This window comes from Lottia gigantea (assembly GCF_000327385.1).
Source record: "Lottia gigantea unplaced genomic scaffold LOTGIsca_126, whole genome shotgun sequence".
Taxonomy (NCBI): domain Eukaryota; kingdom Metazoa; phylum Mollusca; class Gastropoda; family Lottiidae; genus Lottia; species Lottia gigantea.
Window position 1 is genome coordinate 391,363 of NW_008707351.1, and position 61,491 is coordinate 452,853.

Below are 61,491 nucleotides of genomic sequence, written 5' to 3' on the forward strand. Positions count from 1 at the left end.
GCTATATTTACACGATGCTCATCTTTATTCATGAAAGTGCATTGATAGCTGATATTGAGCTGTCTCTGCTATATTTAGACCATGTTCAACGACGTGAAAGTGTATTGATAGCTGATATTGAGCTCTCTCTACTATATTTAGGCCATGTTCAACGACGTGAAAGTGTATTGATAGCTGATATTGTGCTCTCTTTCTACTAGATTTAGGCCATGTTCAACGACGTGAAAGTGTATTGATAGCTGATATAGGGCTTTCTCTGCTATATTTAGACCATGTTCAACGACGTGAAAGTGTATTGATAGCTGGTATTGAGCCCTCTCTGCTATATTTACACGATGCTCATCTTTATTCATGAAAGTGCATTGATAGCTGATATTGAGCTGTCTCTGCTATATTTAGACCATGTTCAACGACGTGAAAGTGTATTGATAGCTGATATTGAGCTCTCTCTACTATATTTAGGCCATGTTCAACGACGTGAAAGTGTATTGATAGCTGATATTGAGCTCTCTCTGCTATATTTAGACAATACTCAGCTTTAGACATAAAAATGTATTAATAGCTGATATTGAGCTTTCTCTACTATACTTTGAAGATATTCAGCTTTTAATGTAAAAGTGTAGTGATATCAGATATTGAGCTCTCTCTGCTATATTTAGACAATGTTCAGCAACATGAAAGTTTATTGATAGCTGATATCGAGCTATTTCTGCTATATTTAGACAATGTTCTGCAACGTGAAAGTGTATTGATAGCCGATATTGAACTGTCTCTGCTATATTTAGACGACATTCAGCTGTAAACATAAAAGTGTATTGATAACTGATACTGAGCTCTCTCTACTATGTTTAGACGATGTTAGGCTTTAAACATGAAAGTATATTGATAGCCGATATTGAGCTCTCTCTCTATTATATTTAGACGATGCTCAGCTTAAAACATGAAAGTGTATTGATAGCTGATAGTGAGCTCTCTCTGCTATATCTAGATGACAATATCACTTTAAAAATCTTGTTATCAGATCAACATTTTTTTTTAGAATTTTTTTTCTTTTTTTCTTGAAGTAAACATGAAATGCATGTTTCAATATTGCACTACACACTTATGTCATATTACAATATGTATCACAACTATGACAGATGTAGTGTCAAAGATACATGGTTGTGATAAAACTACAGATATTATTCATTAAGATAATTGCTGGAGATCTGAAGGAGATTGAATGTAGAAATTGAAGTATTGAATATTGACAAGGTCAATGGTATATCAATATCAATACTCTAGAGATTTAACTAACTCAATAGATATCAACCACACTGACATATAAACATACAAATTACAATACATTACTATTTATTCTCTTTCTTACTATATTTACAATTACTACTAAGTCAGTGCCAACATTCTGCATTCTGTAGATGCTTAGTTCCTTCACATTCAACCACATTTAGCAAATTTATCTGCATGTTCCAAACTATTCAATTGGTTTTTGAAGTTTGCTATGATGTTAAAGGGGGCACAAACTTAATTACAATATTTATATCAAAGCAGATATGAAATTTAACGTAAAGATGATAATTTTTTGAAAATCTGACTTTCGGGGGAAAACATAGAAGCAAATGAATTCATAAAACAAAGATTACTCTTTTTATTAGCATTATTGTGAAACCAAAATTCACTGCGCAAAATGAAATTAATATAATATAAGTTATTGTGACAAAACTTGATAGTGTTGTTTCTGAAAAGATTCTGGTTTCAGTTTGTATTTTACAATATCACTTACTTTTCTTTTTTTGCTTCACCTTCATTTAGTATTTCTACTATATGTGGTACTTTATCTACCTTCAGATCTTCTTCAACATCTCTGAAAGAACATTAATTGTTAAAGGTTTAAGAAAATGTACAAATCATCTTCTACTATAAGAGTATACAAAACTACGTATGATTCTTGCATGCAAATAACACCCACAAATGTAGTTGACAGCCATTTATAATCTCTACCTCGACTTAATAAGTGGAATTTTGCAAAGGCTGCAATATTTCAGCACAGAAATGGCTTTAAATTTGATTTTCAGGTTTGCTAAAGTATTCGTCTATTTTAAGGAATTTGAAATTCAAAATGGTTGTCAACTACGCTTGTGTGTGTATTATTTGCATGTGAGAACCAAGCGTGGGTTCGCATTCTATAAGAGTAGACTATATTTAAGACTATATTGTATTGATATGCCTAATAAATTTCAAAATAACGAAATATCCTCACACTTTAAATGAATTTTGCCAAATATAATTATAGAAATTGGAATATCTGCTTCAGAACTGATAGTCTTAAAATATAAGTTGAAATTTGCTTTATACAGTTCGGCTGAAAATTTCAAAGTGATATGTTCATAATTTTATCAACATAAAGAGATTATCAGTACTGTTTAGAAACTTTAATGATTGTATGGGTTGGATATAGGTTTTGAAGTGTTGTGGCAATTTCAGAGTCACGAGAGACTGCAAACCGACAAATTTCTTTTCATATAGGACTTTCGAAAATTGTTCTAATGTTTAAATTACAAAAACATACATGTCTGCTCTTTAGACCTGTTAAGGGTCTATGAGCATATTAACATCAGTTGGAAATTCTGGGCTGTCAGCCCATTACTGTCAATAGTAAGCATACTCATACTGGTGCCTTGAGAGTAGTATAAGTGTTTTTCACTAACGACATGAGTCAAAAAAGACAAGGGTTGAGAATCAGCCAAGTTAAACAGCTCGTTGCTATTGCTGTACCAGATATGAAACTAAATTTCCAAAAATTGCATCATTTTCAATTGCATTGATTTTTTATCTAATAAATTTATTAAAAATCACAGCTGATGAATAATTGACTCTTACAACAAATCGAATATCAATTACAGGATTTTGTAGTAATTGTAGTAAAATTCCTTCACATTTGGATTCCCTGAAGAATTTCCATTGATAAAATGTATCGACCAAAATGATCAATACACGACTGAGCAATAAACACAATACCCGCCTCTCAATCAATGACAGGACGGGGGACTTCCGACCCCCAAAAAGGCACTATTAAGGCAAAAGGGTTCGTAAATGGACAGTGTTAGACAGAGATTTACAATATTTCCACCTTAGCCCATTCATGAGAGATGCAGACAATTACCTCAAATCAAATATGATGAAAGAATCGGCACAAGTTATGGATATTTTGGTTGAACATGCTCTAATCGACGCCATGCTGGATTTCACGTGTCCCTTCTATCAACGATCAATGTATACAAACAAATTTTATTAAACAAATCGATGAAAATTGATTGTTGAACAATTGATTTCAAATATTTAATTTGTTTGGTGTGTTTCTTGTTCGAATTATATAGAAAGACTGTCTTAAGAAACCTCGTGTCTTTTGTTTACCATCAAGAAAATGTTGAAGCGGCCCACTTTTTGTGTCGATGGCTGTGATTGGTTAATTGATTCAGTATTGATCAGTCTGATGACGTCAATAAAACTACCTCATGAATATTTAATGAGGTAAAAGAGAAACAAAGGGAACGCCTTCTTTTATCTATATTTTCGGACAAAATAATTTATAAAATTTCATCTTAGATTTTTAAGAAAAATGTTAAAGATAAAACTCAAATTTACTGATGGCGTGAACATAAAAAAAAATAAAAATAAAAGTAAGCCTAAGAGTCGCAATGCCTTAAGTAATTCTAGTTTACCTGTATGCCTATTGTTGTCAATATTTTTCAAATGGCAATTTTTGGAGATCGGAGTTGCAGTGCAATTCGAAAATTGCAGGGCTAATTTGATCAAATATGGCCGTAAACAGACAACATAGAAGTTTTTAGGAACTTCTTCACTCTTGACATTTTCTTCCACTTTTGTATCAGAGGTACCATTGATAAAATGAACAATTCTTTATAAAAAATATAAACTTCTTTTTTTAAAGGTAAAACTTAACAAATTTTGTTAGATCTAAGTTAGGCAGATTGGAAAATAGTTGAAGCTACTGTAATTGACATGTAATAATTGTCGTCGCAATTTGTAAAATCTATCATATTGTTGTCGAAGTTGTCGTCACGGTTGATTTGGGCACGCGTCGGTGTATAACAAGTAGCGGGAGGGCAATTAGACGTAATTTTGATAAGGGCCACTGTTTTTTACGGGTTAATGAAAAGGTAATTAATCCAAAATACCAGGTAGCCATATGCCAGAAATTTACAGTAATGATAATGATATCGGTTGACGCCTAATTCAAAATTTGAAAAACTGTGAAACTTTTGACAAAGAGCCAAAATGAGAACGCCGGACGGGAACATTTATTTTGTACAAAAAAATGTACATTAATGAATTATTCAATTGAATTTTCAAAACCAGCTTATGTCAAAAACAAATATAACTTTTTGATATTAAATTTAACAAAATGTTTTTATACATAATCGTAGCGCGATGTATGTAAACGTGCCATATAAGCCGTTTAATTCATCATATACAATTTAATATCGGACAAATCGCTGAATATTTCTTTAAATATACGGCATTTTCGGATAACGACTATGAGTTATAACAGAATGTTAGATATCATCATAAAATATAAAATATAAGATATTTCTCGCATATCATATATAATTTCGGATAATATACTTCATTATATCCACTGTACCAAAGTGTCATACATTGTTGAAATTTTTCTAAATCTCTTTAAAGGGATTCGCGATTTATAATTTTTAGGTATGAAATTTTCTTTTAAATTAGAAATAATTTTGATCTACTTTGCGTATATGGTTTTTTGTATATTTTCAGCTGTATGAATAAAACAGGTGGCCATTCGGCTAACAAAGTATTTTCATACCCAGTTGCTTTCATCTGCCGATATTCCGTATAATAGAGAATATATAGGAAAATGTTTTGAATTTTTGAATTCCAAATATCTTTAAGACTGCGTGTATTTTTAAGTAATTTTTGAAAAAGTCAAATAGCGCGTAGGCTATATGTTCCGTATGTCCCGTATACTTGTGGAACGACGTCTATTACTGGCTTCAAAGAATTCCCAAACTTAATGTAACCTTACCTAAAGTCAAAATAGGTTTTTATGAACTGAGTTTTAAAATATAAAGTTTCGAAGATCGCATACTATTATCGCATTCCGTAAAAGACTCTTCTTACCTTATAAGAAGCGCAAAAAGTTATGTCACGGAATTCCAAGTTTCAAGTCCATACACGTTAAGCAGTATCCTTGAATTTTTGAAATTTTAAAAGAAATTCTTTTTCGGTTTGTTCAGCATGTTCCGCTATCACTGGAGAGACTAAATAAATGATTTTGCCATATCAATTCGCCTTATAACTCTGTCGTCTGTCTTGATATTGAACGTTTAATTGATGAATTGGAATTCGTTTGAGACCAGCATTCTACTATAAAACTTTTCCAACTTTAATGTATGCATGTTTAGGAAAACAAAAGAAATGGTATTAGGGTTTGGCAATGTAATATTAAAGTTTTGCTCTACTTTGATTCAAGTGGACCGCTTCAATATAAGAAGGTGAAAAAATATAGTCGGCGACAAGTGTATCGTAAGGTGACCAAAATACAACTAAATAGAAATTGTTTCCTATGTAAAGTTGGCCACAATGAAAGGTAAACGACGTCTTGGAGGAAATTATTTGCGCACGCGTATTGTGGTTTTCTAGATGCGCAGTGGTTGATGCGCAGGTCGTTGGGTTACAGCTGTCTAAACATGGAGGACGACTAAAGGGGGAGACTTCGATTACTAAGCGTACGTAATTGCCCCCAAAACAGAACGAGCCAACCAGAAGATCCCTACCAAAGGTTACAATAAGTGACAGTTTATCATTCTTTATTGTTCGATCGTTTTTGATTGTAGGAATGACGATGGAAAACATGGGAGACATTCCCAGCGATCAACAAATCAGTGAGTCGACAGTACCGCCCGTCAGCTCGGCGGACGAGGAATATACAAATCCACAGGAAGAACTTGAACCTACAGTGTCCAGAGCAGAAGCAGTTCCCGTTACTGTGAGCAGCATGATCGACAGTGGTGATTTCCGCTCTCACATGGGTGATGCTACCTATCACACATTGAATGGAAGGATGAGTCCGAACTACAGTCCAAACAATAGCTATGCGACGCTAACGCCATTGCAGCCGCTGCCACCTATTTCTACAGTTTCAGATAAATTTAGTCATGTTCCTTCATCAAATGTTAGCGGAAGTTTTACTTTAATGCCACAAAATAATGGACTTGGAAATGTGATGGATATGAGTGCTTACCGTTATGATAAAATGAGTATGGGAATGAACATGGGACCGACATTAGGAGCTACGCCAATGACAATGATGTCACCCAATACACTTCAATCATATCAACAACACGGATTCACATCATACGGTTATGGACAAAATGGATTAGGATCGCCAGTAAAATCAGAACATTGTCACAAGATGATATCACCAAATTCGTTTGACTCGTATGTTGGATCTCCTATGCGTATTGAATCTAATTCATCTAGGTTACATTCACCAAATATCATGATGTCACCAATGAATGGAATTCATCACTCGGCACCTACACCTTCACCTCATAGTGATAGCCCTCAAAGAGATCTCAGAGCAACTACGTCAGGACTGGAATCTCCTGACAAACAAGATTTAGAAGAAATAAATACAAAGGAATTGGCCCAAAGAATAAGCAGCGAATTAAAAAGATACAGCATACCACAAGCAGTTTTTGCGCAGAGAGTTTTGTGTCGGAGTCAGGGAACCTTGAGTGACCTACTTCGAAATCCAAAACCATGGAGCAAGTTGAAGTCGGGTCGAGAAACGTTCAGGAGAATGTGGAAATGGTTGCAGGAACCAGAATTTCAGAGAATGTCAGCCTTACGTTTAGCAGGTAAAGTTCTTTCAAAGTTGTCTCTTTATGAATGTTGTTAGTTGTACACTATTCTATGTACTAGTATGTGTCAATGTTTGTATATTCTGTGATACCTATGTCATGCTATCCATCTTATTCCAAATCTCCATCTAGTTTTGATCTAAGATTCTTGAGACATCCACGTGCTTTGTGTTTTGACTAAAATGGTTCAATGAATTGACTAGAGTTAAATGATCGATCAAGGGTTAAGATTATTGCCATTATCTTTGCCGATAACTAAATGCTAGAAGCAATATTGTCACACTTTCATCATTGTTAACAACCAAATTAATTTGTAGTAACAATTAGCTTTTATTGTTGTGATCAGAGGGGTATTGTGTATATTTGTAGTAACAATGTTGTAATTTACTGTTATATATCAGGAGTGTATTGTCTGTATACTTCATATGGCCCTGTTCATATACCACAGTTAGTTATACCATATTGCCCATGTTCATATACCAGGTAGTTATATATATGATACTGCCTCTTCCATAGTAGGTCTTTGTGATATTGCCCTGTTCCATGAAAGTGTTGATATTTATTGTGTTCATATACCATAGTAGTTCATATTGCCCTGAGCTTAGTGTAGAACATATATAATTTAGATATGCCCTGTTCATATACCATACTTGTTATTTAAAATATCACCACAGGATTTTTTTGTGATATTGCACTCTTTATATACCATCATAGTAATAAACTAAGATGATAATGGTCTTTTCTGCAAGAATCTTCTTTGATATTGCCCTTCTTATATGGGACAAGTCATATACAATGGTAGTTTTTTGATATTACCTGGCTTGAATAACACTGAAGATGCATTATTTTGATGTATATAAGGTTTAGAATGTTTTAAAATGATTAAAGTAAAATCACAGTTTTAAAAAATCTGAAAGAAAGAAATTACTGTCACCTGACAGAAAAATGACAAAATGGATGAATTATTTATCTGTCTTTCTAAACTATTATTTATCAGTGGAAGATAATTCTAAGTCTTGTCAATTAATGATGAAAAATGGACTAGGATGAATAAAGGCTTGTTTCATGTCAAAATAAGGTAGCACTAAATGTTTAATGAGTACTATTAAATTGGTGTCCTCAGTGCAGATGGTGGCCTGTGCCTTAACAGTTGGTTAATCAGTCAAGCATGAAGGTTCTATATCAGAAGGATGTGATATTTGATAAGCTTATAGTAAAGGTTCAAAAATAGTGTGGATTAGGATTTGTCAGGGATATTGTCAGCCATATTATTTATTAAGCTTATATGGACAATTAGGGGCATTCATTTAATTATTTAACTATTTTTGTATTTTTAAATATTTCGATACATCTTTTAAAATGGATTCCATTATACAAAATGTTTTGGCCCTAGAATTTTTAGCCCAATATACAGATAGTGTCTAAAATATGCAATTGATCTATGGATTACTTAAAGCATTGTGTTTCCAGATAGCCACAATATTTAAAGAATCCAGTAAAAGAGAATACCAGTTCCATAATAATAACATTTATTTTTGTCTGAATTCACCTAATGAAATCTTGTATGAAGGCCTTGCGTTCTGATAGTTATAAAACACTCCCTGTAATATTTTTATAGAAGACTAAATAACGTAAGCTTACTTATTTCCATTTGACTACTTTATTAGGAGAGAAGTTAATTACGTTCTTGACTACTGACTATAACAATAACAAAAAGCTTCATTAGCAGTGCCCTCATTATCATGCCTTTGCTTATAAATTCATGGGAAAGTGAAGTTGCTTTGTCGTCGTTGACGTGTTTTCTCTCTGAAAACTGTATTCCAGCTAGGCCTATTGTTTGATCGTGGTTATTCACTGGTCTCAACATGTGGCTACCGAGAACTGAAATCTCAATTTCCTCTATGTCTCTCCTATCGTAATCTCGTTGCCTGGCAACCTCTTTTGTTTCATATGAAGAGAACAGGATTCTCTGCACTGGTCACGGTGAAGGATTTTTTATTCGATTCACTTGGATGCTTTTGTAATAATTTTCTATTACAATAACTATATTAGGGCATTCGTGTTTATGTCCGGTTTATAAAAACTACCTGACGCATGAATTCATTTCCATTAGGCAATTATTATATATTGTAAAATTAGATAGCTAAAATGTATTATTTTTTATTATATGGAACAGGATATTTGTTTAATTAGTGAGTCTTATATGTCTAGTATTTTTTATTTACGTCCACATAGTTATATTAGAGAATTAAGTTATTAAATTTGAAATCAGTGAGAATTGTAAATAAATAGATATTAAAATGAAATGAAAAAATATTCGACTATAAGTGCATTAATTTCTGTCAAAAATTAATTCATTTGGAATCGCAAATAATTAGATACAAAAAATGACGAAAGACAATTGAACTAGTAAGGGACTAATTTCTGTCTAAATTTATTCTAAAAAACACTGGAATTCTAAAAAAAAATTTTTGAATAATTTCCATACTAGGAATGATTAGTCATACATCTCAACTAAGACAATCAAATAACTAGATACATGACATCATGGATGGGAAATAACACAGAATAAAACATAAGGATAGACTAAGTTGATGTACAAACAATAAAACGTCATGACATGATGATAAAGGAATTATGACAGTCTGTTCATTATTGATATATATTTACCTTGTCACTATTCTAAATTAGAAATATTTCTACTGTACTTTCACGAAAGGTTACTCACTAGATGAATTGAGATAAGAGTAAATATCATTGATCTATACTTTTCAAATCAAATAAAAAATACTCAACATAATGATGTGCTGCATGAATTGAACATAATGTTTTTGGATGCAAAAAAAAAATCATGGAATTCTATTTTACCAAGAAACTATAACATAAAGTAGGCCATTTTCTAGGGAGTCTAATAATATTTAATAATTTGATAACAACCTGCTATCAAGCCAGTAGCTATCTTACATATTGATGTGAATTAAATATTGTGTTTTTGAATGCAAAAAAATCATGAAAATCAAACTTGTCTTCAAAACTGTAAGAAAAATGTAGGCCATATTCTAGGGAGTCTGCTAAAATGTAATAATTGGTCAAGTTTGTAAGATAATTGATGTATGCTACATACAATTTGATGTTTTGTTCTAAGTTTTGTTTTTGGAAGCAAAAATTTCATAAAAATCGAATTTGACTAAACAGCAAGGGACAAGGTAATACTATGTCCATAGACTATATTCTAAAGAATCTCTCTAAATTCGATATTTTGGCCATCTTAGTCATTGACTCATATCTTTGGTGTCGACACTAAGTTTTAAATGACTATTAATATGTATATTGTGTCAATAAATTACATGAAATATGTTTTGTATTTCATAGTGTCAGTAGAAGTAATTTGCCTAAAAACAATGAAGTAGATTATAATTTAGGGGATTGTCCATGGGATAGAGACAGGGGAAAAGATTACATGTACAACCACATCTGTTCATGAATACAGGATTTTAACCAAACTGTGGATAACTGTCTCACCTCTGCAGCAATAATTAAGCCATTGTTTAGGGCTGTTAGCTCAGACCAGTGGTCACTGTAAGGACATCTGTTCAGTTTACCCTTGTTGTTTGGGAACAGGAAACAAAGAGGATTGATAGTAAATAGTTTATTAGCAGCCTAGCTTGTTGTTATAGGTTTCTGTCCTGTACACCTGCTTTGTGACCTACATTGAATATGAATTCTATTTAGATGTCATATATATTATTAATATATAAGCTTGTTATAGAAATATATGTATAATCTATACATCCTGGAAGTAGCCTCAATTTATTACTATAGATATATTTATTTGCAATGAAATAACTTAAATTTCTTAGTTTGAATGCAAATACATTATAATATCATTCTGTGACTGGGCTTAATGCCAATTTTTCTTTAAGAGAGTTCACATAATTCCATGCTTATTTCCTATATTATGCATAGGGTTGTACTAAAATGAATTGAATTTGTGAAAAGTCTGCATAACCATATATATATATAAACAGACCTGCCTCCCTAGTACAAGGAGGATAAAATAATAGGCGCTCTTTTAGCATTATGAAATTCTCCTGTGATGTATAAATATGATGAGCAAATTAATTAGATGATGTTAATTAGAAGATTATTAGACCCATATATAAATAGACTGATTATAATTGTAGCAGATGGGATTCATTCCTACAAAATGAATTATGGATATTCTAAAAACTTGGCAGAACATTGAATGGGGACATTCCTCTGTATATTAGATGGGCTATTAGATTTTGAAAAGATGTATGACTTCCAGGGACAATAGAAGAATAGACGTGAGAAAGTGGGACCCAAGCCTGACCGTTATTACAATTTTGCAAGCTTTTGAATTCCTCGGCATACTCTTTTATACACTGTTAGCTCATTATTTCAGTTTCTAAACAAATAACAAAGCACTTCAAGAAACAGGTTACTTGCATGAGATGCATAAAACTCCCCAAATTGTTGGCAAAGAAAACACACTTTCAATTCAATTCAATCATTCATCATTGTTTTATAGTGACCAGTTGTTAAACATGCTCCTCTGGTAGTGGTTTTGGTCCAGGTTTACTCAAGTTCTGACAGAACCTAAGGAATGTCATGTATTACTTGATCTTGCAAACGCTTTTGGCTAGTAAATTGTTATATGACTTGGTATAGTATGACAATATTTGATTCAAATGGTAGGTAAGCTTTCTTAGTAATCATATACCTAGGGCATTGATAAAGCCTTTGACCTTGTTTAAGGTAACTATCATAGAAACCAACCATTTTGGATAAAATTTCAACTGTTTTAGATAATCCTCTGAAGATATTTTCATTGCTTGAAGGAGAAACAGAGAAGGGAATTTTATCTTTTTTTCAAGACTCTTCTGTAAATCAAAAAATAAATGATAAATGTATTTGCTAGTGTTTTCCTTTGAGTCTGAGTAGAATGAAATGATAATGTTGGTAGCCTTGTTTCAAATCACCACCAATTGTGAGGAAAACATGAAAAGATAAGGAATCGTAAGACAAACAAATGATCACAGAAACCAGGAAATTAAGAGAAAAACAGATCTGAGAATGTTTTTTGTTATTATCCAGTCACACATAGAAATATTATTTCATGACTTGGTTATTGCCTTTGATTAAACCAGTTATTCACTCTGATAAACCACTCTAAACCGTTTCTGTATTTTGTCAAGTGACCCTTACTTTTCGAACCATCTGTGTTTCAATTTCAACCATCAACAAACTCTCAGACTTCGTGATAGATAAGATGAAATTAAATGGAGTTTTACGTCTAATTTTTCGGATTGTGAAATATGAAAAGGGTCAAAGATAAAAAGGGTACTGGAAAGTGGAAGGATACGTTTTGAATAAGGCCCATTAATGATTATTTGAATAAGAAGAATATAACAAACCATTTCCAAAACCGGTTTTATAAATATGAGCGGTTAAGGTAAAACAGTTGGTTATGTTTATCAGCTGTAAAGATAGCTCTCCATACAATTGCTTCATTTTATCACATTTTTTAACAAGTATTTTCCATTTAGCTGGAAAGGGAAAATAAAAGACTTTCTCCTCTCGCAGACTGAATGAGTGAATGTATAGGCTAAGTTGAAGTTGATTTGTTTAGTTTGCTGCAGGAACAAGTCATCTGTTATCAGTGGTCCTGAGTTTTTAGTTCTTTTGTTTGGTACTTCCATTTCTATAGTCTTTGATGACTTGTTTCTACAGACTTTTTTTTTGGTGCCAATGAATCACACCAGGAATATGCAATGACATTTAGTTAAAGTAGCTATCCCAGATAGGGTTGACAATGATCAATGTATAGCAAAACTATTCTGACCAAATATATCTGCAGTCCCACATCTTTGGAGTCTCAAACCTACTTTATTTCTTCTACTCTTCTACTTGAACTCAATTTTTTGTTTGTTTTCAATGTTATTTTATGTTTTCTTATTTTTTTCAGTTATTATTTCTTGTTTTTTGTTTTGTTTCATTTTAAGTTATTTCAATTTCAGTCTTTTAAAAAGAACCAAAATATATCACTGAATTCCTACATGCAGTTTGAATCAGGTATTGAGATTTGCTTTGCGTTGAATCATCAAACTAATTATCTAATTAACAATAACATTTTGATTGAAATTAATTAAACATTGATTAACATTCATTCATCCCTTATCTAGACACTTCATTCATCCCTTATCTAGTCAATCGTTCATCTCTAATTATCCACCTATTCATTATTTCCACAATTCACCCAATTCATTCCTTTCCTAGTGCCAATCCTTATACCATTACTAATAATCATAACAAGAAAGTTTGACCTCATTTCAGAAGCATGGAACAAAATATTCTATTCTCATTATCATCCAATAACCCCCATTTTAGAGCATGGACTCAACTATTTAATAAATTAGATCATCCCATTTAAAAAATCAAGGGTAGAAAAAGCTTGTGTTTTGTCATTTTCAGGGTAATTTTTATTTCATTTTTGTGATTTATGCAATCAGGAAGAAAATTTCTATTTGATTTGAACATTTTTATTTAATTTAAACATTTCAATCTAATTTAAACATTTCATTTTCTTTAAGAATGAATGCATCAATGTTGAATTCTTTTTGAATAGTAGACACATTATATTGAACTGTCATAAAGTAGTTTTTAGCCATCTATCTGTTAAGCTTATTCATTCATCTATATATTTGATCACCTTTGCATTCATATTTTATATCCTGATAGATTTAAAGGCCGTGAAGATGTGTTTTTTTGTGCATAAGTTCAGATTTTTCCATCCATTTTGACAATTTGGAAAAGAGCTCTTGCTTTAAATTTTCGAAAGCCATACATTTTTCAGAATATGTTAATATAACATTTCACTGTTTAAGTAGTGCTCAATACATCAATTGTATTAGTGATGTTGAAATATAGTTCAAATCAGTTGTCTGAAGATCATATAGCATGAAACTCTGAGTAACAACATGATTCCAGTTCTGTTTTATAGGATATAGATAGTAGATTTATACAAGATATTTCTTTGTGGGCTACATTGAAAATCCAGTGACATGTTTTATTTCAAATCATACATGACTGGCACTTACAGCAAACTTCAACATCACTGCAGACAATGTTTTAAATTACGCATGATATTGACATATAATAGAAAATATCTTTTGAAAAAATATTATGAAGCTTTTATAGCATGAAATCATGACATTGGTTGAAATGGTTCAAGCTATGTCTGTAGGAAGCTAAGCATTTATTGTGAAGCACATTGCTCTAATTGACATAATATCCTTTATTCATTATCAAATCTGGAAACCCTTTTGAGATTTTTTTAATGAGCTCTAAAATAAGTAATAAAAATGAGCATAAGTGATTCATTTAATTTCTATGATTGCAGCTTTCTGAGATTTTATACAGTGGGAACACAATTCTTTTATTGTGAATGTGAGCAGCCAAAGCCAAGCCAGCCTATTTTTATGCCCTTCCCCTGATCCCCTGTAGAAGCACCACTGATATGTGCCCTTCATGAAATAGCAACAATCTTTTTTCAGAATTGAAAGTTGAAATTTTATTTTCGAAACAATAGTGGAAGATATCTTTAACTCTGATTTTGATATTTCCACAAAAGAACATACTCCAAATTACAATGTATTTCGAAACAAAATTTAATTTCATGTAAATACTCAAAGAGAAATCTTCAAAATGAAAGATAAAAAAGTTGTAAAATGTATATAGCAGTAATGATAATAGTATGGTTTATTGAGTATAATTAATAAGTGTAATAGATAGATCTGTAACAACAACAATATATATCTATAGTTTATCAATATACAACAGACAGATATATCAACACTCTTCTACTACTTCATTCATTCATATCCTAATCACTGAATGGCAATACAATCTTGTATTGACGATTCGTCATTTGACCTCCACGATCAATATATGACCTTGAAATCTCTAGGGAAGTAGACATTAACACACATTACTGTACTCAAGAGTTAGGGAATTTCATTTCTCGACAAATTCAATCTGTAATTGATGTCATGTTCAGTTAAGACTGGATGATAGAGAGACAATATTTACGACATTGTTGCCGTTAAATAATAAATTATTTTTATGTCATACTTTATTGAAAATGTAGGCTTTGAATTAATGACTACATTCTTATTTTATTGCAAACGCTTTATAGTCATTTGAAAATAAAACTTTTGATAATATTTTTATCTGTAGATTTTAATATAATTAATTGAAATACATGGAAATAAATTATTATTTAGTAATTTCACAAAGCTATGTTTGTCTAATCGCTGCAGTAGGAATCTTGTGTGTAAAAGGGTGAATTGATGCATGCCACGATACACATATATTGCATAGTTTTATAATTATTACAATATCAAGCAATCCTACAAACATGTAACTTGACATCAATCAAATGAAAAATGAAAATTGAAAGTAGAAATTCTATTTATGAAACTATTCTGACTCCAGGGCCAGTGCTTTTAAGATTCTGCTTATCACTCTCATAGGTAGTTCTGACTTCATTTCCAGATCCATTTTGAATGACAAATTATTAAGCAATACGAACCAAACCTAATTTATATCAAATTGTCTTTTATTCTACTATCTTGATATTTGCCTATTAAGATTGCATGAAAGGAAGTTTTCAGTATAGCTCCCATTGGCAATATATTTTTCATTTCTTACTGCAGCACACTGTGTCTTAGTTTATTGTGACTTTTGAATGTCTTGACACTTTTTCCATGATAATCTAACTAATAATAGAAGTTACATAAAATATTTTACAAGAAACAAAGAAATTTTCTGTGATTGATGGATTTGTAAGAAATTGAAAGTCTTGAAACGAAATTTGAATTAAACAACTATAAGAAAGTTGAAAATAATTTTTGCTTTTATTGTAAATTGCAGATGTTTAGAATTTCAAATCATTTGGGCTTTGTAATTAGACAGCGCTTGTTAGCAAACTTTTCTTTGAAATCAGAGGGGATTTGGTTCAGTCAGTATTTGAATTGTTTTACCAAGACCTCATTGAATTAGATGTTACGCTTGATGATTTAAACATGTTGTTTTCACAGGCTTTCATATTAATGAAATATTCAACTCTAGTAACGGTCTGTTGACTCAAAATAAAAATTCTTATTTTAAATAAATTTAGATGCTGACAATATTATCTCTTGTTTTAAGATTTCCATGCCTTCTGGCGTAAATTATTTACGTGCCTGTTATAATTAGGAAGCTTAAACAAGGATGTTGAGTTAATATGGAAGATTGTATACTTATTCTGATTGGATATTTTTTTTAGTATTACAATGCTATATAGGCTAATGTTCCGTATTTTTCATGCTAAAATTACATTTTCGATGGTCAATTAGTGTCAGAAACAGAAACGGTTCGGAGAAGCTAAACAGTAATACTGTTTACAGCTCACTGTCGAAATTTGAACCTTTTTAGCAATGTGTATACATAAATATACATGTTTGAAAATTAAATTGACAACTCACCTTTTTTCAGGACTCTGCAATAATGTAGAACGGTTAAGGACCTAAGAACCTTTTAAACAAGATGAATAATTCTCGGATACACTTAACTTCAATCAGAGCATAAACCAAAATAAAATGAAGAGTCAAATTATTAGTTTGAGATAATTTGGAAGGAATTATGCAATGTTCGTATAATTCTGGTACATTTGAACACTATTCTCATATATTCAAGGCCCACCGTAAATGGTGAACCATGGCCTCTAAAACCCTCAAAGATTTACCTGCTGCTTTTTTCGTATATATTCCAAAGTTTAAAAGAAATTAAGATTGTAAATAACCAATTAGATTTCTCAAGACTCTTCGTTTTCATTTCCCCTCATTTAACAACTCTTCAGCTATTTTTAGCTCGTCAGTCTTTTACAATTTCTTTATACGTTGGCTGGATGTCAAAGTACTAGAGGCCATGATTGTTGTGTCGAATTCATGTCAGTTACATGTGACGAACTTGAAATACTTGACAGGTTTCTTATTAATTATGCATGATGGCTGACCTGCTTCTAACAACAGTCCGAGAGGCAACTTGTCATCGTCGCCAGCGATTTAGAAAAGAGTTCATTTCCTTGCTACTTGTTCTTTGCAATTGTTCCAGCTGATGCAAGAGAAATCAGTGTGGGCCTGTCGTGAAAAGAGCTACAAGGTATAGAATTTGTGAGATGATTTCGACAGTTACACAAGGGGTCTGTAATCCAACATGGCAGCCAGAAGGAACAAGGTATAATTTACCATGTCCTGCTTGCTTGTTTTGCCAATGTTTTAATAACAAGTTACATTTTCCTTCTGTCTACAAATTATTTGGCATTTCAAGACTTGTTATTGATTACCTTGTTATATTGTCTAACCAAGTTGAAACCTATAGTCTCTTTCACCCTATTATACACTACTCAATGGGGAATTCCAAGTTTTTTCTCGAAAAAAAAAAGGCATGAAGATAATTGGGTCATTGAATGATTAAAGCTTTGTAGGTCTAATTAATCTTCTGATATTGATCTTGAAATGAGAATCTAAGTCTTCTAATAGCACCATGGGAATGAGTCCGTATAGACTTCTCTATATTTATAGACATATTGACAATAATTATGGATGTTTTATTAGCTTTTAAATTTAAATCAGGTACTCACAATAATGGTTATAAAGCTTGATATCAATTCATGTTTTCATTCAATACATGGGTCAATAAGTACAGTTTGATTGTGCTATAGGCTTTTGGAGTTGGAAATGGAAAAAGAAATTATTACTGTCAGAAAAAAAAAACTGTTACCTTATTGCACACTGTTTGGCCTTGAAAATCTTTAATTGGCTTTATCTAGAGTAGAATGTAAAAATCTTATTTCATTTGGATGAGAAGAAATTTGGTATTGTTGTATAGCAAAACTCGTGACAATCAATTGATATGTTTTCTAAACAAAGGCATTCTTTAAATACTAGGTCTTTGTCTTATTATATGAGCTAGAGAATTCGTCAAAGTTAGGAATTTTTATTGAGAAATATGACATTTACATCAGAATTGATAATAATGTTTTTTTCGAAAAGTCGACAAGCTGTTATCTCATGTAAAAATGTAAACATTCAGCCAGGCTATGAGACCATTTATAGAATTTTTTTATGAATGAATAATTTATAAAAGAAGGTAATCTGGTACCAGACACATCATATTATCATCAACACCATTTTAAATATTCTTGACTCAAAACTCTGTCATTATATATTCTACAGGTGTTGATCAAAATCACCATAAAAATAAGTTAAAACTCTACATCAAATGATGAAATGCCACTTTACATCATCTTTCCTCAGTCTGTAGATGGAGAGTTTAATGCCCTACCAGTCTAACTCATTGAAGCACAGGCTGTGGAATCAGAAAAAAATCAGTGGAAAATCATCCGCTAAGTATCCTTGGACTAGGAGAAATTACGCCATTTATTCTCATTAAAACCTAATTAAAAAAAGGGAAAAAAAAAACATCTGGCTGTGATAAATTCATGACACATTTTTATTTAAATGAATAATTAAAGGCTGTAATGATGATATGTGATATTGGTCTATCTTTATGTACATCTCAGCTGTTAGATATAATACACATTGATATACTACAATTTATCAGTTCTCAATTATAACGACTGTGATTTTTGTTTGAAACATTTTTAATCAAAGTATCCTAGGCTGTACTCAAAATCACTATTGAAAAACTTTTGGAAATTAAAATGAATGAATTCCATTTGAGTGCAATGTTGAACAGTTGGAAATGGAAAATGAGTAAGCTAATGCCATTGTCCTGGAAAATTTTCCTCATTGCACACTATGTGACTGTCCATTAGTACCTATAAGTAGGACGTAAAACTCTATTCATTTCATTTCATTTCATTTACTGATAAATGCTGTGTACACAAAACATTTTGGAAATTAGATTTTACATATTTTTTTCCTATATATGTATTCTTTTGCATCAGTTTAGTCCTTGAAGACTACTCCTCAAAAAAGAAAAAAAACATTTTGGAGAGGAAAGCTACAAAGATTTCATTATCATATAAGTTATGTATTCATCTTGAACTGAATAAAATAATCATAATTAGAAAGTTTATTTCAAGGAGGCCATTATTAATTTAATTCTTTATTAAGTCTGAGTTACTAGATAGAAGAAATGTTTTAAAACCAGCCATGTTGTTACTATAGCAACCATAAAAATAACAAAACTATACTGAAAACACCATTGGACAAATAAAAACAGTTACTACTACACAGGAGGACAATGTTCGTGAAGTTCGTATACATTAACCAACTGTTATTTCCCTAACACACTTTAATCACAAAGCTTCTGATGAAAATCTCATCTTTAAGAAAATGTTTGCTCGAAAAGTAAATATTCATTGGTGGCTAGTGTAAAGAAAGGCTGGAAACTGGTGGCGTCAGATCTCATCTGAAACCACCTACCAAAAATGTTTACAACTTTCGGCTCACTATTACATTAATTCTATTCTTGAAATTTATCAAATACTTGCTTGAGTTTTATTCACTGATAAGGGAACCAGTCGGCAGAACTTTGGAAATATTCAAATTATTATCAGTTATAAACCTAGGAAACATATTGAAGTCAAAATGTCTGGATATAAACAAACTGGTCTACCAAATGATCTGGAATTACAGGTATCATTGCCATCAGAGAAAGAATTAAATTGGTGCATATAAGAGGCATTAGTGTCCCCAACCTGCTTGCTGTTGAATCACTTTAACATAAACTTCTCTTGAATTAGTAACTCATTTTGAAAAATTCCTAAAAACATCGTCTTGCTTAGTTATCTAATGAAAAATAGTTCTTACATGACAGGAAAGCTATAAAGATGTAGAGAAGAAGGTTTTTATATGGAGCTTTTTCAATTTATATGATAACCATTAAGCCAATTGTGTATCTTTTACTGATCCCTGAGCGGGGTTAAAATGTGCAAATACGTCTTCCCATTAATCAATTCTGACATATTCGGCCATTTTCACAACCTAGCGTATTTAAATTGAGATACTTTTCTCCTGTTTTAGAACAAACTATAGCAAGGTAGAATCAAAATGGTGCTTCCCAGAGGTACTAAAGAGATCAGAAGGTCAGGTCTAAATTATGGCAAGACTGGAAGCTTTGAATATTTTCTTTAGTCAAGGAAAATTGATGAGGTAAAGTCGAGAAAGCTTTATGAATTTAAGACATTCAAACAAAATCTCCCAAATGGATTTTTGGTGTAGTTGAACAAGAAACGTGGCTAGCTGAAGACCTAGGGACCACCAATACCCATCTTTCAATTGTGGTTTTTAAGAAGAGATATAATTCTCAGTGATATTCTATTGCTTCTTGTAACTTTATTAGATAACGTAAAACAGTTCTCAATACAGCTCTCTACAGAATTCTCGCGTCAAATAGAGGCTGTAAAATCCTTGTCTATACTAATGTTATTGCCCTATTTGTGACTTTACGCTCTTGTTAGCAATGTGAGCGAATAAACTTGTTGCTAAGAGCTAGAAAATAAGATTTATGAAACGAGTCGTGGCATTGTGTTCTACACATAGTTCACTTTACAAATTTTACTAAATCTATTTTATGAATATCACATTTTATATTCTCTGTCGAGTTTTATTTTCTGATTTCACATCGTCCAATTAACTTAACACGGTAACAAAACCCAAGATTGCTGAGTACTTTGAGATATATTTCAATTTAGAGATATTATTTTTTATGGTGCTGGTAATTCGGACTGAATTTCTCTACTTAATTAGATTGTTGTCAGTTATAGAAGATTTCACTGCAAATTCATTTAATTTGAGACACAGACTTGTTTGAGAACAAATTTTTATTTTGAAATTATCTCCATCTGAAATGAAAACAATTTCCCAAAAATTTTTAGTATTGAGTATATCGGATACAATTTTTATGTGGTAAAGGTTAACTTTCTGAAAAACTTGGAAGAACAAAATTACAAGAATTAAAAAGATGTCGAGATAAAATTCCAGAGATTATATTAATTAAGGCATTAAGAAAAGGTTTTGCAGTCTGTAGGTTTTTTTTTTGCGAAATACTTTTTAGGTCTATGTTTTCTGTAAATGATGCTTTTGTTGCAAATACCTGTACCTTTTGTCTACATGTAAAGATCTTAAAAAAATTTTTTTTAATTATTTTGCTTGATCAATTTCGCACTGTCTTCCAATTTTGATTTTGTATTTATGCAAGGGAATTTTTAAGCTCCACAACCAATGCTTCTGTATATATAGTCTTCCTTTACCTTCTGCAGCCAGTTTCATTAAAGAAAGAACCAGTTTTATTAGAAATATGAAAACTACCAGTGCTGTATTATTACTAATTCTCCCTACCTCTGATGAAATACAGTTATAAGGAAGAAAATACATGACCATAAATAGACATTAGTTCCAGTTGATCTGAAGGGAAAAAATGATGGAGCATAATGATTAGGTTGAAATTTATCAGGAATAATAATAAAGTGTAAGCTGATAATTATGATATATCAGTAATGTGCGTGTAAGGCTTGTGATATGGACCATCAGAAATATTTACTACCAATTGAATTATTGTGGGAAGTTGCCGTCTGCTGTTTGTTGACTTTGGTCGTCTTTTCAACCTCCTCCCAATCAAATCACATCACAATCATGTCCAATTTCAATGTCTTGTTCCTACTTAGTTTTTAAAGGTCATCTTTGGTCAATCAAACCTGAAGAATTGTAGATCCACTATCCATTTTAGGGCAAGTTTTATGTTTAGGTACCAAATAAAATTTGAAGAAATTGCGATGCTTTTTCAAGCTTCCATACTTTAACCTGCTCTTCTAAATTTCTTACTGTTAATCAAAGTTTCAGAACCTAGACTTCTATTCCGTCTACCAATTGAAATTATTTTGAAAGAGCTTTCAGTCTTGGCGTTAGTTAGTTGACCTACTCAACACTTGGTAGAAGAAAGAAAATGGCTGAATGTAACCATGACCTTATAGAATGATATTAAGTCTTATATTCCACAGATCTATTATATAAATAAATTGGAAAAGCTATAAAAGTTGAGTGTGATAGAAGCACACATTACTTGGTCTTTACAAATATAAAGATAAACATTGAAAAGGTAGCTGAAATGCTTGGAGTTATTTTCTGTTTTAAAATAGTTCGTTGAAAGATAAAATAAAATAAAAAACGTCATTGAATGCTGTTTCTTGTTTCTCGAGACAGTAAATGTATCATACATTAGATCTTTTGTTCTTGTCTTGGAAGCCATGTTTGTACAGTACAATATTATACTTCATGAAAGGGTTTCGCTTCGATAAAAAAACATAACGGTTGGTAAATGCTAGGCTTTATAGAATAGAACTGCCACGGCAATTAAACACTTGCCGTTTATCTTATAGTAGTTTTTCCTGTCACTCGAACTCAGTCGAGTTTTAACATTCAACACAGCTTTTAATAACAGTAGCATGCTAGGTTGTGTTTGGTTCGTTACCATAGCGAGAAAGAGGCTTTTCTGCATACACTAGAATTAATCTAGTTTTTGTTCTATTGTCAGAGAGAATCAAATTTAGAAGCTGGTTAAACTTCGCTTATCTTCTACTCACAATACATGCAATAAATGTTCCTTCAATTAATTGAATTTATGTAATTTTGACATTTAGAATTGAAAAAAGGGTTTGTTTACCTAAACCAGTGAGTGAACATGGCAGACATTGTGTTTAGTGCCTTCAGAATGGCCTAGAATGAAAGATGAGATTGCACCTATCTCTACCCTGATGATTAATTCTATGATTAGTTCACAGTAAATTGGGACATTCATCTTGATCATATTTCACCTTGTCCATAATTTCAGGACAGTATTTTTTTATAAACTGACTGTAGGGCAGTGGAATAGCTTAATCTGTATGTGGGTTGGATCGTCGTCTGCTTAGCTAATAGATGCTGTTGTTACTCTTTTGCAGCTCTCAGTTGTGCATCGAATTCCTGTTTAACATTGTTTGTCATAAATGTATGGTAAATTTCTTGGTCAATGGCTAGTATAGTGCTCATACCAAATTAAGTAAAATTTCATTCCATAGAAAATCTGGACCCTTTTTTAATGTTTAAAAAATTATGCTTTTAGTGTGGATAAATAAAATAAAATTATTATGGATAGATATTTCTAGAATAATATTTACTTGCAAGGTTTCAATGTGGTTCTCACACTGTCATCAGGAATATAATGAGTGATCAAATGTTTAAAAATAGAAAATAGAACATTATAATAAAAATGTAACAAGCTATTTAAAGAACAGAACAAAACATCTTTAAAACTAGCAGACAAAAACACAATTGAAAAAGATAATCTGGTTGTTTTTTTTTATATTCAATTCAATGTTAAATGACAAGGAGAGAAACACTTATCAAAATCAACAAATGAGAGGTTCATTGGCTAATCGAACTGGTTTGGCTTTCCAGTGTTTCTCTATTGGTTTATTGATGTAGTAATTCAATAAAAGTTAGTTACTTGTCACTTTGATATCCATATTGGTCGACAATTTACAACCATATTTTATCAACCTACTTTATGACTCAATCAATGCTTCTGTGTATCAATACATCTTTTCACTATGTCATTGTGTCATTTCTAAGAGTAATTAAACTTTTGCATGGATTTTAAATAACCAAACAAAATAATCCACAACCATATTTTATAAATCTGACTCGATCAATGCTTCTGTGTATCCATATATCTTTTTATAATGTTATTGTGTCAACTCAGAAAGCAGTTAAAATTCTCATTTGAATATAAGATAATCAGCCAAATATTTATGTTTTTAGCTTTCTTGCTTATTTTATTAGACTTTGATGGAAAAATATCAGTACATACTTCTATCGAAAATCAAGAGTATTGACTCAAGAAAGGCTTTGCAGTCTTATCTAATGATAAAATAAAATTCAGGATCTTATTAGAATATCTGTGCACTAAAAGATACTATTTGTAGAGTATTTGTGCACAAAATGATAAGTGATGCATTTGAGTGAGTAAGTTTGCTCAAAAAATAGCATTCATCATTTACTTTTTTGAAAACCTAATATGGGTATAATAAGTGCACTTAAAGCAGTTACTTAATTTTAATTTTCTTGCTATAAAAGTGCGACAGTATAATACACTTCTTTGTTTTAAACTCTAGTCAACTAGTCTAGAGAAATAAGACAAAGAAACACCTGAGAGACATTTGAAACAGTATAAAACACCTGTCAGTTGATTTATACCTGCAAAATGATTTCACATCAAAGCTTTCAGCTAGCTACTTGGCCATTATGTTATCTTATTAGGCTATAATTCATATATAAGGGTATTCAAATGCTTTCAAAACATTCATTTTCTATTTGATGCTTTATTTAGTGAATAGATATGATGTTTAGTATTAATTAAGTTTTATATCTGTACTGTATGGCTCTGGATATGAAATGTAAACTGTTTCGTGCTGAATAGCCAAGCTTATGAGATTGATTGTATTGTAATTAAAATTTCACTTCAATTAGACCAACCAGGTGGAACTCGAATGTGTTGCCAAATTTTCAGTTCAACCACAGACCGACAAATTTTACTTATTAGAAGCTTACTTTTAGATTTGAATTAAAACATTGTTACCTTATTTAAATTTGATTTGACTTAAACATAGCTACTTTTAAGATTTGACTGAAACATTGTTACTTTTTAGATTTGACTGAAACATTGTTACTTTTTAGATTTGACTGAAACATTGTTACTTTTTAGATTTCATTTAAACATTGTTACTTTTTAGATTTGACGTCAACATTGTTACTTTTTAGATTTGACTTAAACATTGTTACTTTTAAGATTTGACTGAAACATTGTTACTTTTTAGATTTGACTTAAACATTGTTACTTTTAAGAATTGACTGAAACATTGCTACTTTTAAGATTTGACTGAAACATTGTTACTTTTTAGATTTGACTGAAACATTGTTACTTTTTAGATTTGACTTAAACATTGTTACTTTTAAGATTTGACTGAAACATTGTTACTTTTTAGATTTGACTTAAACATTGTTACTTTTAAGATTTGAATTTGACTTAAACATTACTACTTTTAAGATTTGAATGAAACATTGCTACTTTTAAGATTTGACTAAAACATTGTTACTTTTAAGATTTGACTGAAACATTGTTACTTTTTAGATTTGACTTAGACATTGTTACTTTTAAGATTTGATTGCAACGTTGCTACTCTTTAGATTTGACTAAAACATTGTTACTTTTAAGATTTGACTGAAACATTGTTACTTTTTAGATTTGACTTAAACATTGTTACTTTTAAGATTTGATTGCAACGTTGCTACTCTTTAGATTTGACAGAAAAATTGTTACTTTTAAGATTTGACTTAAACATTGTTACTGTTTAGATTAGACTTAAACGTTGTAATTTTTTAAATCGGATTTATACATTGTTTGCATTTGCATTTCTGTGTTAAAAATGTAGCCCCTCCATTCTTCTTATTGACTTCAAATGTACAGTGGTAAATTCAGTATTTAGAGCAGAATGATGAGATTTTAGCAAATTTTCTGTAACTTTAGTTATTGAAGAATCTGCAGTGATCCACACCCTCTTACTTGTAAGAAATATCTGATGTCGAGTAGTCTTATTCAAGAGTTCTCAATGATATTTTTACTAGCTTGCAATTGACAACCAGTTTCTATTCCTGCATTGTATGACTCCTTTGACAATTGGAGTTGACGCAAATCTTGTAGAAATTCGTCAGCTGTCATCGTTCACAGACTACTGTTACTATTCAACACAATTTCTTCTTATGAATGCCGACTATTTTCATTGCCTGCGAGGTCAGAACTTGTGAAAGTCTGTCCAAACAACATTTGTAGAGTTTTTCCCCCTTTGCGCTGAATGAAATCACTTATCGATTGTGATTCTTCCCAAGCATCCTTCCAACTTGTGAAATGATGAAAAAAGAAATCTATAAATCTATCAGGGAGAAGAAAGGGTGCAAATATAGTAAGAAGAGAAAAGCTTGTTTGTTATTGTCTTAACCATGGGAGCCAAATCAGATGGCTGTAGCATAAGACCGCAGGCTGAACTGCTTAACGTACAGTTAGAATTCTACCCGTGGCTTAAATGCCCACGGAATTCGTTCATGTCACGCAGCGGACTATTGGTAAATCAACCAACAGCCAATACAGTTTGTTTAAAGAAATTTGATTCCTTCAAAGGATTTTCGCTTAATTGATTCTCTGTTTAATTATTTCCCAATTCTACAAGACAATATGCTTTCCAAGTTTGGCTAATATTTGGAAACACTGCATTAATAAATTGGTTCTTCGCATTTTCGCTTGGTAGCGGCAACATTTGAATCAATAGATCAAATAGAATGCTTGTCTTTATCCTGTCATTAGATTTATATCAACATTAACTGTATAGAAACTTGTTTTATTGGTCATTTGTAGTGTTTTATGATATCAAAATCAACTTTTGGTCCTTTCCATCCCTTCGTTGTCAGAGAATTACATTGGGAAATATGGTCTGGCATAAAAATATGCACCCATCGTAACATTAGCATGATGTATGTTAAAAAAAATATTGCGAAATATAGGTATTATTTTTGATTTGTACCAATTATGGAAAAAAAATTCTTTATGTGAATTATATATTATTGATTAGGATAACCAATTTTTATCTGTAACATCTTTTTATGACAACGTAATTCTTGATGTGATAGAATTATTAGATGGAAAAATAACTTAACCAACAATATTTGGTTTGAAAGCGAATTGAAATTCTACTAGCCTATGATTTTGTCACTGTGGCATCTCAGACATTTTATAGCACACTGCCAACCAATTGCTAATTGAGTCAAAATAAATTCCCTGTTCTATTTAAAGAGCAATTTAATCAAGTTGTAACTGTCAGAAAACAGAAGACATGTTATACCAATTTATAAATTTATTATTCCTTCAATTTCCATAAAACTACCTAATTAGACAACTTCTCCCACTATGGCTCTTTTGTTATTACCATGCTGGGCGGCCATGTTGGTTTATTGGAGCTGTATTCAAAAACTAGTTGCTTGGTAACTGTGAAGACCAAATTGACAGCTGTATTGCTAAAGTTAGTAGAAGGGGTTCATTAACTCAACTAAAGCATTCAGGGTTCTTTGTTTTCATTCAGTTACCTATGAAAATCAACCAGAAATTAATCCAAAAGACTAAAGGAAATTAAATCATTTATTTTGCTGTAGGCTTGTGACATGAACTAGCTGATTTTCACAACTAGTCTCTATTCTAGTATATAGAAAAGACTGATTCACGCCATGTTATGTTCAGATTGACCTCAATAACAGGTGACAGATATCATGCACTTGTTCATTTTGAGAAATTCTATGGAATAAGCATCACACATATATTGCCTGTAATTCAGTTTTTGCATAAATTTTGTGTTGAGTAACTAAAATATGCTACAAAAATGCTGTATGAATGATGTTTATATTCAAAAGTTATAAGAATTGTACATTTTTTAATACATTTGAAATGAAGGAAAAATCTGAAGAATTATACATTCATGTCTGATCATGCCTTTATTATGACTGGATTTCATATAGTACTAAAGTAAATATTCTTATATGGGAAATAACTCCATTTATTGTTGCTTTGAATTGGAAGCATTGCAATTATAGGAATTTTCAGCACCAATATGTATATGTTGTTGATTTAAGTGATAACGAAGAACAATGTCAGCTCAACATTGGAAATATCAAAAGAAAAAATTGTAGCTCTGATATACTCAAAGAGTGATATAAATATTATATTTGCATTATTTAATGTTCATATATTTATTATCCAACTGAATTTTCTAGTTTTTCTCTTATATTTCTATATTTATTCTATTTGCACTATTATTAACTGTTGTTTTTTCTTGATATTTTTGCATGAATTAACTGACCTTCTCTTGCATGTTTAAATTCAATTTATTTTAACTTGTTGTCAACTTTTATCTGTTATTTTCCTGTTTGTCTCTATATATAAATTGTTGAGAGTTCAATTTTAGTATAGGATTAAATCATATTCAGAGCATAAGATATGTTTATATGTGTTAAATTATATTGCCACTATACATGAGTTATTGCATTTATTCAAGGTTTTTTTCAATATTTAGCCAAATTTTTGGGACCTACAGAGGAGGGGGTGACAAAGGAATTTAAATTTAAATTTGCTATTATTTTTGCACAAAATAGTTTTTTAATTTTTTGCTGCTTTTCATATTAAGCAATAATTTAATTTTGCTGCAATTTTTGTCCATTTGTTGCTTTTTATCAATTATTTTTTGGGTTCATGATTGAAAAGGGGTATGTACCAAATTAGTGCATTTTCCCAGAAACCTGCCTTGTAATTTTGACAGAAGTGAAAACTGTACCAGTCCTTGACGTTGTCCCAAAAGTTTGGCATTTGAACCTTTTTTCAAATATATTTACCTTGTTATATTTAACCATATTTCAAACCCTTCCATTTGTCCCTTCACAGGTACAGCTTTCCAACCTTTTCATATGTCACCAAACGGCAACCAGTCCAGCCCTCAAGGTGAGTTGGGTCAAGTTAATGGAAATGGTGCTATTCCAGAGCACAGAATCACCCCTCTTATTGTTGACAATTAGAGTTAAGTGAATACACTTAAATGTAATATATCATTTTAACTTCTCATGTAATGAAATGAGATGGGGTGCGACAAACATCTTGGAGGATACATGGCTACATACCCTTTTATACCTCAGTTATTTTGGCTTGGGTGCACTAGTTCTTACTTTTAAATTTGATTATTTATTTATCATGCATAGAGTAGATGCTTTTTAAATTCAATGCAGAGCATCCATTGGTCATTTATTGCACATTTCCTTTTAATAGAGAGTGGCTTCAGAATACATCATCCATCTTTTCCATTTGCACCTCGACACCCATATTGCACACCAAATAGGAAGCATTTTAACCAGAAAATTCAAATTGAACATAGTTTTGATGGTAAAAGATGGATGAAAGCTTTTGGTCACAATTTGAAATTTCTTACAGAGATGAAAATATCACCTTTAATCTTTTTCAGCCTGCAAGCGAAAAGAACAAGAACCAGATAAATCTATTGAAGATCCAAGATCCCCTAAAAAACCACGCTTGGTGTTCACAGATATACAGCGCAGAACACTTCATGCAATATTTAAGGAAACTAAACGTCCTTCAAAAGAAATGCAGACCACAATTGCACAACAACTTGGACTTGAAGTGACGACAGTCGCTAATTTCTTTATGAATGCCAGAAGGCGTTCGTTAGATAAGTGGCAAGACGACAATGGAAATAATAATCGTGAAAGTGCGTCCTCGTGTACGAAAAGTTAACCATTTTAGTGTTAAAATATCCTTTCTACGGACCTCATAACAACAAACAATATTTTTTTCATCGTCATCAAAACAAACTTGTCATCTATGATGCAAACCCCCCCAAAAGACAATTGTGGTTTATAAAATAGTGTGGGTTCTTTATACGCCCTAATTATCATATTGTATATTCAATAAGTAATTGTTATTTGTGTGTTAAATCATGATTTTTTAACTTATTTTTAAACTAACTAATGACTGGATTTGGTCATATTGAATCAGGTTATTGATGTGAAATTCTTTATCAATGACAATATCTTGGAATCTCAGAATGTTTATCAATAATCTTTATTTCTTAGTATTTATTTCTATCTTGAATATTTATTTCCAATTATTTGGTCCATGACCATTTAGTATTTAGTTATGTTAAAGGTGGAAATTGTTGATTTTATTAGTGAAGGCGAAAAATGGCACGGTGTTCAGTTTTTAACTTTATATCAAATAGTTAGACATAACCTTTTTCATTTTTTTTTAAACCGCACTATGTCCTAGATCAATGTTCTTCAAAGGTGACTATTACAGAATTAGGAATTTAGAATTATCAAAATAATTTTGGAGTCATGTCTGACTAATTGAAATCTTGTTTTTTCAATTTAAGTTGTGTTCTTTAAGAAAAGTCCATCCCGATCTCTTGTTATTTATTTTGCTAGACATATCAAACAGGACAAATTTTGTTTGTGAAATGTTACTGTGTACAATTTACTTTTTACCATTTTGAAAAAGCAGCTAGTCAGTTTTTAGTATGATATTTAATAGTATATTATTGATGTTTTGTACATAAATCTCCAATGTATATTACTATTAGATAGCATGGTCTATTCCCCAATGGAATTCTGTAACTTGTTTGGAAATTTTTTCCCAGTTTTAAACATGCAAAATATTTTGGTAACAGAAAGACAAGTTAAATACATCGGGGATTTGAACCAGTTATGTAGAAATATCAGTAAGTACAGTACTTGGCTTTTGTACAAAGTCAAATTTTACATGTATAAAAATTCGTGCAATATTTTTCACATTTATAGGAGGTTCTTGTTTTGTCTCTTTTATGACTGTGTGTGAGACTGTTTAATGTTTTTGTTGTGATTTTTTGTTTTACTTTTGTCACATTTTTCCAGTATTTCTTTTTGTTTCAAGTGCTAATTCCAACCATTTTTAGTTTTTAAGAAAGTATTCCACTATTTATTATTGTATTATTAAGGATTATGAATCTTGTTCCATTTTGTTGAACATTCCCTTTATTCTGGTCATTTATTGTTGTTTATTTTATTTATTCCAACTTTTACATTATTTATTCTATTTAAGACAAAATCGGAATTCCAAGAAATCTACATTCCATGATATATTACATTCACTATTTATTAACAGTTTTTTATATCATGATCCAATTGAAATTCAATGTTAAGAAATGAAAGTATTTTTTAAGAATTTCAATTCTGACATAAATCATGGCATTCCAAGTGAAGAAATTTATTCCAATCCATGTTAATGTTTTGAAAATGAAAACAAATTTTTTTTGTATTTGTGTAACAATTATATTGGTCAGATTCATCCAACAATCAATTTGATTAGAAACAAATATTTATTTTTAAGTAAAACATGTAGCAACCCAAGGAACTTAAGACATCTGACATTAATTTGACTCAATCCAGTTTAGCTGTCAAACTTGGTATGATTTGATTTCAAATATTGCATGTATATTGACCATATTATCTTAATTTATTATATATATGGGTAATATATATTATTTATTGTTTTAAGTTATTTATTTATTTATTGAATGTCTGAATTACTATCTATTTTTATCATGAGCTACATATTACCAAAAAATTGAAAAATTTGCCTTTGAAATATGCTTGGATCTCAGAAATGAAACTTTTTACATAAATTGATCTTTAATCATTAACCCTGCTGATGTCATATGTAAAAGATCACTTGAGAGGCAGATGGTGTACACATCGTACAGTTTTGTGGCTGATAAAGCAAGCTTTAGTGTTCAAAGGGTTAATAAGTATAAGAAAACCATAGTCAGTATGCTGAAAACTTACCAAAATTCTCCAAAAGATTTCAATATGTAGCTATGATACAAAGTCTATATTATTTAATGGTGTTTTTTCTATGGAGTTATATTGTAAAAACAACTCCAGTCCATGCAATAATTTTTCAAATATTCATCGATACAGACACTGGAGTTGCCAGAAATTTTTTCTAAAATTGTACATAAATCATAAATATATATTGTAATTCTTTCTAATGTAATCATCATCATTTGGATTCATTGTACTGTATACTGAATAGCTAGCAAATAGACACTCTACTCACATATTTTACTTAGAAACATTTATATTTTGTGTACAGACAATTGGAACTTTGTCAAGGCAGTTTTTTCATCAAGTGAACAAAACCTATGTTGAAAATATTGTATGTGCAAAATCTCTAAAACCAACCTAAATAATGTGTTTTGTTTATAGTGTTTCCATGGTGATGTCATGGACATTGTGAAGAAAGTTTTGAAAATAGACATTAAGGTATTGCTGTTAAAGATTTTTTCTGAAAATAAGAGAACGGGGAAGTTGGGAGAAGAATATTGAATACAATAGAAAGCGGTTTATAATCTCTACCAATCATGAGAATTCTACCAGGTGCTAGTTCAAATGTATACAATTCCCTTCATTTTCTCTTCCTAAAGTAAATACCTTGAACAAATGGAACTACTTTTAGAAATGAAAATATACTACAGAGAAAAATTCTGAATTTAATGAAGTTTCTAAATTTTATGGAAAATAGAGCAAATTATCCAATTAGTTTTATACATACACCAAAAAATTATTTCATTTAAAAGAGGTTTCCCACTTCAAGGCCTATTTGACATTCTACTCAAAATGTGCAATACATAGACTAGTAAGAGTTCGATCAGTGTAATGTGAAATCCAGACAATTAAATGTACATTTACTTTGGAATCCTATTTTGTGGTGCAATTATTATTTTTTTTTAATCTTATGTGAGCAGAACCATGCCCCCTTATCCTTATTGTAGTTAGTTATAAATATATATGCCATATCTATTTTCAGATATATTTTGAGCTTTTTGCTTTGTTCAGATATCTAGTCAGTCAGTCAGATATCCCAAGTTTTTGTCAGTAATATTGTCAGTTATCAGGAATAATTTTTTAGTTGTCAGATATTTGATATTAAGTGTCTGATATCCAATTAGCCTTATATGTGTATTTTTGTCAGATATCCATATATTTGTCAGCTTTATTTATTAATTTTGGGCTGACATATTATGTAAAAGTGTCATACCAAACCATAACAGCACTTTTAGCCATAGAGTCTTATTCACGGAATATGGAGGAGAAATGGTGCTTAATTATTTCGAGTTGTTCATTTGATATTCACCAAAATACAATTTTTTCAATATATCCTCAAGTGAATAAGACCCTATATTAGTAAATTTGTGTACTAATCATATATTCTGATCACAAATGTTATTATTTTGGGTAGTTTGAGGTATATATTTCATTTCAACAGATCTTATTCAAATTACAAATTGAAGAAAGTCTGTCATTAAACTGGTATATACGCCTGCACAATGATATCATGTACATTATCTTAGGTTCAGTTTCTATATTCAGCAATGACTTTCTATATTTTTAAACCATTCATTCATTGCAGCTTCGCAGTCAAAAAAATTCATTCGTCATTAGAATTCACAAAATAAGAATCTCAATTTGAAAACACGGCTCAAGATCAGAAGCTATATTGAACAAAAAAATTAAAATTGTTAAAAGTAGAAAGTCATTGCTTATGGTAGAGTGTTGTTTTGTATCAGTGTGGCGCTCACAGTCAATGATTTTATCACTCATATGCAAACAATAGATTCAGTCTGTATAAATGAAAACAATAAAACTAGGCACCAGAAAACAGTGCTCTGTAATACAACAACCATTGTTTTATTATAAATTGTTAAACATGATCTTTATCAAGTTGATCGCATGCTTCACAGCCTTCATTATTGTTTCTTTATAATGGAACATTTTATGTCAGAGACTAGTGAAATAGAAGTGTAGGCGAATTGACATTATCAGAGAAGGAATTAGTGTCCCTTGTCACCATCTGAAAGCTTGCTTACCCTTCTGAGTGTGGGTGCATTAACATCGTCGTAGCAGGAACGGTTCACAGGAGTTGGATAAGATTGGGATGGATATTTTGACAGTTGTCGACAACACAATTTGAATGTTAAAATTTGCTTTCCCTTACCAGCCTTTGATATGAGCGTTTTCAACCTGGGTGTCATTTTCGGGGGTAATGGGCGCTTTGCACAATTAATGTGCCAGTAAATGTGAAAAAGCTTTGTGTTTTGTTCCGGAAATCAATGCTAACACTACAAAATTTACTTGAAATGCTAAGAGGTAGGCTGAAAAGGAATGGACTGGCTAAATGACATGATTAGAACTTACAAGGACAGTAGATACTGTCTGCATTCTTATTCGAAGGCACAGGCTGTTCTATGTTCAATGGTAGCAAAATATAAACGTCAAAGATCTCCATGCTAACTGACATGTAAGAAGTAGGCCATCCAAAAATTGGGTGCTAAGCAAACGTCCACGAGACTCACAGGGTCTAATAAAATATCTTCAACTAGTCTTTAAATCTTATCGAATCCCTATTTATCGTGGAATTGAATTGATCACCGTAAAAGTAGACACGTTGTTTTTCATTGGCTAGAACATTTTCCCGCGTATCTGACGTCATAGTGACGTTGATTTTGAAGAAATTCTGATGAGACGTGTGTTCTTATTGGTCAAAACATAATCATCCGATGTTTGCAATAGTATAACCACGTGTATGCCTGTACGCTGCCTAGCTGTCCCCGAAGTAAGATGGTTTTCAGTATGGGTTACACGTAGGCTCACTTTTTGGAAATTTAGCACGAGGCATTGAAGGTAGGGCCTTAATGTATGTTTCTTTTTCTTAGAAAGAAGCCATTGAAAATACTCTGCAATAGTGTTCCAAAAAGTAGCCTACAACCGCTTCAGTTTCAGAGACCTGCAGTTCCAAGAGGCTTGGTACAAATCATAAAATTTAGAAAGGAAACCGAAACATAGTCGCACGAAACGTCTGCTTAACAATTCCTGTATTGCTAGGTATGCGTAACTGTCTTCGATGAAATTTTAGCTTACTCTTCGAGTCCTTTTGGTGATCAGTCGCTATTGACACGCGATCCAGGTCTATTACTTTTAAAATTTTTACAAAATTCTTGATCTTCAGGCTTCAGCCTTCCCTTTTACCTACCAGTGATATCGTGTAGGCCTATTATTTTAATTTAAGACTCGTTGTTGCATGATTTATTCAAAAGATTGTGGATATCGTTGACGTCGATGATACTTTCTTACATTAGCAGAATATCGTGAAAAGTAACAATTTGAAACCCTGTATGGAAGTGTAGCCTACACTTTGTGGCAATGTAAACGATGTGTAAGATTGTGTTGTAAGAATAATGTATAAACCATGTTCATCTGACAAATGACTCGCCCAAAATAAATGAGTCTGAGAGGCTGAGAATTAATGGCGGGTTAATGTATTACATTAACAACCTTAAATGACAGATCAGCCAATTATAAGCCACTCGTCCATTTCTTATCGACTAAACACTTGGTATAAAGAAGAATTGCTTTAATCAACTAGAGACTACAAATTTTAAAAAAAGAATTAGTCTCAATCCCCTATACCTATAATCTGATAAGTGGATTCTGCAGATTGATGTGGCGAATAATCCAGACAGTTTAACCCATCGGTTCCCACAAGGCCTCTTCAAACGAAAAAAACAACTATCAAATGCTTGGAATCAGTTGTTATCTTTTAACTTTATAAAGTGCAGAAAACACGTTGTATTTGGTTAAGAAATACATGTATACAACAGTGTATATATTGTACAAGATTACAAACTTGTATTTTATAAACTAATACAACATTCTGGAACATAATAACGCTGAAGTAAATAACTTTGTAAGTTTCAAACTGCAAGTACAACTTTGATGAGGTGGATTAGTAATAAACATGCAAAAAAGTGCATATATGGACGGCTACATGTGGACTGATGTACTTTTCTATTACCGAGGTATAAAGTAGAGCTTTGGTTGGATTTGAGATTAAGACAGTCGCAGTAGGAAAGATGTAAGGGTGGAAAACGTTTGGTTTAAAAACAGTTATATTTGCACCGTTAAAAACGCCTATTAAACACAAAATGGGGGAATACAAAAAATACTAATCGATTCCAAGAGGAAGATTGATAAATATAACAGGTCGTTAAAACTTTCACCAATACTTTTTATGCAGAAAAAAAATATCCAAAATCGAAAGTAGAAGGCATCACAGTTTACCAACACAAACCAGAAGTTAACATTTTAAGAGAGAAGAAAAAGTTACATAAACGACGCGTACCTGTGTTCAAATATTGTCTGCTAAACGATCAACAAAATTATATCGGAGGAATGCGCCCTGTGTGGACACAAGTTTTTATCTATACAACATTGGAGACGATTATATGTTAAAACATGACGATTATCGACTTAAAGTCTTGTTATCATGAACCCCGCTTGTTTTCATTGCTACAAAAAACAAAGCATCTTGTTTCCACTTAATTTCAAGTAACACACGTCACATTTAAACACGAATCTCATGTCGTGCTAAAACCATGTTGCAGCACCTTGTTTATTGTGGGCTTTAAAAACGTGGTTTGGTATCTTTGGTCAAACTTCTACCTCTTGTAAATCAAGTTCGATCAACATCGTGTAAGTGAAAAAACGAATATAAATGATTTTGAAATTTTTGTCTCCCGTCCTGTTGAGAAACGTTTGGTCGGTATGGGTCCTACCCAGGTTAACTTACATGAGCTTACACATGTGTACATCGTGTTGAAGTAACTTGGTTTGAGTAGTTGTTGTAGTAAAGAGAACTTGTTTTTTAATTTTTATTTTCAGTATGACAATCTCTCCTTCGCTCTCATAAATAGTGAAGGGAACTACAGTGTACTCTGTGTAATCTGACATCAATTGGGCCCTGTAATCTGAGCAGATCTACTACAATATTTTAAGTCACAGAAGCACTGCAGTAAAATAACCTAACTGTCTTTCGCGCCATCTGAGGTCAAATCATCAGGGGACACAGTTACAAAATGGCTGACACCAAATTCATAATGAGAAACGTAACCAAAAACTATACCAGCTCCCTCTGAAAGGGTTGGGTTACATTCAAGTAACTTTTAACATCAGTTGTCACTGAAAGTTAATTTCTTATAATTATACTTCAATAGAATATTACACAGGGAGGGTCCCTTCTCGTTATCGTGAAGAACGTTTTGATACAAACGTGATAACCAAAAGTGATAGAAATGTACGCTTAGATCAAAGTGTCAGACTACAATAAGTCGTTTCGTGTCTTTATGATGATTGAAATCATAATCAGTTCAAGTTTGAAATGTGATATTCGAAATATCTTTACTCTGAGACACTGAGATACTGGATCTGTGCTCGTCCAAACATTTGATCTTCTGGCCCCGATAAGCGTTTTGAAAATTTGAATATGCTTTCAATCCCGTGAAATTCGACATTTTAGGGAAACGGCGGCGATAAAATTTTAATGCAACGGAATCGGATAAACCAAGATGAAATTTAACAAGTGTGCATCTGGAATTAAAGGATATCTATAACGGCACATATCTGAGTTGACACTTAGCTTTGGTTGGTTAGAATGTTAACATTGTGGACAGAGCGAAACGAGGTATTTTTCCGGCAGGTTACAAACAATTTAAGGAATCACAAATAGACGTTAAATATATTTTAAATTTCCGCTGACAGATATAGATCGATACATCAACTGAAGCAAGTGGGCTGAAAAAATAGTGTGAAAATCGTTTGAGTTTTTAATGTTTGAAGCACATCGTTAATGATGCACGGTTTTATTGGATAAAAATGAAAACATATTGTTAATGTGTTGGTGTGTTGATCCCCATTTCAAACTTTCGATTTTCACAACAGAGATTATAGATGTCCATACCTCTGTTTTAGACGACTTTAAAACCATTAAAATAAATCGTAGGAATAATTGTTAAATTTGGATAAAGAAACAGTAAGGAGACAGAAGTTCAAGGTTATGATTACAGTTACGTTAACGTCTAATGGCAACCATATTGCAGACTCTCGTTGCATACTGGAAAATGAATTTCAATCTTCGGAAATGGGAAAACTACTCTTCTCAGTCATTTGTTCTTTACATCCTTCCAGAATTTCTTACAGACCATATACCATTAATTCTTAGTCGAATCTCTAAACACTTTCATCAAAAGATCATAATTCAAGAGAATTTATTGAGCGGAGTGAAAGAAGTGCGTTTTATTCACAGAGCGTTAAGAGACAGTTCATATCGTTTTCAACTCTTAGTTTTACGAGCGTATCATGAGTTCCTTACGATTTGGAAGTTAATGAGATTTCTACTAACTATTTAGCTATATTTTATGTAATTTGGATGGCTAGATCAAATTTCCCTGGTTGCTAGCCATATACAGTCGTTTCGTGTCAGCCTACAATAAGCTTGATTTACTGGGTTGGTAAATAGAGGCTCTCTCCGGACCTTTCCGCAATTTATTGCTAGTTTACGATGGATACACGAAATTTGCTCGGAGAGCACACATTGGGAATTGACTTGTTACTGGTTAGTAAATAAATCTGACAGCTTGAAGAACTAGTAACATTTAAATCTGTTTATACTATCAGGCTATTCCCTTCTCATTCTTCATTTCTATTAGACTTCATTTTATCATGTTACATTTTTTGTCTTATTCTTTATTTTATAAATTAGATAGACATGGCAACCATAACAGTTATAGTGCAGAAAACATTACTCTGGATATTAGAAGCTCGGTTTAAAAAAGTCAGCCAAACGTTGTCCAAAGCAATACTTGTATGCAGAAAACTAGCTCTACGAATCATGCTTTTTATCAATTACCCAGATCATATAATCATGCTTCAATCCCAAAATCCAGTTCAACTGATCATACTTCTATCAATCACCCAGTTTAGCTGATTATACTTCTTTCAAAAGCCACGTTCAACTGATCATACTTATAACTAAAAACCCAGTTGAAGTGATCATACTTCTATCCGAATCAACTGAGGATAAGCTTATACCAGGTCCATTAACTTAAAAGTAAAAATACAGAATCAAGAGAATGTTTTACAAGTCTTTAAATGATCTGCCTTTTCTTCAACAATTTGTAAATACTAAAAAAGTTACAGCAAACAGGTATTGTGAGTGAAACAACGCTATTATCACTTGAAGGCGGTTTTTGAGATATCTTCACGAGGATTATCGACTGATATATACAGTAATGTGTAATTTCTATCTCGTAAAAGGTAGACAACTGGTGCAAATTGAACAAAAACTGCATGACAATGTCAATACTGATGTTGTTATTGCCTTATCATATCAAACGAAATAAGGCGTCTGTCATGTTGGTTGTGTATAAAAATAAGATTTGCTTGTACGCGGAAACGAACATCGGAAATAACTTGTGACTGCTGGGACCAGTATTTGTTTTTAGGCAGGTTCATTTGCATTTACTTTCTTGTCAGTTTATACAGAATTGTAAATACACAACAACCCTCTTTTACTTCCTGTTCCAACAAACCAACAACAAAAATCTCTTTTTCTTCATCTAACCGTTCATGTCGCCTGTATGATATATATAAAAAAAAGATAGAAACCCTAGGTAGACCACTGTCTGACTCATTCGATGACTGGTTTCTTTCAAAGCTGGCATATCTGGTACCTCATGGTACTTTTTGTGTTTTGACTATAATCTAATATTTCGTCACACAATACCTAATTTGAATTTTTGGAAAGGAAACTTACTGTGTGTGTTTATCATATCATTTATTATATTTATGACGCATCCATAGAGTTATAATATATCTATGGACGCACCGCATGTTTTACATTTTAAAGTTCAAAAGTTAAAAATACATTTGCATCATTTACAATAAGTTTGTGTGTGTAGGACGTAAAACTCCATTCTTTTAATTTCATTTCATTTCCTTTCAATAAGTTCGTGGTGGATTTACAGAACTGTGCTTACTTTATAAGTATTTTGTCGTTGCAGTTATAAAAGTTTACGCAAATTCATTCAAGTTTTTGTCTAGATCACCGAGAGCCACAAGATTTAATAAAAAGGTGCCTATGGAACTGTAGAACAAGACTTTTTCATTGTATAAAATTTCACTGAAAGAATTTTGATTGTACATATAGAAAACAGATCAACAAACTTCGCTGCAATTCAAATTCAGGAATGGTCTCAAGAACACGTTCTAGTTTGTTTTCTTAGAAAAACACCTATACTTGGGTCACAACGTTAGCCTATCTTATTTGATTGATTTCGTTTGGACAACACCAACAGGTCTTGTAATATACACCATAAAGACTACAATTCGTTCACCCTAAGAAAAAGTAAGTGTGTATATGGCATGTTCGGTCAATATTGAAGACTTTGAAGGCAATATGATCAACGTGTGCCACCCTTCTGCTCAAATCCTAAGGTAATTATTATGAAGCTTGTTTTGGTTAAGTATCAACTGAAGTGCAAAAGTGCATGACGAATTGGTGAAAGTGTCTTCAAGCCAAACTCGGTAACTGTTTACTAAGATGATCTTCCACAAGCTGTTAGAATTTGATGACGATATAAAATCAATTTCGTCCAAAATGAGGTCCGTTCTGCATATCGGGTGTGTATTTACTCAAGGACTTAAAATCAACGATTGTTGTAGAAGAGAGGGTTAAAACTTAATCTCTTCCAATTTGTTGCTAACATTCTATGAGTCATGAAGATAGACATTGGAATCCGAGAAAATTGTAATCAAACTGTGGAAATTGAATTGAATTGAGCGAAATGAATGAGATTTTTATCAATGGACTAACCAAAACATAAACCTGCTGTTTGGTGCAGAAATGTGAATGTGGTTATGCAATTAACAAATCAAATTACTTCTTACTTTCATCAAACAGAAAAGTATTGAAAATGATTCGAAATTTGTGTTGAAAAACGACAATGAAAATGAATTCAGGTCAACAGATTAACGATTTTAATGCCCAACTAAGAGGATTTGAAGTACCACTCTATACAGCAATCTGGTACAACCCTTAATCCGATCAAATATCATTGTTTGATTTCAACTTTACAATTTCTTCACTTTTAACTCTTATTTAATTTTATTAACTCTCAAAATTTAAGAAAAGTGATCAATTTCAGCTTACAGTCTATATATTTGATTTACTACAGTTATTCAAGACATTTGCATTTTTTTTTAAAAATTAACTCTTGATTTGTGGTTGATTATGCTATACAGTTTTTATGTTTTCGGGGAATTTCGATATTTGATTTGTTATGTTTGTTGATAAATAAAAATCCAATAATATGTATTGGAAGCATATTTAAACAATTAAAATTCATTTCAAAGTGCATCGTTTTATTCTATATGTAAGCAATCAAGTTTTTTGGACTCTTTTTGCAATCCATCGCTTGCATTTTTATAAGAAAACATTTCTGGTTGTTGCTTTAGAAAGCTTAGAAAAATTATACGATTTGTTTTCCTCATTTGTTTGCCTATTTCCTGATATTTTTGCCATTAACCTTAAAGACAACCAAACGATAAAAATCGAAGACGTAGGAAGACAAAAACGTGTTCAGGTGTAGAATATTATATAGTAATTGAATGTAAATAAATCATCAAAATAGATGAACTAGATACTCCAAATTATTTCTTTTATTCCGTAACAATTATCCCCTAACACTTCTGTAACAAGTGTGCCCGCAGCCTTGTACGCCTGCAATTAAAAAACTTACGTCTGCCATTGTGCCACTTAGCCTCGTTTCCGACGTTAATGGCGAGATAAGGTCGGATGAATTTTTGTTTGTTTTTCTTCAGTTGTCTTTTTGTTGACAATTCTAGTATCTTTGTTTCAAAACAACTGTTTGGCTTTTAAAAATTTCAAATCGGTCATGTTCCAAAACATTAGTTTCATATTGAGTTATTGTACTGCTTTCTCGTGGGTTAACATAAAACGTGGTTTGAGAATATAACAGAATACGTCTTATAAACTGTTTTCAAATCTCAAGTATTTTGATAGAGACGAAGATTTTGTTCAGACCAAACTCAATCAAAACAGAAAATCTTTTTTTTGTATTCAAATTTTTTCAAGAGCTGATATATTATAAGATTAAATAGACGCACATGAATATGCTATTTAATAGGTTTATTGTGAGGGCCAGAATTTCTTGTTTTCTTAGCGACCCTTGAAAAGAAGGAGGAATATGTATTTATCATAAGAGGGCACGTGGGACCCCTTACTGAGTTTTATAGAGCCTTCGACTTATTATAGAAAAGGGCGTAGCTTGTTTAATTATTTTTATTTATAAAATTCTGTGAGGCGATTACTGCTGTATTAAAGTTAATTTCTTTGACAGCTGCAAGGAACATTTCATATTTTTTGAGTTTGTGAAAATATCACCTTTGAAAACCTGATAAACAAAAGACAGAATCGTCATGCTTTTCACCCAACTGACAATTGAAGAATACTGTAGAGCGTCCACCATACTGGGTTTATTATACAGAGTAAATTGTGTGTAAATAAAATGATAATTCTATACAATTTGATAGAGATTATCAAACCTATCAGTATTTTTTAGATCTTATTAACTCAATCAGTTGTAAAATATCAGATATTGGCATTAGGTGGTGAATATAACTCGAGTTTTAAGCTAAATCTCCATTCTTCTGAGACTGGTAGTGGTCAGTTTCAAACCTCAGAATCGCTTAATTCTCCCTTCAGTTACATCTGAAAAAAATCAGAATATAGTGCCCGAAAATTTATCTTCAAAAATTGTCAAAATTTGTCTAAACCTCAAAATAAAGAACGGTGTAAAGTGTTGTATGGTATTTAATGATTTTAAATGTACTGTATTGATGGCCAGTATTGGGTTAAGTGGAATCCATTACGGCGTCAATATAGAGGCAATATTGTGTAACACTCCCAAAAATCTTTCAATGAACTTAAAAAGATGGTTGAGAGATTTCTGAACTTTTAGCATTCCAATCTTCAGTCATATGTCTGTGGATCTTGCAATTCCACTTTAACTAGCGTTTTTTTGACCTAGCTATCACAAAGTCTCTGTGCTACTTTTTAGATTATCGTTCTATATAATTGAATTTTTAGATTATCGTTCTTTAAAATTGAAATTTCTAGATTATATGTCTTTATAGTAGAAATTTCTAGATTATCGTTATTCATAATTAAAATTCGGTTCACCAAAACTTAAATTAAAGTTAAATTTCATTTTTATGTCGAAAGGTAATCTAGAAACTTTTAGATTATTTTTATTGAGAGTCAAGCAAACCTTTTAATCATAAATTCCAAAATTAAGATTAGGACGAAGAGTCGATTTTGAAGAATCTAATTTAAAAAAAAAACATTTTTTTGACTAACTCGAGAAGGTATAAGCAGGCTCTGATCGTATTAAATACAGATTTGAAAGTATTTAATATTTGGTTTGGAACGGTCTTTACTCGCTATTATAAACATTACAATCACTGACAATATAGACACTACGACCTTCTCTCAACTATCGCCATGTTTATTTAGGAGGGCTTCGAAAACAAGACAAATTTGTCTTTAAGATTCCAAAAACATTGAAATGCTCTAAAATAGGAGGTGTAGGATTATATCCAGACTATAAATTGCCCCTGTTTATATTTGAACGTGGAGTTACAATTTGAAATATTCTCTTCTACTTGTGAAAAGTATTTAAAAGTTGGTGTAAGCTCTAGTATTTGGGAGAGAAAACGACCTGAGTTCATGTGGCTTGATCTGTGGTTTCTCAATCGATTCGAGACCACGCGGCAATAAGACTTTATGAATGCCATGAATGAAGGGTGGAAACCTATTCAAAATACGACAATAAAATGGTATGTCCGTCATCTGAGTCCCAACACGAGTTTCTCTTTTCTTTGGAATCAGTGTCAAATCTTTACATGGATTTTCGCCAGTTGTCAGACGATCACACTTTGTCAAACTACCCAACCATATAAACATATTTAATTATCGTTTGTGAAAAGGTATTTTCTGTTCCGGATCTTTGAACACCGCCAGGATCAGCAGCGGAGCCAGGTTTACATCCAAGGAGGAGCGAGGTATCTGAGATTCCCCGAATCTCTAAAATACTTGAGATTTCTGCCCCCTCGGATACCCCTCCTTTTGCTCCGTCACTGGCCAGGATAGCACATGGCACCCCCAAAACCCCACACCCAAATGTCCAAAATGTCTTTTTTATATCTGCATCCCTACTATGATATTGACGTCGATATTGATGAAATGATAATAATTATTAACTTTATTTTCTACTTATTCCAGTCTAATTATTAAATTATCATCAATTTATTACACTTCCTTTTTTTTTTATACAAAAATAATAACCTGGACATCTTTTTTATTCAGAAGTATCTCAGATTTTTCTTTTCTTTCTATAGAAGGCATTGTTGTCCAATTAGCGACTTGTAATTCCTGAATATGAAATTATTTTGATTGCCTACTTGAGTCTGTGTACCTGATTTCAAATTATAGAGTAGAAGCACATTTGTACACCTGAGCTCCTCTAAATAAGGTGTTTAGTTCACCGGGAATTCATCTTGGCATTGATTTTTCTTCACTTTATCAGACCTTGATCTCCAAACTGCTCTTTATTAGATTGTAGTATTAAGAAAACAAGGCCAGATTGAAGCTGATTTTTTAATAATAACTCATAAAAGAGATGCATAAAAATATGATTGTCCTAATTACCATCATTATGTTGCCATATTCCACTGTCTATCCGTTTCAAAATAGGTAGTCTGTAATTTCTATTTTCATTCAGATAGGCTAGTGTCTTAATTGCTTGATCTATATAAGGAATAATCGTTCTGCAGGTGGTTCTTGGAAGGGTCCCTGAACCAAACCTTTTATCGGTGCAGTTATAGTTATTTCGTTTCGTTTCATTTTTTTTTACAATGCTTAAATAAAAAGTCGGTATTATTATTAAATCTTGATTATTGCATGTATTTATAAAGGACACTCATTTAGTATAATTTCGGATTTTGGCTTGGATCGTATTTGCGATGGTGAAATCATAGTCTGGTCAAGTTTCTTTGGTTCAGGAACCACAGACGCCGTATGGTGAAAGGATGCTATAAGTGTATTCAAATCCCATTAAGGAATATGACGGCAAGATAAGGTGACCGACCATTGTAAATAATAATTTTCATAATCCATGTTCCTAATTCAAAAATTATTTAAGAGTGTTTTAGTGGGCTCAACTTTGCTGTCTTCAGTCATTCTGCATATCTATCTTTTCAGAGTTTTTGTTTTTCTTAATCGCAAAAATCCTCATTGATGAAAAAATTAAGAAGCGCATAAAATAATGACATGCGTCATTAGCTCAATTTTATGTTCTTGATGTTTTCTCAGAATTCGTTAAGAAGAAATTATTTAAGTGCTGTCTACCGCTGCTTAATGACTACACTGAAGTAGGCTCAATATGATATATTGTTTAAAGGTACCATACCATTTTCTACAAAATTGAATATTGATGATCAAATTTGAAGGCAAATATTGAAATCTAAATATGCAATTATCAATTTTGTGCCTAACAGTACGGTGTTACATGTATAATCCCTGATATATTCTACTTTTATTCCTTTATTCTTGCTTATTTTAGAGGAAAGGGTCGTGTAGCTATTGTCTTTGCAGCTCAATTTCGTCCGCCCTCGGAATTTTCAGAATTGAATTTGTACGCCCTATAAGTGACGACAGTCTTAATTGGATTGTAACTTGGCATGAGTATGGTATGGCTCCTGGTATCTAGTTCAAATATGTAGGTGCCTATATTTCTTTGTATTGGAATCAGTCCAAGCCTAAGCTATGTAGCCAACAGTCAACGACTATCAACATTCTCAGAGCAGTATTCGCACAACGACGATCTCGGCATTACAGTTTTACAATAATGAAACGCAAATAGAAAATGAAAGAGCCGGTTCCGGTAAAGTCTTATTAGCGATAATATATAGAAATGTTTTGTTATTTTTGATTGTTGTTTTATTGGTGATTAATTACTAAGCATGTTGTGTGACGACGTTTGGTCCCGCCTATTCTCGTGGTCCTTGCCATTAAATTTGATGGCTATCTTATCTATTATTAGAAATTGGAAGGTCCTTTATGGTCATATCTGCACGGCTTAACTTCTTATACGATAATTTGCTTTGATGGTTGGCAGTTTGGAGAAATTTGACAGACACGTGCAATTTACCATGGTTACCGTCAGTCACATGATTGTGGCAGTTACGGATTAGCTTTGGACTAAGGTACAACTTGGCTTAATTTGGTCACACGCCTGTCTGATGGCACGTGCTTCTGAGAGTGATTGATTTGGGTGGTCATCTCTTGTCTACTGATGATCTAAAAACTTAATTATCGTTTCTAAGCGAAAGAAATAATGAGCCATTGTGGACATTGCGTAGTATGCCTACTTATTTTAGAGTAGAAAACTTTTGCCGTCAATCTAGAACTATTTTGTATGTATTTTTTTTTTTTTTCAAGAAACGCTAAATAAACAGAGGACGAGAAATGATATAGATCTGTTACATCTGCCGAATTATGAATCAGCTAACATAATGGTTGAAAACAACATCTCTTCTGATGCTAATTCTGATATACGTCTTGATAGTGATCATGATAAAATGATTTGATCTATGGGGAGCTTTGTTTGAAATCAGACTAAGGCATGCCTTATAAAATCAATCTACATCCTTGCCCCACTTCGGAAAGCGAACAATTTCTCTTACTACTGTGTAGCTAAACCTTTTACCTATTACTACCAAACAACTCAAATTTTTATGGTACTATTTTCGACACTTAGCTATCTGTAGTATTTGGTCTTCATGAATTGATAGTTTGAAGAAACAAAATATTATCAGTTAATGATAAAAAAGGGGAAAAATCCAATAAATTTTGCAATATATTTTTTGTCAATTTCTTTACACTCACATAAAGATCTATAATTTCATAAACTTAAATAAAGTCTAGAGGAATTGTACATCCTTTCAAAACTTTTCTTAAAATGGAGTCTTAATTAATAATTAACTGTGTTCGTAGTTTCAAAGAAAGAAAGAGACAAGTGCGACAATAAGATGGTCACATTGCGTTATGTATTTAAATTCAATATTTCCCTTGTTGATTTTCCCGATAACCTAATACTCTCACAGAAACAAAAACATAATCCCTTTCTTATTACTCATCTTTACTTCGATCCTTTTTGCGATAAATCGATTCCAACGTTTGTACGCAACACTTGCCACTTCGCATTTTATACACAGCCACTATTCTTCTGAACTATTTAGCGAAGCGACGAGTTGGAAATATATTTAGTGTTAGTTTTTCGATAACCACTTGATCACAATCAAGTTTTTTCCTGTCAATGAATAGTTTTTATCTGACTAAGTTCGATTCTTCTCAAGGCTTAGTGATATATTGTTAAAGGTAATTCAATCGTTAATCACCATCGATTTCAGCTTCTCCGACGTTTTAGCGTTAGTCTTTTGGCGGCTTTTCATTTACATAGTCTTCTCTGGTGGCCTCAACCAAAATTTAATCATCTACGTCTCACTTGTAAGTGCCTGAAAGAGAAAAGGGTTCAGAAAATCAAAATTATGATATTAAAAGCGGAAGAAATAGTGATCTTCATAGATTAACGGCTTTACTTATGCCAGGGATTGTCAACCTGTTCCTTTCCATTACCGCTACTTTTTATTATGATATCTTTGATCAATTCCATTATACCCCTACCCCCTATTAATCCTTACTATTTCGTGATTTCCTCTTGGGTATTTCGTGCAATCTTTTTTATGTCGGAGGATTATAACCCAAATGTATAGAAGGACTTAAATTATATATAATTATCCAAAAAGTTCATGCTGGTCTACAAAGCGCCTTGTTACTTCCCAAAATTTAAAAAATTACCTGTGTCTTCAAATCCGATAACAGTTGGTCAGTTCAAAAAAAGAAAAGACACAATAAGAACGGGTCAGTCACATTTCTAGCAGCATCAAATAGGTGATTTAATCTAAATTATATATTGGAAGCATAATATGTAGGTCTATTTTGGGAATGTTAGTAAAAATATTTATAAATCGGAAAAGCCCTTTGAATTATACACTTCACATATTTACAAAATTAATTTTTGATAAATTATAGAAAACAAAGACTTTATTTATCAAAATATCAATCTCTTTGAGTTTTAATATATTGATATTCATATTAGGTCAGCATGTTATACATGTATGCCATTAAGCTGACTATTTTTTCAACCACAACCTTAAACATATCTTTAAACGCAACGAAGATTCCAACAAAAATGTAATTTGGTAGGCTTACACTTTACATCCAACTGCTAAATTGTGCGGATTTTAGTAATGTTGAGTAATGGATTTGAGATTGACATGCAAGACAGACAAAAACTATTGGAGGAATAATCGGTGACATCTATATCATGCATTTATTTTTTTTTAAGTACATATATTCTGCTTGACGTTTGAAATTTATAATATAAGCATTAACTTTTTTTGCGTAATCGCAGTCTTCCATTTTGCAATTTTATTATAAATATAGGCCTACGAAATAAACATTACCAGTGCTGACTATCTGCAGATGGAAGGGATGCCGAGTTCACAACCAATCACAGAGCGGCATCCAGATGAACTATGAATATCCACTAGTTTTCTAGAATTGAAGAACGTAACGGTTATCACTGCTGACTTACGTAGGGCCTACATAAAGAAACGAGCGTATTTGCATCACTGCAATAAACTTGCATGTAGTAATTTGCTCATTTCATTTCTCTTGGAAAAGTACATGCACTCATGTATTGAATTGTTGTTTTTATTTTCTATATACAAAAATATTTTCGACAAAAATATGGGTTTAATTTTGAATATTACAGAATTTTTTTTACACGCTGTAAATTGTCACTGATTTTTAGGAATTTCTCATTAATGAAGAACCTTAAAACATAATTACTATAGATAATTAGAATTATTCTTCATGTATAGATTTATAAATTAGCTTAGGCCTATAGATTTCTTATTAGAAATTTGATTTTTCACACCAATTATAGCTGACACTGTGATTACTTGACTTTTTGAAGGAATTAAATGAATTATTAAAAACTTGAGTTAATTTATAAATTCACTTCATTTGAAAGTTAATCATTTTTTATGACTATTTATTTTATCTATGATAAAGTCAGAATCAGAAAAAGTGACTTTAATACCGAACAATTTGTCCGGGTGATATTTACCAGAAGTAGATTTTTTAACTTTTATATGAAGATCCATCTAAGGTGGGTAGGTGTAAAACAACAACCATGCAACTTCACCAACGGGAACTGAAGTACACTGAAATTGGTGATGTTAATATCTGTTAAAACAGACGAACGTGTTAAACTGTTTGAAGGAGAAATTGATTACATGACGTCTCATTATGGAAATAAAATTTTCGAAAATGTAACAAAACAAATAAAAACCCGTTTTCCTGCACAAGATTGACTTAGTGATTTCTTCTCCAAATTCCATAGTTTCGCTGAAATGTATAAAACAAGCTTCACCAAATTTCAAGCAATTCATTACTTCCGGTTTGGTCGATTTTAAAATCAGCCATATCTAATCACAAATTAGATTAAAAGCTTTAAAATTCAAGAATGGTCAACGATTTGATTATTGCAGAATAGTCTCTTAAAACGAATAAACCAGTTTTAAAAAGTATGACATTTTATTTAAGTAATAAGTCTCGAAATGAAGTTTTTGTGGTTTTAAATGAAAATAATATGAAAATAAGTATTCCTTTGTACTATTTAACAATGTTCTAAGTTATAATATTCACATTAAAATGACATATTATCTTGTTTGTTTTCTGCTTTTACACCTGATGGAACTTGTACAATCGCAGCTCTTTTAGTGTCTTTACGAAAATGATCTTTGGACAAGTATATGACATCTTGCTGGAGCTACCCGAATCACATTATTAAGAAAGAACATCCAACTTAAGGATGCTTTAGGCTAAATATTTGACTTTTTCCTATTTTCTTATCGTGGGAGCAGTTCGCTTTTACAATTTTAATTCTGAAAATTAAAAAAATGATTAAGGTTTCATCAATTCACCATTATATCGCTCATTTTGATTGTATAGTAGGGCTTACTGAACTACGTGAACGTAATAACTTTAGTGTGTCAAACAAGGTCTGTTATCAAAATGATGCAAGAGAAGATGTTAATTCTTATAGTGTCAAATGAGACGTGAAGAGATAGAAAATCACATCATTGGTCAAAATATAAATACTTTTTCTTGATTTCTGCCCAGTTACCAGCACAAATTACTGATGCTGTGCAACTTTTCAATTTTCAGCATTGGTAATCTTACAAATGTAACGCAATGCCCAATGGATATGTGGAGTTCTCTTAATTTATCTTGAAAATTAAAGTCTTGTATATTCTGCTTTTTTACAGAAAGGAATAGAGAAACCTTACATTGTTGACTCAACAGTTTAAGGCCATCAAATCGCAAATAATAATGGACATACTCATGTTTAAAATATGACCCACGACTCGAATATTACCCAAAAACTTAAAACAAAAATTAGCATGTGCTTCCAAAACAATCATATTCAAAAGAAGTTAGTAATTTTCAAGCTGTTAAAAGCTATGGAGATGACAAAGATATTGAAGGAAACAGTCTGTGACTAGTCAGATCCGAATGAAAATATTTCCTGTTATAAATCTAAGAGAATAGGAAAGATGATGGTTTTGCTGTTTGTTTTAAAACCAAACACTCCTATTCATGTCTCTTATTTTCCTTAGCTAAATGCACAGCTTTTTGTAGATGAGTCTATTATGTAGTCATAATGGATAATTTGTGTGTGTAAGAACACGGGAAAAGTAGATAAATAAAGGCCTATTGCTTTGCTAATGGTGGATGATAGAACAAGAGCCGAGATCGTTTTCACTGTCAAATTAAAAACAACTTGAAGTTATATATCTGTAAAAGCTTAGAAATCTTCTATACAACTTCACCTGAATCTCAAAGACAAAAGAAATGCGATAAAAGCCAGAGATAGCGTATTTCTTCTGTTTGTTTTGCTCTTGAAGAACGCAGACATCGTAGAGGTATATTCAACTTAAATGACGTCTTTTATTTTGTGGAACTGGAAACAATTTCAGATCGGCCCGAGGGCGTAAAGTGCATTTGTTAGAAACGTTGGGCAAATGTTTTAATATTAAATACAGGCTTTTAATGGTAAAACCTTTCTTTTGGCAATCAGAAAAGGAATGTAAATGAGTTTTGTAATATATTGAAATGTACTTTTGAATTGAAAGAAGTAATATAAACCACGATAGAATCAGAATTTTATTTAAAAGAGAAACTGCAATCAAATTTTTTCTCGTTAAACCCTTATCAAAGGGTCCAGGCCACCTAGAAACTCAAAAAAAGTTTGGCATTATTGCCACCAGCGACCAAAATTTTGCCTCATGCCTCATCGCACGATAAATGTAGTGATATCCTTTAATTTCCACCTGTTATAGATTAAAGGTCCTTAATGAAAAACACAATATTTCTCACATTTGTTTGAAATAAAAAATTGTTTTTCTAAATTTTTACTCAAATGAAATTTCTTGACTTTCATCTTCAGATTCGAAACCGGAAATAAGGCAACATTAATCCTACTTAGTTTTCTATACTAAGTCGGCGTATATATACCGTCAATCATTTTCACGGCAAAAATTTAAATCGTCAACATTAAATAAATGGGAATTTTGGCGCCAAACTGACGTAAAGAATATTTTTGATTGAAAAATGTTAAGAAAAGACGAAGAAATAATTTTTGAGCGTTTGATTTATGCTTCACTCATTAAGAAAGAGATCAATTTATCGACAAGAAGACCGGTACTTGATAAACCAAGTATATCGATTGAATCGATCAATCCCTTGCTATCCAGTCTTTATTAGCTACGAAAACTGTCAACCAAACACGACAAAGAGTCTCATTAGACGTGGTAAACCCCTTTAAAACCATTTTAATGAGTCTAAACAGAAAGTAAAGTTCTTGTATCTACCTTATATTAATTTCTAGCATCCTACAGAATCTTTTGATCCTTTTCTATATTCAAGTGAAATCTAAAAACATGATCGAGCACAATGTTCATCAAGTATCAGATTACATAAATAAATAGATAAATTAATTCAAAATATTCAAAGTTGTTCTCGAAAAAACAATTTCGTTTAAAAAAAAAATGTTGTTTGTAAGGAATAGGTTTCGGTTGGTTTCTGAAATGCCACTGATTGTACATCATGTAAGAAATGTTGTTTAAATCATCGAGGGAATAGAAAAGATTTGATTATGTACAAATGATTGCGTATTTGCTTGGGCTCATTATTATAAGAGTACAAAAGAGTATAACGTATAATTTATAAATATACTTTTTTTCGCGAATTATCATAATAGGTTTATAAAGTATGCAAATTTGGAGATTGGAAGCCAGCCAAATTGATTATATTATTATAATGGCGATGTTAGTCGTCAATTCAAAACGGAAGAATGAAACTGAAGTTTATCTCCATAATATAAATATTCAAAGTTGTAGAGTATTTTTTGCAAATACATATTTCAAACTGTCAAAACTTTTAGACAACTGTTATAAAAAAATGCCAATAAACATTCTTCATATCGTAAATATTCGAAGCATTGAAATATATGAGTATCGAATTATGTAAAATAATATATTGAGTGGGTACAGATAAAAGCAATAAGTGTGTAACATATTTCCAATAAAAACTGAAACCTGGTATATGCAAGTTACAGGAATACATGATAATAATGAATTCATCACAACAGGTGCTGTTATTGGTCGCTTATTGATTTCATATCTCACTATCTGTTTCCTGTCAAAATAACCTATACTTTAATTGACAAGTCATCAGACTTTTCATGGTCGTTTTTACACCTTATAACAGAGACTTCAAACCGGATCAATTAATGTCTATTGAAGCGAAAAATCAGATGCAACATTATTCATATATTCGGTATATATATATATATATATATATATATATATATATATATATATATATATTGACCAACATCAGCATACAAAGTTTTTTTGTGTCAAACGGGCGAGGTACATTTTTTTCCAGATCAGAATGCAACATCAGATGTCAAATTAGAAAGTTTGAAACTGTTGTATCATTCTAAACTCCGATATTGACACAATGTCAAGGAGATTTTGACAAATGTTCGTGAGTCGTTGATCTGAAAAACAGGAACATGTTCAAGTTATCTTCTAAATGCTTTTATAGAGGCCTCTATGTTTATAGCTTTTAGGTGCCCTCCCACAATAGCAATTACCATTTGAGAATGGTTGCGAATAATGAAAGTGTCAATGAGTTCGCGGTTCGAACCTTTTGACCGCTATTTTATTCGTAACCATAGGAAATAGGTGTTGTGAGGGTCACTTTAGTCTAAAACTTTTCAAAAGTCTGATTTCCTGTCAATTGTTCGTAGCTGCTGAAAATATAACGTTGATATTAAAAAAATATTTTTTACTGTCAAAAGAATGTTCATAGGAAATGTAACCTTTTCCGAGAGTTACAGCAATATAAAAAAAATTACAACATATCATAGAATCTTATTTTCCCTTGATATACTGTACTGCATCTTGATAACGGAAAAAATTCAAAAATATAATAATTAATTTTGAGGTTAGCCTATACTAATCATAAAGCAAGCGGTAAGCAACCTATACATACATCTGTATCATTTTATTTAACTCTTTAATTAGAACAATCATATTCTAATTCTGCTTACAAAACCTCTTATTCAAACAAAAAATTGTGACAAATAAAAAATAAGGCATCAAAAGTATCATTTAAATGATATTTCGAAATGAAAAAAAAATTAACAAAATTTCTATAATTTCAGTATTCAAACGAACGAAATTAATTCTTTGAAATGAAAAAAAAAATAGAAATAACCATGATTATTCTTTAAAAAGTGTGTTTATTGAAATTTTGTATTTTAATTGACTTCATGGCAGATCACCGTGGAAATCTTTTCAAATCATTCAGATAATTTTTTGCACCTTTATTATTTTCATTTGTAATCCAAACAAAGGCAAAATTGGGAGTTTTCAGTTCCTATTATGAAAAATATTTCAAACGAAACGTTTCTCTCACGCGAATATTGTAATTGATAAAAAAGGGTCAAATTTGAAGCATTTATCTCGAAATGAAGAGATCTAACAACCATGCGTTGCTTTTACTCAGTTGACCCTTTTCTTAATAATTAGCATACAGGTATTGTGACAATACGGTTTTATTTGCCGGCTATTCATTCCTATCTTATAACTAGGTACTATTGTTAGAGAACTAATTGAAAACTCCGAGGCCTTTCATTCATATCGCAAGCGATTTTAAATTGAGAAGGGCAGTAAGCACGTGGCAAACGGCAAGACACGCGCGGGCGTTATTGTGCCAGAACGTGCCGTTATTTCGTATTTCATGAAAATGCCACAATGTGCCTTAATAAATGACATGAGACGGTGTTTTATACGAGTTCTGATTTAAATTTTGTTTTTATTCTAGTTATAAGTTAGATGTTTGCTCACTAAACATATGCCTTGTTGTCAAACACCTCGCCAGTAATACATACACCTTATTATATAATCAGGGCCGTATTAAAGGGGCGTTTGCACAGATTTACCCGGAGAAAAAGCAAGTGATGTTTATAAATCGTGACTTTGTCGATTTATGAATCTCGCTGAACGGATGCGTTAATATTTAAAGTGCATCAATGTTTGTAAATGTACAATATTTTGTTGTTTTACCAAAAAGCGAAGTCAAAATAATATTTACTCTTCTTGGACTACTTTATTTTTTGATTATGATTCAATTTTGAATTAGGGCACCCCAATTCAATTCTCTTGTGCTACAATAACATATTTATCACAACAAAGAACTATTGAAAACGACTTATACAGTGTCCCAGACACATGGTGGAACGATCGAGATCCTCGTATTTTTCCAAAAATAAACATCCGCAGGTACTATCTCGGTCTTTGTGGTTCGAACTTCAGACTCAAGGAAAGCCAAATAATCGCAGCCCTTTAAAGTGACAAGATAAACCAATGTCCGAACTAATGAAATAAGAACAAATCCATTCGAGATCGCACCCAAGACTCGCAATTTAGCGAGCAAGCTTCTTACATGTTAAATAACCACGGTTCTCTAGCGTGATAAGAGACACCAATGTCCGAACACTTGACATACAGGTGTACTGCTTTACCTAGAAATAGAGGTCAAAGAATTCCTTTATATCTTAGAAACTGATGAATGCTCTCATTGAAATAAAACACAAGAACCGGAACATCTGTTTTATTATTAGTCTGGAAAAAGACCCTTTTTTTAAACAAAAACATATTTCTTTCGGCAGAGTTAAAGGGAATATTATATATAAAAGTATTGAGGAAGAAATAAAATATAATAACATGAAAATATTATAGTCTCTATTCATAATGAATTTGAATAGATTTTTTTATAAAAGTTATCCATCATTTCATATCATTGTGACATTTTATTAGCGTTTAAATCTTGTACAAAGTGCTTTAATCTTTTAAACTAATAAAACAGATCTAGCTGGCTAACAACGAGCAGAAACCTTTATATTGAGGTCTCGTAGCTGGGACACTGCGTTTATTTTGTCATAAAAAGGGGTCATCTGATTTGAAAATAAATACGGTACTAAAGACTTAAATGAACAATGGTTGTATTGGTGTTTATTGTAATAACCCTCAAGCAGGACAAATGGAAATATTTTTATTAGAAGCGATTGGTCATAGTGAGCTTTGAATGAGTTCCTTTGTATAGCGCAGGTGAGGCACACGAACTCGACCAGAAACACACACCAAGCACGCGCCTTTTACGAACGATAAACTACCTGGGCTTAAAATAAATATGGACACTGACTTTAATTAAAATGACCAAACAGTCTTCTCCATTAAAGCGAAGAGTGATATGTTCTGCTAGATTCAAAATTATTCAAAAGACACTTTTTTTTATGTTTGCACTATCAAATATTTATATCTGTGATTCATGTAATTTCAGAAAATACTTGGACTTTAATATAGAAAATATCGTTCAAAACAATTATTACACAAATAAAGTCAAACGGATTCTGAACCCCTTTCTGAAATCCCCCCCCCCCCTCTTTTTTTATTTCACGAAAAAGTAACACATCTCTGAAATTCTGCGCAGTCTGCACAATCTTCGCAGATAAGTAGGACGTAAAACTCCATTCATTTCATCTCTAAAATTCTGCACCAAAATAACTTTTTAACATCCATCCTGAATACAAAACGTTGTGCATATGAGGCAAAAGCAAAACTGATTTTCAATACTGAAATTAGATACAGAAAGAAAACTACCGATATGATATAATTTCTAAAACTGAAAAGGGAAATTTTAGAATGATTTTTAAAAAAAAATGAAGAACAGGTTTATTCAAGTAAATGTTTAATTTTGTTGTTGTTTGATTATAGTTACTTACATTCCCTTTAGTGACTCAATGTTTTCTTTCAGTTCGCGAAACTCTAAAAGAGCAGTTGTACAATATCTTCAGATATCGACTTTCAGGATTGTTTTGTTGCCATCAAGAATAAAAAATAAACATTTCAAAACTTCTCTTTTGCTAAATAAGGGTTGAAAAGAAAGAATGGTATTCTATTGTTTAAAATGGAATAAAAGAATGGTGGGATTCCTGGCAAGAAAATCGTTTGGATTGGCATTGCTCTCTATTGTTTTCAAGATGTTTAGAGGAGAGCATTTGTTCATTTTCTCAGGTGATAGAAATATTTCTAAAGGATAGTTTTATCGATAATCCTTCTCACTAATTATATATTTACCTTCATAATTTCTCCTGCTTTTATTAACTGCTTACAGCAAATTACAGAATTATCGACAGCCATATTGTCTTATCTTGTGCCCAAATTAGTTTTGTATTCAAAGATGCTGGTATAGAACCCTCAAGATATGTAGTAAAAACATAGTTAATATTTATAAAGACACAGTAGTTCGTGTTTTTTTTCTTTGATATCTTTTCTTCCCATCTTACTTTATGACTGCTCAAGTTTTTTTTCTCCTTTTGTTAAATTATTTGCAGTGTTTTCCTGTAGCAATCGAATATTTTATCAATCGCTTCCTTCTTTTTGAACCAAGAAATTAAATATCAAGTTTTATTATATGAAAAACCAAAACATCGATGACAACAACGTTTATCAATGTTCTCTTTGATAAAATAATTTGCATGAATCAAAAATGCATGAATCAAGATTGAAACATTCGGTATTAGTACTGATCCATTACAATATGCATTCAGATTGTATTGAAGAGCCGTAAATTCAATTTACCATTTCATCATTTATCATAGTTTGCTGATATTTGCTGATGGTCGACATGATATTGATGAAGTTACTGCTACTGATTGTGCGTTTTTTTTAATCTCAATGGTTGATGATCGTTGAAAACTGCTGATGATCATGGTAACAAAAGTAACAGCAATACCAAAGTGGTGTAATAAAGCAATGCTGATGGTATTGCAGTCTAGTTTTTTGGCAAATCAGTCGGGATGGTATTTCAGTCTGGATGATGGTATAAGGGCTGGTTGGTTTTAAAGTGGTAAATAAAGAGAGGAAAGAAGAAAAAACAGGAGAAAGTTTAAATGATACATACTAAATTTAAGAAAAAAAAGTGCAGATATAAGAGGAAGAAAAGATCAAGAAACATTGAGGAATAATAATTCGTGGAAAAAAAAGAGAGACAGAGGGAAACTACGGTAAAAGAGACAGGGGGTAGTAGAAAAGAAGGTAAAGAAGAGTAAACCGGGGGGAATGTGAAAAGAAGAATTAGTAAGAGTGAGACTAGTATTAAAGAGGACTCAAAGAAAGTATAAGGAACTAGAAGAGTATGACATAAAGGATAAGGAAGAGGAGCAATGGAGAGGGCTGGGTGGTGAGTAGATATTAGAAGTACACAAGAAGAAGAAACTGTGGTGAGGTAAACAGCAGGAAGAAGCAGGCAAAACGGATGTCCAATTCTAGTTAAAAGGTTTATGGGATATTGTCTCACACCTGACACTGCATTAATCTATCAATAAAAATTGGATTTAAGAAATTTTCATAATTATCCTCAGTGGTTGATGGTCTTCCGGCCTGGACGATGGTATTTCAGTTTGGATGATGATATTATAGCCTGGATGATGGTATTTAAGCAAATCGTTGATTATTGTCCGGTCTGGGTGATGGCATTTCAGCCTGGATCATAGTATTTCAAACTGAATAGTGGTATTGCGGCCAGGATGATGGTATTTCAGCCTAGAATATGGTATTTCGGTATATATGGATGATGGTATTCAATCTGAATGACAGAATTCAAGTCCATTGATGATGCTATTTGAGATGATGGAAGACCACTGTGTCCTAAAATGCATGATAACTTTCTATTTCTAAAATTAAATGAACTTCTAATGTAATTTAATCCAATACTAAAGATATTATCGGATTACAAGCTTGAACAACTGGAACATTTTGTAATCTAGTTTGTGATTGACAATATGGTCGATCTGGGGGTTATTCCTGCCATTGAAAATTAACTTTTACATGACATGATCATTTGAATCGGGAAATATTTGGTCAAGAAGATTGTGTCTTCTATCGATTCTGAAGTTTGCTTTCCTATCTGATCTTTACCCCATGTCTTCCCGCCTTTTCTGGTTTTCTGCTTTTATTGATAAAATTGTAAATCGTTACACTGTTGCCAGATTTAACGTTTGATGATAATATTGATAAAGGTTTTATTTGTCGAATTATCGAATTAAGATCGTGCCGAGGACTAGGAAAGGGGACAAATATCCGACAAGGAAGACGGCAGCTTGTTTTTGATCTTTCCTTCAAATAAACTCGCGTGTAGCAAGTCAAAATATCGACAATTGGTTTGGATGTCACTATTATTGTCGTAATCTATCATTTTCATGTTTTCTCTTCCTTTCAATTTGGTCTAAAATTTGAAATATCTTAATTTTCTAACATGATTAGATTTGTAAGTGTTTTTATTAACTACAAGATTTCGTGTGATATCAGAGTCTTTGTTCTGATGCTATGTGCCAGAGTACTGTCAAAACCTTGCATTCAAAGTCACATAGTTTAATATTTTACATAATATTGTTAATAGAAACAACAATTACTTGCTATTCAGATAAAAAAAAATATGACCGCTAAGGACTGAGTATGGATGTATTCCTATTCAGCTAAGATCCGGAAATGGTCAGTTAAACAGTTTAAGCATAAAAACTTGCCGTTTGTAACGCATCGTTAAAGAATTGTATTTGCTATAATCTGCGTGATTATTTTTGGACTTAAATGGAGTCATTCAATTTATCATGTGGGTATATGCAACCCTCACATTTTAAATTCTATTTGACCTGCTGTCAGGTGTGTTTCCAATAAAATAAAGAACACATCATGGGAACAGCTGTTTTGGAAATTTGGGTCAGTATTCCATCATTTTGAATGAAAATATGATAATCATGTTCAAGGATCATAATTGAACAAAACTTGACTTTTGCGTCATTTATTGACTCCTTGCTGAAAAAAAAGCAGAAAGTCCGAATAGTTAAAGGTCAAATTTCTAAAGTGTCAATATTAGATTAAAACAAAAGGAAATAAACGTGGTTTTCTATACTTGTTCATGTTGACGATCATATAATTATTTTGCTTTTGTCAACATATAAAAACAAACAGTAAAATGCGTTTTATTTGTTTTCAGTTAATGTCAACATGGTAAAATATGGACCAGGTTTCACTGCACTGGTAGATGTATTTAATGTCAATAGTAAAATACACAACAAATAGTCAAATATCTCAAGGGATTTATAATGTGTTTCAAGTAGAATGTTTTTCAAATTTACCGCCAAAAATTATTCAAATCCATTTACCAAATTTAGGCGTTTTCAGAATATTGTTCGCACCTTGTCCCGTCTATCGGAATATGCTAACCCTTTTCGAGAAACTTAGAATGATTTCTGCCGAGAGATGAGACCGAAGATAATAGAATATTCTTAGTCTTTCCGCATTTCTGTCAATAATTGGGTTAAGACCGTCGTGAGACAGGCTGGTTAGTTTTACCCAACTATATAGTAGAGAACTCTTTTCAATTCCACACATTCTTGTCTCAGAGAAGGATTCTCAAACAACGATATGGGTACCAAAAATTTGTAAGATATTTCTTTGGTATCTGAGAGATCCTCTGATAAAGTCAGAAGTTTATAAAAGTTTATGAACAGCAGATGATGCGAATTTATTAACAGTAAAATGGTGTATTTCAAATCGATAATAGTAACCAAAAAAACCATATAAATCACGAGTGAAGCTCTACACAATATTCTCTAATGATGATTTATTGCTATATTCTGGAGAATTTAGATGTTACATTAATATAGTCTGTCCCAACATCACATTGTGCTGTAGGAAACATGAAATGCGTCTTAAAATGTAGTTTAATTTAGGTTATGGATACAATGTATTTCAACAGTACAATTTTGCTAATGAAAGTAAGGTGTAATAGTTTTTGAAAGATGATGATGATGACGTTGATGGCCATAAATATGATGATAAATGATGATCATGATGATCATGATGATGTACAAATCATCGATGATAATTATAGATATGATAATGCTGTATGATAGGCTAATTGATGATGGTGATTGACGATGATGATTAAGAAATGATAATTTTAAAAAGAAATAATGATGTTGAATATGCTTATGAAATAATCAGTATGTAGATACAATGATGCAGAATTGATATTCATAATGATGATGATGATGATAAAGAAATTCGGTATAAATACTAAAATATATTTTACATGATGACAAGCATTATGAATTGAGCTTAAGTTTTATAAATAATCATTAGCTAAAAGGAAAAATTAAAAATATATCATTATTATTATTATTATTATCTTTTTGTTGGAAAATGTTTGGTTCTTATTACATGAACACAATTCTGACTGCACACTTTTTACATTTCGTCGCATCTATTACGAGAATTGATAAGATTTTTATAAGTGACAAGAATTAAAGTTGACATATAGCAGAGTTCATAGAGAAATCACATGGAAAGGGAGAATTACATAGTCTCATATCTCGTTATGAACCAGTCCCTTGATATATGCCCATGAAAAACTACTCCTCATCAAACAATTGGACTTGGAATTGATATATACGAAGATTTTTTTTCGTATCGGAATTCTTCAAAATCTTATTAAAGTGTGTTTAGAACAAGACTGAACTTAGAAATTACTTTGTTTTCAAATTATATTTTGTAATTGTAGACCTACAATATATTGTTATATTTTTGTGATCATTTCATTATAGTGTGATATTCAAATTCAAAGGTTTTTTGATAAATAAAAACTAGATTAATTCTGTTATATTTCGATGCGATGTTTTTGTGTTACAATTTGTTTTTGATGATATTTTGCGTATGCGATATTCGATTTATTATATTTCTATGTGATTTCCTGTTTTTTTGATATTCAAAAGCTAATCTGTAATGCATGTTGAATAATTCTTTCTGCGTGATATCTTGTTGATGTACTATTCAAATTGTTATTTAATTTTCATTGATAATTTTTCATGTGTGGAATTTAATTTGTTATCTTTCTTTGTGATATGTTGCCAATGTGATATTTGTGTTTCATATTTATTATTATGTATTATCTTGTAACCAGTTGTATGCTGCCCAAAAAGGGCGAACGATACAATAAATATCTATCTATCTATCTATTCCAATTTGATATTGCATTAGTGTGGTACAGGTATATCCAATTTGTTATTACA

General features: G+C 31.7%; 1 protein-coding gene across 1 annotated transcript; it reads left to right on the plus strand.

The window, feature by feature from the left end:
- Positions 1 to 6,008: 6,008 nt before the first annotated feature.
- Positions 6,009 to 29,723, plus strand: LOTGIDRAFT_199735 (hypothetical protein). The gene is made up of 2 exons (XM_009048655.1): positions 6,009 to 6,911; positions 29,092 to 29,723. Exons 1-2 carry the CDS (start codon positions 6,047 to 6,049, stop codon positions 29,379 to 29,381), a joined length of 1,155 nt encoding a protein of 384 aa, XP_009046903.1. The 5' UTR covers positions 6,009 to 6,046; the 3' UTR covers positions 29,382 to 29,723.
- The last annotated feature ends 31,768 nt before the right edge of the window (positions 29,724 to 61,491 follow it).

Bases quoted from the DNA above. Each gene is read 5' to 3' on its own strand.
- LOTGIDRAFT_199735 (XM_009048655.1), top strand. From the start codon at position 6,047: ATGATCGACAGTGGTGATTTCCGCTCTCACATGGGTGATGCTACCTAT. The intron at 6,912-29,091 runs GTAAAGTTCTTT...AATCTTTTTCAG, and splicing joins GTCAGCCTTACGTTTAGCAG to CCTGCAAGCGAAAAGAACAA.